The sequence below is a fragment of the Adiantum capillus-veneris genome, chromosome 16 (assembly GCF_014529385.1).
Source record: "Adiantum capillus-veneris isolate H3 chromosome 16, ASM1452938v2, whole genome shotgun sequence".
Taxonomy (NCBI): domain Eukaryota; kingdom Viridiplantae; phylum Streptophyta; class Polypodiopsida; order Polypodiales; family Pteridaceae; genus Adiantum; species Adiantum capillus-veneris.
In genome coordinates this window covers 522,143-594,231 of record NC_140946.1, presented here as the reverse complement: position 1 = coordinate 594,231, position 72,089 = coordinate 522,143, and the positions used below count along the sequence as shown (strand labels likewise).

At 40.6% G+C, this 72,089-nt stretch overlaps 2 protein-coding genes across 2 annotated transcripts; both read right to left on the bottom strand.

Moving 5' to 3' along the window:
• Nucleotides 1-16,651: 16,651 nt before the first annotated feature.
• LOC147438435 (uncharacterized) lies at nucleotides 16,652-17,082 on the bottom strand. Its single transcript, XM_086484513.1, has 2 exons — nucleotides 16,842-17,082; nucleotides 16,652-16,776 (listed from the first exon to the last, which is right to left on the bottom strand). Exons 1-2 carry the CDS (start codon nucleotides 17,080-17,082, stop codon nucleotides 16,652-16,654), a joined length of 366 nt encoding a protein of 121 aa, XP_086340639.1.
• Nucleotides 17,083-44,480: 27,398 nt separating this feature from the next.
• On the bottom strand, nucleotides 44,481-46,902 carry LOC147438434 (uncharacterized protein At2g39795, mitochondrial-like). Its single transcript, XM_086484544.1, has 3 exons — nucleotides 46,611-46,902; nucleotides 44,939-45,333; nucleotides 44,481-44,851 (listed from the first exon to the last, which is right to left on the bottom strand). The coding sequence occupies exons 1-3, from the start codon at nucleotides 46,833-46,835 to the stop codon at nucleotides 44,692-44,694; spliced, it is 780 nt and encodes a 259-aa protein (XP_086340670.1). The 5' UTR covers nucleotides 46,836-46,902; the 3' UTR covers nucleotides 44,481-44,691.
• Nucleotides 46,903-72,089: the final 25,187 nt, after the last annotated feature.

The following is a 72,089-nucleotide window of genomic DNA, read 5'->3' as shown; positions in this document are numbered from 1 at the left end:
TGTGTGTGTGTGTGTGTGTGTGTGTGTGTGTGTGTGTGTGTGTGTGTGTGTGTGTGAGAGAGAGAGAGAGAGAGAGAGAGAGAGAGGGAGGGAGGGAGGGAGTATATGCACAAGCAACCCCCCTTCTTGCTTGGGTTGCCCCCTCTTCCTAGCTCTTGGTTGGATTTGATTGGACCTCTTCAAGCCTATCCAGTCACATGCTTTGTGCATATCAAGCAACAAGGGTAGAATTTGGACAAGTGTCCTCCTTTCCCCTTTGAGAGAGAGGGCTTGAATATTGCCTAGATAATTTTTTAATTAAATTAAATTCTCATTGGACCTCTCTAAGGCCTATCCAATAGGATTCAAGCACACTATGAGGGCAACATGAGGAGGGAATTGACATGTGTCTTATATGTCTCTTGTGGAAGGGGTGCCTCTTTGGAGTGTGCAAGGGTGTTCTCTCTCAACCCCTTCTTCTAGGGCTCGCCCCCTCCTTTGTAGTCTTCTTGGTTGACTTCAAGCTTCTCAAGCACCATAACCCTTAAGCATGACAAACACCTTGATCATCAAGCATGAAAAGCACCTCAAGCACCTTAGTTGGCAAGCACAACAAGCACCTCAAGCTTGGGTAGGGTTCCCCCCTCTCAAGGTAAGCCCCAGCTTTTGTCTATATTCTAACTCTTGCTCCCATTTATGTTCCCACATTAAATGATCAATTCTTGATATGAGAAAATCATTTGGGTTAGTTGGATATTACATTTTGTGACATCTACCCACCAACACAAGCATCATTGGGATAGAGGAATCCCAATCTCCGAGCGAACATTTTTGAGCATTGATAAAATCGAGAGAGTTAACAAGACGCACTTAATCAAAACACACATAGCCAATAGTTCATGTAAGCCACTCATTTCTTCACTTAAGAGACTAAATAAATTGGCCCTATACCTCCTAAAGATGGTGGTTGGATTTAAGAATGGATATGCTAAGCAAGAGGTAGGTGCTAGCGAGCCTCCTGTTGTCTTGAGCTTGTCCTTTCTTGTGTTTTTTGCTAGCAAGTAAAAGAAACCTCATAGGTTTTTCATTGCCCAAGAGAATTTTGTAAGTTTGTGAAATTCATTTTTTCCCAAGGACTAACATGCTATATGTAGGACTTCTTGTGCATCAGTGCTTGACCTTGCAAGTAAACCCCTGCCCCCCCTCCCCCTCTCCTTTACGTTTGCTCTATGTTTGAGTATTTTTCAACTCTTTGCTCATGGGGCAACCTTAGTAGCCAACTATTGTTAATCTTTTATGATGCAATACAAGCACATGAAACTACTATCAATACTATGATACCTATCTAGCTAGGTTCTGCAAACATCCATGGTCCATGGTCTTGGACACAGGGAAAACCCACATCATATGTTTGTCATATAAAAGCACAACCATTCTCCTCATATATAAGAACTTGTGAAACAAAAGGGGACCCTAGGAAGAAAGTGCTACCAATGTTGATGGGGTGGATTTCACCTAGGGCCATCGCATCCATCCATGCACTTTACTCCGTGCATTCACCTCCTACCTTATTTCTCTACAGACTATTAAAAAAAAAGAGTCCAATTGGCCTTGGACTTTTTCCTCTTTTCAACCAACCAACAATCTATCTCGAAGAGGATCCCAACTAGTGGAAACAATTCCATATGTTACATGCAATGCGGCTACGTCGTAGAGGATCTCAACTTATCCCCCAAGCTCCATACATCCATGCAAGGGACTGAGGCAATTTTTTATTTTAAAAAAAAGGGAGAGCGGGGAGCTGCCCACATATCCACGCAATGGCTTTGTGTGTGTGTGTTTGGGGGGGGGGGGGGGGGGGGGGGTTCAAAAAAGGCAAACCCTTTGAGGGAGAATTTTTTAAAAAAAACATTGAAAAGTTTTAAGAAACAAAAATCTATTCAATATTGCATTTGGTACAAAAAGAGAGAAAGAGAGAGAGTAAAGAGAAAGGTCTATTTATCTACTACAAAAAGAGAGAGATTAAGTTGCACAAAAGTTTTTAAGGTGTTCTATCAAGGAGAACCTAAAGAGATCCTCCCATCTCTTTGAGAAAGAGAAATTGTTTTTCTCTGGATGGTCTTTGCAGTGTGCACGTAGGGGTGGGGAACTACCATCACATTCATCTTGCACTACGGCATGTGCAAGGCATTGTGTAGGAAAGATTGAAGGGAATGGGGTGAGAGAATTGTCTCAACATTACGATGGTCTAGTGCATTGCTTGCATAGTGTCTTGAATTGTAGCCCTCCATCTCTTCTTTATTCAAATTCCATCATCTAAATAGTGTCTTGTATTGCAATGCCTTGCCCTTGGAACTTGGCCTAAGGTTTGGAGGTGCGTGCTCTATTGGCATGTGATAGCTTCAAAGCATCGTGTGTATTGTAGCAAGCGGAAGGACATTTGGTCTTTGGTGCATGTGTGGGGCTCTACAAGAGGGGAAGAGAAAGCGGGCAAGCACTGTGGATTGCAAGCGATTGTGAGGTGGGTTGGGGTGCTGTGTAGAACGTGTGATTGCAATGGGGCCAAGTGTGTTTTAGTTTCTAGTTCACGAAGTGCCGTAGAATCTTGAAAGAAAATTAATTGGGTGATGGTTAAGTTTGTCCAAGGCTGAACCCCTTTCTTTTGACTAAGAATCAACAAAGATCCCCTTTGGATAAGCAAAGCAAAAGGAAATCAAGAAGCTAAAGTTAAGATAGTTGTCGTAACTGGAAATGAAGAGGAAATTGTAATTGGCAGGTGTCCACAATCTCAGGGGACTACTTGGATTTGAGCGAGGCAGCACAAGACACGGAAGGAGAGAGGAGACATGGCACATCAAGGGACTAGCATGAACCAGGTGGTAGGGAGTAGCAAAACTGTTTTTTTAAATTGTCTGAGCTTGCCATTTCAGTAACCAAGTCCTCAAGCCGGCCTAGCTCAAGACAAAGATACCATTTTGCGTGTCAAGGTCGTGAGGTCGACCTTGACCTTGGCTCAAGGCAAAGTACCATTTATCATGTCAAGGTCGTGAGGTCGACCTCGACCCTTGCTCGTTGATTTTCGCTTGTGTTGGGTTCTCTTAAATTAAATTACGATAGATTCCTTGTAAATGTAAAGTGGAGTGAATAGTCCAACTGTATTGATTGAGAGAGAGAGAGAGAGAGAGAGAGAGAGAATCTTAAACAAAAAAAAAACTTCCTTCAAAGGATCTACGCCAACACAGATCCTTTGGCGTCGATCCTTTGAGGGAGGGTTTTTTTTTAAAGTCATAAAACTTAGAACTTAAACGAATAGCCATTTCTTTCTTTAAGGTAAAAAGAAAAGAGAGAGAGAGAGAGAGTGTTTCTGCAGGTCAAATCGTAGGTGGCCAAATCTTTTTTTTTTTTTTGGTGGGGGTTTTTTGTTTGTTTGGGGGGGGGGGGGGGGGGGGGGGGGGGGGGATTTAATAGGATTCTAAGAAAGATCCTGTAAAGTTAGTAACCAGTTTACACTTTACTTACTTAGGTGGGGTATCATTAGGCTAGTTAGTATCTACGGAGGTGCTTTGCTGTTCTTTAAGAGCAAAAGTAACCGGAGAGGGAAAACTGGACACGACACGAAGGGGGGGGAGAGAGAGAGAGAGAGAGAGAGGATTTTTTTTAATGTCGGCAGTCACCTAGTTTCAAGTGTGAGCGCACACCATCTTGCTCTCTAAATCTTACATTGGTGTCGAGGCGAGGTCTGGCGTGCAGTGCCGTTCCCTTCTCTGTCCATCTCTTTTCTCTGCAGGGGAGCCAAATGCCAAATGTGGAGCTACACCATGTTTGAAGAGGAGAGGTATCGTGTGTCCATGACCTCAGATGCGGCATTAGAGTCTCTCTCTCTCTCTCTCTCTCTCTCTCTCTCGCTCGTTTTTGTGTTTGCGCGGATACTAGCATGGACGCACTGCACAAATGCAAGGCAGCATGGACGCGATTTCTGTGGAAGACACAACTGCGACAGATACGAGGTTCTGTAGGATAGCAACCACGCCTCTCTCTCTCTCTCTCTCTCTCTCTCACACACACACACACACACACACACACAACCAAGGGCAGGCAGAGCTGCAGGCGTTTTCTCTGCGCGAGTAAGATTGGCAAGCCCAAAGAGGTCCAGATTGACCTGCACACATGGAGGATGATGTACAGGCGTGGGGTCGCTCGTGAAGGTGCAGAGGAATATGCGCAGATGCGGGGCAAGCAAGTATAGTACGAGATGAATGGGTTTTCAACAGCAAGCGCCTTTGCTGCACAGATCAAGCGTCACACAACTTAAAAGATGACTTCTGGAATAGAATCTTGCAAATCAATGGGTGTGATCAGAATGTAGCTAAAAATGGTGCGTTTCTAATTCTATTGGCTGGAATATTCTAAGGTTCCCTGTGAACGATGCAGTCTCCCAAATTCGTATGCTAATTGGGATGCTTAAATGAATTGGGATGCTTAAATGAGATCGAACCCGTGACTTGTAGCATGAAGCATAGCTTTCTGAGCTAAGCCGACTCGCCGTGGAGGCTCTTGTGTACTCTGCGTCTTGAGAAATCTTTATTTTTTAAAACAAAACTTCTCAGCCTGCTCTATCGCGAACCCTCCCGCCTGGTTTGCTTACCTCCGGGGCCTGCATCGCGTCCCGCCCTACCTAGCTCTGCCACTGACTTCCTCCTTTGTTGTTGCTACACGCCGTTGCTTTCTGCTCGCTGTCTTTGCTATTTGATCAAATAGAGAATCTTCACAAACTTCTGCATATTTCGCTATTTTCTGAAATGAGTAGGACATACTTTCTTAGAGTAACAAGTGACAAAATCACAAGGCCTGCCAATAGATGAAACGAATTAAGAACGTGGAAAGCAAAGACAAAGGTGTTACCATATACATGTGGTAGTGATGTGTGTGAACACACTAGGACCGCCCGGGCATTTTTTCCCTCTTTAGGAGGTTTTTTCCTCCGTGCATTGTATATACGCCCATCACTTTAGGGCTATCCATCTTTCCATTGTACACTAAGTAACACACTCTCTATAGTGTGCCTTGAGCTTCCTTCGTCTTCTCCAAGCTGTGTGTGTTTCTCGGCAACCCTAATTCCAACAATTGGTATCAGAGCAGGTCACGTCCTCCCGGGCTTAGTCGCCAGCTACTCCAGCACACGCCTGCTCACTTTCTCCAATTTCAATGAGCTTTGGCTAGCGTTTGCAGGTCGATAAATTTTTTGGGAATGCTCGTAGAGCTTAGTCTGCTCAGATTTTTTATTCGGGCTCATTTCGGCCTCCGTTTCCACTACAGGCAGTACTGCACAGGCTATTTCGTCATTTTGTGCAAAATTTCTGTCAGTGCCGTTTTCTGCATAACAGGTGCCTTATAGTCTTCTACGGTTTGTGCTATATAGCACAGGTTGTTCTCGCTCCGTTTCTCCTATTTTCGGGAAGTTTTCACATTAGGTGCAGCATTTACCATGGCTGACAACAACAACACAGATGTATTCAATATGTTTGCTACTGAGGACAGGTTGGATGGGGACAAGTACCCTATGTGGGCTTATATGATGCACCATGTTCTTGTGTCAAAGGGTGTTTGGAACATTGTGCAGGGCATTGATGTACGTCCTGGTTCTGAGGATGTAGGCGATGTTGAGGATGTTGCAGGTCTTGCTGCAAGAATTGCACCTGTTAGAGTTGTTTTGCCTACGGTAGAACAAGCTCGTTGGGATGTTAAGGATGCGCAGGCTCATGCATTGATTGCGTTGTCTGTGAAGCGCATCATTGTTCCTCACATCTGTTCAGCAAAATCTGCAAAACAGGCTTGGGATATTCTAGCAGGTCTTTATGCAAGCCGCAATGAGGCTAAAATTGCTTTGCTGCGTAAAGAGCTGGAGTCGAAGATTATGCATGAGGAAGATGATATGGACACTTTCCTTGCTAGTGTCAAGGATATCAATGAGCAACTTATTTCTGCAGGTGAAGTTATTTCAGACAGTTCCCTTGTGCAGACTGTTCTTGATGCCTTACCAGATTCTTACCAAACTTTTGCTAGTACTTGGAGACTTATGACCCAAGGAAATCCAAAAGTTTTCAAGTTTGATGCATTATGCACATTGTTGTTGCCAGAGTCACTTTCCAGAAAAAACAGGACTAGACAGCGTGCAGTTGAACAGGCTTTTATTGCTTCTCAAAGAAAGGGTGCTAATAGCAATGCAGCCACTTCTTATGGTTCTGCTGCGAGTGGCAAAAATTTTGTTCCTAATGCTTCTGCTGGCAGCAATTTGTTTGGAAATTCTGGTAATAAGGGCAAAAAGAAGATGCGTTGCCATTATTGTAAAGCCAATGATCACTTGATTAAGTTGTGTCCTAAGTTGAAGGCCAAAGAGGCTAAGAAGAAAGAGGGTGGTTCCACTACAAATGTAGCCATTGTTGAGTCTTTTGTGAAAGGAGACTGTGTTGCTGATGTTGATGCAGAATGGGCTTTTAGCGCAGAGTGCACTTAAAATCCTGTTGTCCATGATGCATGCTTAAGCGTCAGTTGCTGCAGATTCACATGTGTGGTATTTCGACAGTGGTCCTACAAAGCACATTACCTCACATCGTGAATTGTTTACCTCTCTCGAGTCTGTCCCTCATGGGAATTCAGTCACTTGTGCCAACAACGCCTCTTATCCAGTTCAGGGAGTTGGAAAGATTGTGCTCACTTGCTAATGGCAGTTCCTTCACACTTGTTGATGCACTTTATGTACCTGGGATCAAGAAGAATCTCTTGTCTGTATCCGCACTTGCTAGACTTGGACTTGTAGTCAAATTTGTGGATGACAGATGTACAGTTCATGATCTCAGTTTTGGTGATGAAATATTGCATATGGGATTTTTTGCCGTGGGCTGTATAAGCTCACTTTGTATTACAAGTGTGGACAAAATTTTGCAAATGTTGTTGCAGATTCAAGGGCTATTTCAGATGCAAAACTTTGGCATGCATGTTTTGGTCATCTGAATTTTGCCAGTTTATTGCGTTTGCAGAAATCTGATATGGTTGCTTCTTTGCCGCCTCTTGAAGCACCTGTCAAACATGTTTGTGAAGGCTGTATTTTTGGTAAGATGCAGCGTTCTAAATTTCCAAAGGATGGTTCAGTTCGGGCCACATGTAGGCTGCAGCTTGTGCATAGTTATGTTTGTGGGCCCATGCAAACTCCGTTCTTGGGCAATTACCTGTACTTCGTGACTTTCATTGATGATTACTCCAAGCATGCATGGGTATTTCCGCTTAAAGCGAAGTCCGAAGTTTTTATGTGCTTCAAACAATTTCTGGCTATGGCTGAAAATGTCTCGAAATGTACTATGGGCACCCTCCATTCCGATCAAGGGGGGGAGTATATGTCTCATGAATTTAATGCATTTCTGGCTAGTCGTGGGATAAAACACCAATGTGCAGTGCCTTCTACACCTCAGCAAAATGGTGTTGCTAAGAGGAAAAATAGGTCACTGATGGAAATGGCACGATGTATGGTCAAAAGTCACGCATTCTTTTTGACTTGAGGCCATCATGTGTGCCACTTATGTACTTAACAGGTGTCCTATGAAAGCTTTGCAGTCTATTACTCCATATGAAGCATGGCATGATAGAAAGCCTTCTATTGAGCACATGCGTGTTTTTGGTTGTTTGGCATATGCTTTGGTGCCACAAGTGCAGCGCAGAAAATTGGATGATAAGGCTGTCAAATGTATTTTTGTTGGTTATAGTGCTGAAAGCAAAGGTTATAGGTTGTATCATCCTCAAACAAAACGTATTCTGGTTTCTCGGGATGTAGTGTTTGTGGAAGATTCTGTTCAGCCCTTGCTGTCGTGTACTAGAGACAGTAATATAAGCTCACAGGACATTTATGACACTTTGTTGCCTTTTTTCAGTGGTGAAAATACGAATGTAAGTTCCAATGAGACAAATGTACAGCCTATGGGGGTTTCTGAAAATGTTGTAGATCAGCCTATTATAACTGATGCAGATGTACATGATGTACTTGATGAGGAAAGGGCTGAAAATGAGCAGGCTAGAGGTATGCCAAAATGGCTGGTGCACACTTTGCGTGACAGTAAATTGGATGCACCTTTGTCTAGTCATACTCGTTCAGGCTCTCGCCATGCATCTTATGCATGAGATTGTTATGCTTTGTTTGTGTCTAGCTTACATGATGTTGAGGAGCCTTTGTCTTTTGATGAAGCACAGAATTCAAAAAATTGGATGGCTGCCATGCAATCAGAATATGATGCACTTATAGAAAATGACACATGGACTTTATGTGATTTGCCTCCTGGCAAAAAGGCCATTGGTACGAAGTGGGTTTACAAGTTGAAACGCAAGAAGGATGGTGAGATCGATCGCCATAAGGCTCAACTTGTTGCAAAAGGTCATGCACAGCAAAAAGTCATAGATTATGAAGAGACTTTTGCTCCCACTTGTCGTATGACTACTGTACGTTTTCTATGTGCATTGGCAGCTCATTTTGGTTGGGATGTACATCAATCAGACATTGTTATTGCTTTCTTTAATGGTGACATATTTGAGGAAGTTTATGTAACGCAGCCTCGTGGTTTTGTCATAAAAGGACAAGAGGACAAAGTGTGCAAATGTAATAAGGCTTTGTATGGGTTGAAGCAATCTCCTCGTGCTTGGTATGAGAAAGCTGACACTCATTTGGTCAAACAAGGCTTTCGTAACATTCCAACAGAAAGCACATTGTATGTAAAGCGTGAGGGTGATGTACTTCTCATTGTGGTTCTTTATGTTGATGATTTGCTGATCACTGGACCAAATGAGAGACATATTGTTGAATTTAAGACTGATTTAATGCTACTTTCAAGATGAAAGATTTGGGGCTGTTGCCTCATTACTTGGATATACAGTTTAAGCAGTGTGATGGTGGTATTGCCTTGTGTCAGAAAAGTTACATAGAGACATTGCTATGTAAGTTTGGACTTGAGGATTGCAAACCTATTGGCACTCCCATGGAAATAGGTTTGAAGTTGAGTCTACATGATGTTGGCGATCCTGCTGATGTCACTCTTTATCAAACTGCTGTTGGCTGCCTCATTTATGTATGCAACACGAGGCCGGATATTCAGTTTGCTGTCTCACAGGTCAACAGATTTATGCATAGCCCAGGGTCTAAGCATTGGCAGGCTGTCAAGAGGATTTTCCGCTACCTTAGTGGCACTTTACATCTTGGCTTGTTTTATCCCAAGGGGGGATCATTGCCGCCAGACTTACATGCTTTTTCAGACTCAGATTGGGCTGGTTGTTTTGACACGAGAGTGTCCACAAGTGGTTTTTGTTTTATGCTTGGCAGTTCATGTATATCATGGTTGAGCAAGAAGCAACCTACTATGGCCACTTCGAGTTGTGAGGCTGAGTACAGGGCAGTCTTCATAGCTACGATTGAGTGTGTATGGCGCATACGCCTTATGGCTGATTTGGGTGTTGGACAGGACACTGCCAACACTATCTACACTGACAGTCAGAGCGCATTGGCAGTTGCGAGGAACCCAGTTTCTCATGCTCGCACAAAGCACATTGAGGTGCATTACCACTATGTCAAGGAGAGGCTCTAGGCAGGAGAGATCAGCTTGGCCTATGTGCCAACACAGAACAACCTTGCAGATCATTTCACAAAGGCATTGTCTTGTGAGAAGCTTGAAGCTTTCCGTAAAGCTTTGGGCTTACTCCCCTTTGTGAACTGATCCTGTCCTCAGGGCATGGAACTTTCCTTTACTCATGTGCCAACTCTCGTTCACCGCATCACTCCAGAAGGGATTTGTTCCCATATACATGTGGTAGTGATGTGTGTGAACACACTAGGACCGCCGGGGCATTTTTTCCCTCTTTAGGAGGTTTTTTCCCCCGTGCATTGTATATACGCCCATCACTCTAGGTCTATCCATCTTTCCATTGTACACTAAGTAACACACTCTCTATAGTGTGCCTTGAGCTTCCTTCGTCTTCTCCAAGTTGTGTGTGTTTCGCGGCAACCCTAATTCCAACAAAAGGTACAAGGACGGAAGTCACATTGATTGAGAAAGTGATTTGCAAATTACATTACAGAATGTTGGCCTCGATGAAGGATTGAAGAGTGGCAAAGTTGCATCTTCTTAGGATAAAGGTAGGCATAGAAAGGGGAAATATGGTTTGTTTTTGTGGAGAGGATGAGGAAAAGGAGAGATGACGGGAAAAGGGAGGGAGGGAGGGATGGAGGTATAAGAATCAGTTAGGAATGATTAGATGTGTGAATGAATGATCGGACCAGAAGCAAAACCGTGTGCCTGTGATGAATGATGCAGGGGGATTTTTAATCCAAACATGATCGAGCTTTGAGTTGTACACAGTGGTCACATCATGAATTTGTTGTGTGTAGCCATGTGCTTGGAGCTTCTCCTCCAAGTAATGATATTGATTGTTTGTGGGCTCATTGTGTACATTAAAGTCTCCCATGATGACACTCATTCGTGTAGGATGGGATTGTTGCAGCAAGGTATAGAGTTGTGTGACCAATGCGGTTGAAGATGTGTTTGGTGATTTGTAGACGCATATGATTTTCCAATCAAGGTGTTCATGAATGGCTAATATAACTTGAATGATTTCTATTCCTGGAGCTAGCAATGTTTTTGTAGAGTGGAGCTTGATGCTAGGTTTGTAGTAGATTGAAACACCTGTTTTGCTGTGGTGATGGACATGATGAAACTTTGGTGCAAGATCATTGGAAGGATTTTTCTGCTTTGTTTCTTGGAGGCATAGAATGTTAGAACTTGTAAAATTCAAATCTTCTTTGATATGTTTGAGATATTTGTGACTAGAAACGATGTTCAATGATTGAATGATATGATGTGTGCGTTTGTATGCGAATGGAAATTTTGTCAAATACTCCCATTTGGCATCATTGTTGAGGTGGTCAAGCTTGTCAAGCACAATTTTGTCGACTTTGATTTGAGCTAGATGAATCGGATTGAGAATGTGGAGGTTTGATGGATCTTTGATGCGAGAAAGAGCTGTGTAAACCAATCCATGTGAGTTTATTGATGTTGGATCAAATGCTACTATGCTCATTGTCAAGCCTTGTGATCTATGGATAGTGGGTGCATTCGCTGCTTGTATTGGAAATTGAGTTCGAGAGACAGTGTTCAATGTATTTTTACCAACTTGAAATTCTTTTGTTGTTTGAAAAATTGGTGTCCACTAAGGGCCAATGGGAATCGTATTAAGGTGCTAGTTCACATGTCGTTGCTTGGAGCCTGTTGAGGAATCAAAAAACTCTATCCATGCAATAGGACTGTTAGCTCTACTGTCCACAAGATTCAGAATTCCATCTGCGCCATTCACAAGACCGTCGAAAATATCAATATTTCCACCACAAAGCTCGACAATCATTCCTGCTTTAAGATCCAACGTTGAGGACAAGCCTGCTGTGTTTTCTGGGTTTTTTGGAACAACAAGGTTTTTGGAGCAAGTTTTATGGTGGTTGTCTTTCGCATGGATTATGTATGCGTGACTAGGGAATTCCTAAAAAACAAGACGATTATGTGAGTCCTTCAAGTTATTGGTGAAGTATAAATGTGGTGTTGTCAATTTGTTAAAGATCTTGTTAGTATGGTTGGTATTCAAGAGCAACAAATCCTCGGTTGTGTGTTTTGCTTTGCGTATTCTATTGAGAATGGCAATGAAGTCATTATCTGATTGACGCATTGTCTTTGTGAGCTCGTGGCATTTTATATGGGTGAGCTAGAATGAAGGCGAGAGCAATTGTAGAGAATCCTGTGGCTCATTGAATATCCAATGATCTCGAACGGCGCTTGCTTGGCACAGGTCACCGTAGAAGATGACATTTAGACCACCAAATGGTTCCATGTGATTGTGCTTAATTGATCGCAGCCTTGTGTCTATGATACGCAAGAGTCTATTCCCAATCAAGGATGCCTCATTAAACACAACAAGCTTGAGGTTTCTATACAGTTGCGAGAGCTCGGAAATTCTCTCAGAAGAAAGAGAAACATTTGGTTGGAAGACAAGGGGCAAACGTAATGCTGAGTGAATCGTTGTCCCTCCAAGGTTGAAAGCTGCTTTTCCTGTATATGCCATTAACAATGTTGAGGGAAGAGGAATATCTAATTCAAGGGAGGTATTGTAGTGACGAATTAAGCCTTGCACGATTGCTTGCAAAGAGAAAGTTTTTCCCATTCCTGCACCACCAGTCAAAAAGAGATGGATTGGTTGAGTTGGTTGCAAGCGCTTCCTAATCATAATGTCGTCAAAAAGGGAACGTTGCTCGATGTTCAACTTGGACACAAGTGAGTGATACTCTTCGTTACATAATGCCAATTTTTGAAATGTTGGTAAGGATCTTGTAGTGGGCTTGCTTGGTTGAATATCAAGTGCCAACTCATATTTGTATGACTCGCCAGGCTTAAATCTTGAGGATGAGGGCAATGAGGCCGTGTTTGAGCTTGTTGCACGATGTTGTAGCTTACAATATTTTTGACGATTGCCATCTATAATTACATAGTTTGTGGTATATTTGTCTTTCCAACAATCAACACTTGTCTCAAAAGTTTTCTCATCGCCCGTAAATGGAAGGAACAATAAGCAAAGTTCATGGAAATGCCTCTCTACATCTTTCTCCAAAATGAAGTTAGCATATCGTATGACTCGAGGGTTCTTAGACTTGCGGGTGGAGCCACACACGCATCGGTAGTTGTTTGCATAATCAGCCAAACATATGTGTGCAAGGTTGTCTGGATGATGGGTATACTTGGTGACAATGTCGTCAAAGAAAATGTTAGAATCATCAGGATTCAAAGTATTCAATGCAGCTCTTCTTTTCAACAACAATGTGCGCTGGCTTTCAAAATCTGCATTGATGAACACAAATTGTCTTCTCGCACTATGTAAGGGCAATGAAAGAGAAATGTATGTGGCTTGTTGTGATGTCATGTCTTGTGTATTGATCAAAGCACTGCCAATTTTTCTCAACCGATCCAACATTGACACACTTGTCTTCTTGCAATCTTGCAATATATGCTTGATTGTTTTTCTTGTGGTCTAATCGTTTTTAGTCATGTATGATGTGCAATATGCAGCAGCGCCATGGCCATTGAATGTCAATGTTTGCATCCCATAGACTACACAACTCTTTGTTGAAATTATTTGTGTAAATGTCCTTGGATGTCTTTTCAAGAGTAGTGTTGGCTCTATGATGCTCACCGAAAGGGACTTAATGTACACTTCTTCAGTCATTCCCAAAGAGGTCAACCATTCATCATACGACGCTTCTAAATCATGTCCAAGAGCAAGCAATTGATCATCGATGCACTTTTTGCAAGCTAACAATACGTCTTTCTCTGTTTGTGCCACTGTGACTGGATATAGAATCATAGTTTCTCGAGAGGGTGGACGCGGAAAACCAAACCGACAAAACTTTTATGCTTTTTGCACGTTTCACGATGGTGGTAGGCTTGCACGCTTTTGAGAGACTCTTCTAACAAATCCTTGTCGGTAGCAATATGTGTGTCGATAAAATGTATTGATCATTATCCGGCACTACACCAAAGAGAGGTGCATCTTTTACCCAAAGCAATCCATGATCATGCTGACTTCCTCTATTTTGAAACTCGGTCACAAAAAAGTAATCGATCAACTCACCAAGGATGGCGTTGTTGCGTTTCAATTCTGTTTTAATTGCTTGAAATCTATGGACGTAGTATCGCGCTGTTGTTACATGATCAAACCGTACAAGTGCACGAATGAATGAGGCTTTGGCTGAGTAATCTGTTTCTTTAATATGAGGATTCAATGCACACAAACATTTTTTCAAAGGGCCCCATCTTTGCTCAGCACATGAAAATGTTACAAAGAAAGTCGGTTGGCCCAACTGACGAATCATTGCAAACACGTTTCTCTTAAGCTTCACCTTGTAATCGATTGAAGTGCGCAGCGATTGGAAGTCGTGGTACCCTAGCTCGGATGAAATTAGCTGCTCTATGTTAGTGCTAGCTTGAACATCTTTTGCTTGTAATTGCTTGCCACAAAGTTTTCCCTTGCGTAAGCGCACCCATATAAATCCAAGCACTTTCGCAATAATAATTTTCATTGTTTTAAAGAACAAATTTTCAATGTTGCTTGCAAATCGTCTATCCACATTTTTAAGCTCCCATTGTGCTACTTTTTGGTATTTTTTCTTCGCCAACAAATGATACTTTCTTCTCTGACCAAAAAACAATGTTGGGAATGACAACTCCTCACAAGATTCATCATCAAAAATGCTTAGAGGGCTGAATCCCTCACAAGGTGCTATACTTTCAACGTGTGAATTATGGTCCACAACCTGTTGAGCGGAGTAGATACCATGCACCAAAGTGTCCGTAGAATCATTCTCGTCTTGAAGATCTTCTTGGTGTGGACTGCGACACACATCTGCATGGATTGTGAAACTAGATGACCAAGACATATCGATAGAAACACCATGCTCAATGTACAAGGAAGTGCTCAACAGGTCAACCAAAGCTTGAAGTACACAAATTGGCCGCACAATGCCACTCAAGTAGGCATGATCATAATCAAGCTTGCGCTTAATTTCAACTAGAGTTGAAGCTTGATCACTGGAGAAGCATGGCAACACTCTTTGTACTCTTGACAAGTCTGCCATTACATTCACAATGCTTCCGCGTAAACCAAATTGACCTTCAAACTTGAGTTCTCGAATTTGTGCGAATGGTATACGTAAAGATACAAGAAGAATCTCTACTGAATTCAGCCTTTCCACACTAGATATTTTGACACTAAAAGTCATCTCTCTTCTCATGCAAAATAGTGGTTCCTCTTGTTTCTTCAATGCGACCTTGCACGGGTGACACACTCTAAGCACCTTATCGTCGACCACCATGATTGATTTTATTTTTTTAAGAAGCAATAACTCCACCTTTGACAGGCCATGCAAACTTTGACGAAACATAAGTGACCCACATGAAGCACAATCAAAAGAAGGGGTATCCTCGATTATCTTCACATATTGTGAAATTCTACTAGGTGAAACTGTAGAGATTCTTTGATGTGTTCGAGATGACTTGTACATATTGTAAATTTTGGTTATGACTTGCTTAAGGGTAAAGGTGTTGGGGTATAGACTCAAGAAAATAGATGCAACTTGCTGAACAGCAACATTATGGGTGTCAATGAGTGTAGCTAGAGACAAGGTAGCCTCTTTAGTCCATACACATCGTTTACGTTTAGGACGGTCAAAACCACCAGGAAACCATAAAAATTCACCATGCAAACTCAACACAACCAACGATGGCAAAGTGGAAGAAAATCGACAGTCATGCGTAGCAAAGGAGCGAGCTTCACGTATAGTCTCACCTTGGTAGAAGTAAAGTTTACACGCAACAGAAAACATATTGCACATTATACCAACCAAGTGTACGCTCAACATCAATGAGGATTGGCGACTAGACAAGAGAGAGATTATAAATTCTCTTTGATCAAAAGAGTGCGATTGAAGACTTATGATCCAAGGCTGCACCCAAATTTTCAAAATGTCTTCATTTCTTAATGATATTTGATCCACAATAACATCCACGACTTTGGCAGGTAACACAGGTTGCTTATTGATTGTAGATTGTCTTCCACAAGAGTAGCAAAATAGGTTGCTAGCTTGGCGGCTTACATTCAAACCTTTGCACGTGCCACAAGAAAACTCCACATCCAAGCTGTTCACACTAACAATCTCCAAAGTTCCAAACACCTACCAATTTCACATTTTACAATGAGAATTATAACAATTTTTATTTGATATGCAGTAAAAGTTTACCTTCTTCCCAAAGCCTAAATTCGAGACTTGTTTCTGCAAGTATTCTTGAAAGACATCAGCCAACGAAGGAGGCAATGGACACAAGATTGTAGCATCGACGACACTTAGAGTGTTTGATAGGTGCTTGAAGACATTAATGTTACGAGCAACACAAGTGAAGAATCCCTTTTCTTTGACGTCGTGGACCATAAGTTGATAGTCGAGGTGCCGTGTTGGGACAAAGAGAAGTTGACATACACACAAACCAAAAGGATACACAAAACTATCTAAAAGGCTTGTTAAAACTTACACTAGCTCGATCGCTTGTTGACGGCCCATCAGCAATAGTCAATCGAAAACTAGGAGTGCCATCACTTTGAGTTGCATTCTCTATTTTGACGACAATGAATGCAACAGCCGACATCGACTCGTTAGCATTAGAAGCTTGGGCCAATGGCTCTTTGATCTTTTGTTGAGGATAAAGGTAGAGGCAGCACTCAAAAGGCTCCGCCTTAATAACCAAAGTAGTTGCATCTGCATACAGAGCCCACAAGCAAGTACCACCGTCTTTTGCAACATCCCTTTTTACACATGCCCCCTCGATGCGCACGTAATCATGGACAACAAACGCCTTGATAAACTCTGAGAGATATATCTCAGTCACAACAAAAGTCACAGTATGGCGAGATTCTCTGTCAAGGAGGTCTACACGCATGTATCTACCATAGTTAGACTTGGGTATTTTATAAGTACCATACTTACAGAGCACTTTGCCTTCGAAGGCAAATCTAAAATTTGCAGTCTCTGACAAGTCGGAGATCACTAAGTTTCTTAGGAAGGGGTTATGGCCAACTGAGAAGTGAAAGATTCAGCATTAGGCTCGTCTTTCTCTTCACATATATTTTTTATCAGAGGTGACGAGAATGAGGTATCTGCCAAGCACCTAGACGCTTTACCTAAAAACAACCATTGATGTAAGTAATATACTCTATCGAATCAATAGGGTAACAGCAAGCATTACCTCTAATTGCAAGAAATGCCTTTTTAATAGCCGAAGAAGAGGCTTTATTCAACTTTCCTCTTGGGCTAAGCTTTTTGCTATGCGGAGAAGGTTCTGAAGATTGATTGAGGCTTCGAGCCAAAGGTGAAAAATCAGCAGCAGTGTTATACTTCTTATTGTCACGAATTTTTTTTTGCAAAGAAGGTGCTTCTACACGCTCGGGCTCATAGAGTGCATCATCAAAACTAATATCTACAAACATATGCTCATGTCAATGCTCAAGATCAGATGCTCAAAGTAAACATAGCTCAAGTAAAATCTAGATAACGTACTCACCATTCATGGGAGTATCCATTGTATTAGGTATGTAAAGCTAGAATTGCAAGCAACTATGAGCAATAAGAGCTTAGGCTTCAGGAATAGCATATGTACATGGTGCTAGAGATAGTTGTTTATATAGGAGCTGTGAGAGAAGCAGTGGAGAGCAATGAGATGTGTTTCTATGATGAGAGCCAATGCCTCACGTTCAGCATAGAAACCAAAGCAGAGAGATTGCAAAAAGATGTTGCAATATCTTTTCATAAATGAGAGGTATCATTTCACGTTTTCAAAAGTAAAAGCACGTTTTTTGAGGGCGACAGTAATGACAGTAAGTACTATTTTTCTTTTCTTTTTTTAAAGTGAGTTAAACATCTCACAATAAATCAAAATAAAATAACCTAAATTATAGTTAACAAATATCTAATAGGATAGTGCATTTGTCATGGGCGACATGTTTTTTTCAATAGATTTAAATATAATCAAAAGATTTAAAAAAATTAATTTTAGGCTTATTTTAAATATTAAAATATCTTGACTCCATTAACCTAGCACAATACAAAGTCCTAATCCTTTTAATAAGGGTAGAACATGTTTCTCAAAAATAATATAAACCTATCCACTTTATAATATTAAAATTAAGTTTGTGTGCAATGATATCTTCTTTATTTTGATAAATATTAAGTGGAAAATAATGACAACTAAAGAGTTTTTTTGCTTAGAGATTCTATCCTAAGTTTGGATAAAAATTAGGAACAAACCAAAATTCAAAAGAGATTGTCAAATAAACTTATCCGCGAGTACAATCAAATTCCTCATTGTTGTTTTATCTTTCCCTATCCCATAAGCTCAGAACAGAACACCCAACAACATAAAGGACGTGAATCCATAGTTGGGTATATAGTCATCATCTCAGCTTATCCCGTAGAAGAGTACCATTCGTTTTATGCTCAGTATTTTTTTTTAATCTCTATTCATCTAGAGATGAATAGAAAATGAGTAGACATCATCGCAAAAAATCCCCGATAAACTGAGAGCAAGTCTTAGATAAAAAGCTCTACTGCTTTGCCTGTGGAGGCATTACAAAAATACTCAAGGACAAAAATTGACACGTACTACATACAAAGAGTGAATAATATAGAAAACCATAACCAATCTTAAGCATCAAAGATGCTATCACGAAAGTCTAAAAGACAAATTCATATATTGTTCCAAGATGTGCCTTGCGAAACTAAGGAGATCAAAGTAGCAAAACATTCTTGAAGTACTTATAAGCTTTTCCTCACTCAGCTTAAAGAGGAAAAAGTGATGGATATTAGCCCCATCAGTGAACGTCAACAAGTGCATACAAGGAGCAGCCTTGAGCTTCTTCAGTAGCCACAAACCAGAATTAAACATGGTGTTACAGCTGTACAACTAAATAGGCTGAGGGCTTGAGATCGACAGATATGTGTGTATCTACTCGAGAAAAGCTTTCATCAATGGATCTGCAAAGTCACAGACAGATGGTATCATAGATAACAAGGATAAACAAAATCATGTACTCTTAACAGTTTATCCCCTTGCGTCACGATCAGACGATTGAACCCGTTTACTACAATAACCAAATAAATACAGAAAAGGAAGCAAAGCCAAAGCTATCTAGCCACAGTCGATATTGAAAACCTCAAGATTATTGAACCTCGACACAGTCTGAAGCAAACATTTAGTTAAATTAACCTCCAATGCTAATGCTTGCACTGCCTCTCGGCCCCTCTCAGCAACTGCTTGCAGCCCCGTCACAAAACCACGTCAATCTACCACTGCCCTGCAATCCGGTACAATATCATACACAAAATACAAATGCAAGGCAAGATAGATAAGTTCAAATGTTTGTAAAAATAAATACAAACCTCTGCAAAAGTACTGCGAGTCAAACACAGAAGAACTGCAGCAGCGCCGGCGAATAAGAGCACAGATTAGTCATCACCCTATGGAAGCGGCGGGAAGCAAGGCGTGATCGGCGAGCAAAGAAGCACGCAGACGCCGGCAGGTAAAGGCACCGGGGCTGATGCCGAAGCTAACATTAATGTTTGCACTACCTCTCGGCCCATCTCAGCAACTGCTTGCAGCCCCGTCGCAACTAGCCCACGTCGATCTACCACTGCCCTGCAATCCGGTACAGTTTCATACACAAAATTATATGCAAGGCAAGATACATAAGTTCAAATGTTTGTAAAGATATACAAAACTCTGTAAAAGTGTTGCGAGTCAAACATAGAATACCTGCAGCACCGCCGACGAATAACAGAAGAACTGTAGCAGCATGGGTGAACACCATCACCCTGTGGAAGCGGCGAGAAGCAAGGACCGATGGGCGAGCAGAGAAACACGCAGACGCCAACAGAAAAAGGCATCGGGGTTGACGCCGAGTAGATCCGTCTTGAAGATCTGATACAAGAAAAAACGAAATATGCCAAAGCACAGTGAGAGAGAGAGAGAGAGAGAGAGAGAGAGAGAGAGAGAGAGAGAGAGAGAGAGAGAGAGAAGAGAGAGAGAGAGAGAGAGAGAGAGAGAGAGGGAGAGAGTGGGAGGAATCCGACCTTTAAGCTCTATGGGAGCGAGTGACTGCAGAACTTTGCCCGGCAAAGCACTCCGAGGCTCATTGCCTTGAAGGGAGCAACCCTGTCGAGCTCGCCATCCCTCAGCGGCTGAGACTGCAGACGACGAAGAAACGCTTAATGTCCAAATGATAAGCTCCCCTTGAAAACCTAGATGGCGTGCTTTATCACTCCCTTTAAAAACCATCATAACCCAATAAAAATCCTACACGTCGGCCTTACCTCTACCAACCACCTAGGATACCCATTCCCAACCACTTTAATCATGCCACAAAGCGGTGCTTGATAAAAAACCACAAAATAAACATAAAACAAACAAAAAACATTTTAGTCAGCAAAAAGAGAAGTGATTTCTATAGCCTTTGCCCTTTGGGCAGGCCAAAAAGAAGAGAGAGAGAGAGAGAGACAGTCTTAAAAGGAAAAATCCTTTCTCAAGGATCTGCGTCGGCGCAGATCCCTTGAGGGAGTTCTTTTTTCTTTTAAAACTCTCTCTTTCCTTTTTATTCAACTCATTACCAAGAATCTTCATGGATTCCACTTGAGTCATTGCATTAGAAAGTAAGCTCACTTTCTTAAAGTGATCTAAGCGAGCAAACTCTCAATGTCGATGTCGGTATAACTTATCTTGCTTCCTCGTCCAGCCTGTCGTAACCACAAGGCTCCCATATCTTTATATATATATATGTATATATATATAATCTATTGATACTTGCCACTACTACCGGAGTTTGTCATGCCCAACTCTGTTTTTCTTTCCTCTTATGAACGTGCTCAGGGTCTCCCATCCACGTGCATTGTTGTTTCATTTCCACGCCAGCCTCTTCCTTTTCATTTGCTTACCCTCATCTACTTCTTTTTGTGTTTTCATTTTCACCATCTTTTCCTTTCCCTCTTTCTCTCACCTCCACGTGCTGCTTCACCCATTTTCCCCTTCAAATCCATGGAAGGTAGATTCTCTTACAATCCCCCCTCAAAAGAACATTGTGACACCTTTTTACATTACCCAACATCTCGAGAGATGCCATTGGAGGTGTCACACTTTGGCAAAGATTTTTAAAACCCTCAAATTCAGGCACCGCGAAAGAGCTTATTGTAGGCAGCTTCCTTGTCCACCCACGTGAGTAGCATTTTGTGTTGCATAACATTGCTACTTTGCAGAAAAAAGATCCTTATGCCGTCTCCTTCTCAGTCCATGCGGCCCTGTCTATTTCTCCTATCTTGTTGCCCCGCACCCAAGTGGAGGTCTTCCTTGCTACGTACCTTACCCTTTTCTAGTTCCCTTTCTTCGTTTCTCTTTTCTTTCTCCAAGGCATGAATGACTCTACCTTAGATCGTATTGACCTACTATTTATTGGTCTTGCAAAAGCCTCACAAATCTCATGATTGTAGTTTATTTAACAAGTCTAGTAGTTTATTTATGGTCTAACTTAGATAGTTACTAAGAAACGACAGATATTCTTGTATGAGTTCCGAATAAATCAATTTCACAAACATACAAAAGATAAACTCATGGGCTCTTTCATCTAACCCAAGCACTTGAAGAAACACATAATATAAATGCTTTGGTATATATCCAAGCTTCTTACTTTCTCGCTTTTAAAAATCCTCGCATGTGCACCGTGGAAAATAGACAATGTGAATGAATAAGTTACCCCTTTCGCCAATAAGATCTCTAAATTAACTTAGAATATATGTGACTCATTACATACAATGATTGCTTCTTTTACCAATTCTATTGACATAGTCCTTCCCAAGTCAATCCTGCATTGGAACTCTTTGGTCAACTTACCTTACCCTTTTGATATTTTGGGCGAAAAGCACTAGGTGTTTTGCTTGGAGTATGAGTATCCTTGCCAGTTTTCAAACCCTTTGATGTGTCAAGAAGCACAAATCCACCAGCTTGTAGATGCTCTGCTTCTGACAAATTCAATGTTGTTCCCTCTGCCACGGGCAATACTCCGGGTGCTAGTCCAGGAGGTCCCACAACCATCTCATGGACACTCCATGTATGCATGTTACTGGAATTGCAAAACCGAATAAATCCCTCTCTAATTCCACTTGGGTTTGAGTTTGAACTGGGATAGTACCGACGTCCCCAAAAGCAAGGTGTTGGAACTCCATTCTTTACACCAAAAGAATTCTCATTTATGAACCGGCCGCATCAATTTCTCTGATCACCAACAACTCCAAAGCATGTGACCTTGGACCCTGGCTCTATTCGTCTTATTTCCCACATACTCTTGGATAGTCTCATCTCAGGCCAAGCATTGATTATATCATGAGCTTCATCTCTTCGCTGTCAAGAACTACCAATATCAACGGTTTTTGTGACAAATTCAGGCCTATGGCTGTCCTCATCAAGTTGCACTTCTGCATCAACAAAGACTGGTCTTTTTTTTCTAATGCTCTTCTCTCTTGTGGGAATTCTATTCATTTCACGACTATTGAAACCCATTTCCTCCATAGAAACATTAGCATAATCAGCTAGTTTTTTTGTAGTTGAAGCACTAGAAGTACGATGCTTAAAGCGCTCTGCCAAGTTTTCTAAGCCTGGTCCAACAAATGTACGAACACCTTTAAGATAGGAATTATATCTCACACTTTGTAGTACTTCCATTGACATGTCCACACCAGCTGCCTCGTACAAGTTGAGATTTTCCTTATAGCCAACAGAAGCTCACATGCTTGCATGCTTTGTCTCTTATAGATTTGTATTAGGGATAAATATACCAGATTCATCTTGGGACACAAATCTTCCCCCCCAATGCGACACTCTTACATCCCACCAAGCCAACCATGTTTCTAAACATAGAATCTCATCATGAATAGCATGACCAATGTTCCAAAAGCAACGTAGCTCCCCCTTTCAAATGTCAGCTTGATTCTCTGAAGGAGCACATCTCCACTTGTAGCATAATATTATGTGTTCTTCTTGAGACGAAGGGCGAATACACTTGGTTGTGTGTCGTATCATGGATTGCTCCCAATGAAAAGCACATGATCTTTCTTTGCCAGGTGTGACGTTTTTGGCACCTCCAAAATAAACTGTGTGAACTGCAATCCAATTAGCATTAGCTTCATTTTCCATAAAGCCTCTTAACTCTAGCTTTTCAAAGCCTTCAAGGCTCGACAACTTTATTAAGAATTTTCCAAAATTCAATTTGAGCAAACTTGTTCTCAACAGTAAACTCACAAGTAGCAATGGTCATTAACTCTCACACAAATGGATCATAGACATGTGCAGACATGGTTGGCCATCCATTAACACGGTGAACATGATCAAAATGGCTCCACATACTTTAAGCTTCCCGTATGGCCTCATTCTATTAACTAAGTCAACCCCACTACCAAGACGTTTCACAGACATCTTGAAAACATGTGGTTGTTGATCTCTCCCAATTTGTTCTGGAAAAAGAACACTTTGTATGTAAGGATATCTGCTTTTACTCTTAAGGTCAAGAACAACCTCCAAGCCTTTAGCAGAAATGTTCTTTGCTTTCTTTGCAATCGTTAATGTTCTTTCAATTCTTCGTTTTTTTGATAATGGGGTGATTGTATCCAAAAAGGCGGCAAATTCATCATCACCTATCTCATTTGAGACAGATTCACCTTCAACAACTAATTTTTCAAAAATAATGTCCTGAGTTGTCACGCGCTCCAATTGCTTTGGAGTTCTGAATGGTTCTAAAGTAGCATGTTTCTTCAATAGTGCATCAATTTCAACCTCTGATGCTCTACATTTTCCTTCTCGACAAGGATGTTTGTGCTCCCCCAAATGAAGAACACATCTGGTGGCAAATAATTTATCTCTTGGCAAACAGTAGTAGATAACAGCAAGACAAATGGCGACACATTCTGGCGCCTGAGAGCGATGCATACAACTTAAAGCTCCATATTCATGAGATACTAGCCCACATGGTGGAGATTTCAATAATTGAATTTAACACTACAAGAGGTTATGTGCACTTGTGACGCTTTTAGCGACAGAAATACATTGGGTTTTTATACTCCCCGGCATCGCTAAGACCGTTGCTACGGGAACGTCGCTATATGCGTCGCTATATAGTGATGCTTATAGCGATGCAGATAGCAACGTTTACAGGCTTCCTATAGTGACTCTCATAGCCACGTTATAGAGCCTTATATAGCAACACTTATAGAGACGTCCGAGAGTAAAACATTTTGGGTGGCAGGGCATTGAATGCCCTGTCACCCATCAACCATATTGAATGTTTCAATAATAGAGTAAACCTAAATGAATCCAAGATAAGCCCAGATTCACCTTTGAAAGAAAATGCAAGGTATAGACCCAAAGTAGTCACCCACAAGACAATATAACCATTAACTCCATCATGCATAGTATTGTTTGCAGAATAAAGATACAAAATTGACAAAAGTAAATTGATGACAATTATACACATCATAGGCAAAATCACTTGATTGTTAAGCTTTGCAAATGTAATAGTTACAACATAATTGTCATTATTGAGAAAATACATGGTTTTCCAATAGTTACAAAAAGACGTATACATGCCATCTCAATATACAATCTATGAAAAAAGGAAATTAATGTTATCTAGCTACGGCTACGGCTCGACTGACGTCGTCTAATCAGACATCTCATCGCGTCCAAGCGATGTATCTGTCGGATTTTGTAGAAAAAAACAATAAGACGTACTTTCTGTAAGTATAAACATATAATTACAAAACAATTTATTTTCTTAGCTTATCATTAAAATACAACAAATGTAAAAGAGTAAAGTGAAATACTAACCATGCCGCCGTGAGAACTCAGAATGTCCCTCAGGGTGTTTAAGCCCTTTCTACTTGCGTACTTGTGCTTATACGGTGTGAGGTCACGTCTTGTCACTGTTCAAAACATACAAAGAATCCATTATCTTAGAATTTAAAAGTACAAATAGATGTAACTATCAAACCTAAAGAGCAATGCAAAAACACTTACAAAATTGGCCTCAAACCCACCCGCCGCTACGCAAGTGGTGCGAGCTCCCTGCCTCTACTTGCGCTTTGGCTGCCTCCTTTTGTTGCTTCCACTTGTCAAGATTCTCGCATGGTGCTTGCTTTGAATTCTTCCAATCTTCTTTGGCCAGCCAATCTGGTCTAGTCCACCCATGCTTTATTGATTTTGTACTTCAAAATGCTTTGTGCTTGCAGTATTTACGCATTCGAACCTTCATCAGGCCTTCATTGAAGTGCTCAATATCCCGACTTACACGGGAAACTCGTCATGCAGCATGCTAATGACTCTGTCTTTTAATTCACTTGGCACTTCACTCCAATTGTTTAGTATGTAGTGTCTAAACACTTGAGAGAAAAGACAGCGCATGCGCAAGATCACGTTCTTGCCTTCGTCATCCAAGATGATGCTGCCGTTGATGTCGACCAAGTATGACAAGCCCTCTCGCCTGTGACACGTAAACCTAGGTGTCTTGGCAAGGGTCTCTAGCAGCGTCTCGATGGGGGTACGGACGTCAGGTGTCTCCACTAGAGTCTGGGGCCCCGAAGCAAGGAGTGTCAATTGGGGTGACTCCCGGAGGAGTAGCTGGAGTAAATGGCGATGCCGTGGTTGGTGTGGGGGTGGGCAAAGAAGGGGAAGGTAAGGAGCCTCGTCGAACACGAGGTGGTGTCGAGGCATCGGCAACGGCATCCCACACCAACCGCCACTGCCACCACTAGAGCGTCGGTGCCTAGACGAGTGTGAAGATCGTCTCATAGACATCAATGCTTCGGAGCATGCTGAATGCTCCCAAACAGAGGGAGACGCTGAAGGAGTGGAACGATGTGATGATGCTCCAGAGCGATGATGGTCCTCGTACCACCTCCTCTGGTGGGGTGACAAAGAAGAAAGAAACTCGTCATCATCCATACCTGCATTAAACACACGAATATTTAATCTTAATATTGAATGGAGAAGAAAACATGGACAAATTATAATCTATACTATAGATAATAGGGAGAGGGATTCCTGTGTAGAGAGATTCCTGTGAAGTTCTTGTGAATTTATCTCATGTGTTCATTCTGCGTATCTTGTAAAAGAATGAAATTTGTACTACAATGGAGACTAAGGCTGCAATCACAAAGGAGGTGATCCGTCCCTGCTCATAGATGTTGCTCGTCCCTCCACTAGATCTAGTGGAGGGACGAGCAGCATCTATGAGTAGGGATAGAGCACCTCTTTCGCTATTACAGCCTCAGTCTCCATCGCACTCAGAGCGCAGTGCTACGTCAGCGTATCAAACTTTCACGACACATCAAGGAGTGTCCCTACTTGTGAGAACATACCTGGAGCATACTTGGAGTGGCCGTATTTAAATTTCTCAAGTATAGCATATAGACAGGAATGGAGAACAAAAAGCCACGTGAATACAATGTATATTATAAAACAAAGCAAAATTGTTCAAATAGAATGTTTATGGCTTTAAGAGGTCTCTCTCTCATCCTCGCATAGCTCAGCATAACTCCCTATGTCTATATAGAGCTCTCCGTTTAGGCAAATGTTCGCCATTTCATTTTGTAGATCCTCTGCATGCACCCCATAGAGAGTAGTAGCTTGATGCTCATCTGGCACCACCTCAACGGCTTCTGATTGAGCATCTTCTTTGATCTCCTCCATTGATGCCGCTGTGATTGGCACATGGTAGCCCTCATACGTCCGTGCACTACGAGGGGCTACCTCTATGACGTACCACCAGTTTGATGCAGACTTTGTAGAATGAAATATCACCTGTCAGAGCCATATAACTTACATGAGAGCTTCCAAGCACATAACTTCTAAAATTGGATGTTAACTATTTACATGCTTACTTGTTCACAATGCTCGGGTAGTACGAAAGTGTCTCTTAGGTCGGTCCATTTTTCAGTTGAATCCACCTCAAGGAAACCAGACTCTCCTTTGCACACAGTAGTGTTGCGACCCTCCATGTTTATCTTGAACCATTGCACGTCAAACAAGTCGACAAAAGATCCTCTATAATCAAACCTCAAAATCTCTTGTAGCGTGCTGAAGTAAGTGAGTTCCGCCACCACAAGATATGCATCAGAGGACCGTCGTCGACTAGATTGTTCAAATTTTTCCATGATTCCACAATCTTGAGTAAAACGCTTTTTGTCGATCCGCACCATCCTAAAATGTCGACCTTTATACCATGCTGTTGTGTATGACTTATACTACAACCAACAAAGATTATGAGTGGCCGTTCAAACATCTAGAGAGTCGCTAGTCGTACATTGCAAACTTACCTTACCAAGAGTACTCCCACTCCTCCTCAGTCACTTCTTCATCGCACTGTTGTGCGCTTTCCAATTGGTTGTGCAACCATCTTAAGCTCATGAATGTTGGTAGGCTCTCCAGACCCACCAGATAATGCATCGACGGTCGTCTTCCCCGTCTCCACTCGATTCGTGCCCTTTGTCCTTCTTGCTTTGCATCCTCGTATTGTCTGGATTGTGATGCATGAAAAATTGGTTGATTTTAGCCTCTAGATCTTTTGTCATCTTCTTCTCAACACCGAGATTACACATGACAATCCCAGATATGCGCTCATCATCTATGGTTCATCATAGCGTGTCCCGGGATTTATCAAATCCGTCTAGCCCACTCTCCAATGTAAACTAGGGACTCTAATACCAGCCAATCTTCTGCCATGCTACCCTCTGGACGTGCCTTCTGATGCACATATCCCTTGGGCGTTTTCATGAAACGTTCTAAAAAGAAAATCCATCTGGAATGTATTGTGCCAACTATTTCCATCTCATCAACTATGTGAACAAGAAGATGCACCTGAATGGTTAGCATGGTAGTAGGAAAGTGTTTCTCAAACATGCACACAACCTCCACAGCGTTTAGTTTGGCGAATGCTATGGAGTCTACTTTGATCTCCTTTTGTGAGATCCATTTCACCAACTTTGCAAGTTTATAGGTTGTGTTACGGACGTTACGAGACAAAAATCCCTCAATGGCCACCGGTAAAATAAACTGCAAAACACAAATTTGTTACACAATTCCCACTATGATATATTCCACTTCAAACATACGTGACACATTTTATGCCAGTCGTGTGACTTCAAACCGGTAAGCTTCCCTTCTTTAGTGAAACACGTTCAGAGCGAGTGCATTACGCGAGTGGGGGTCCGCACAGATTGAATGGTATCTTTTACTTTGCATTCTTGGGGTCCTATCAAAATCCATGGCGCTTTAGGGAGTTTTATCGATTCATCATATGCTGTCTACGGCCAATATTTCTCCATACGATCCACATTTCTAAGGTCAACCCTGGCTCCCAAAGTATCTTTCTTGCTGGTCAGATGGTCCCACAGCAAATTACCCACATTCTTGAATATGTGCATTGGATCGAGCAAGTTATTGATAATGAGTATGGGCCAATATGTTCACTCGTACCATAGAGAGAGTCTCTTCATCTCTAGGGCAAATTGTCATCATACATCTCCTTCTGCTCTAACCATGCTTGTGTAGACATCCTCGGTGGCTCTCTTCCCAAAAAGTTGCGTAAATCATGATTCTCTGGAAGATACGCTTGATGATCTTCGTAGATTCGCTTCTTCAATGAGGACGTCCGACGTGCATTAAGTCTAGGTCTACATGTGACACATGCTTTGTATCCGCTTGTTTGAAGCCCTGCAGTATACACATGACAATAGATAAGCTTAAGAAAAACCAAGATTTACAGTGTTTGGGTTTGATTGTAAATCACCTGAGCATTCTATTAGTCCGGGATAGTCATGCATGGTCCACATTAGAATGCCTCTGATCAAAGCATTCCGTCGACCTGTGTGTCAGCTCATATCCACCACTTCTATGCCAATCCATAATTGTGGTAGCTCTTCCAGTAGTGGACGAAGATACACATCCATATTCTTCACTTTATATCGCCTCGGCACAATCAAGCTTAGCCACAAGTGCCCCTTCTTGGTAGTCAACCACGGGGGAATGTTGTAGTTGACAATGACAACGGGCCATACACTGTAAGTTGTTGATCTCTGACCAAATGGATTTACGCCATCCATAGCCAGGCCTATGCACAAATTTTGAGCTTCCCTGGCAAAATCCGGCCATGAATCGTCTATATGTTTCCAAGCTGCACAATCTGTACGAATCCGTAACACACCATCCAAAGATCTATTCTCCTTGTGCCATGATGCTAGGGCGGCCATGGACTTACATTGGAAGGAATGCTTGATTTGAGGAAGTAGAGAAAAATGTTGCAAAACCTTTTGTGGAATTTTTTTTCCGTGGAGAGCTACTTGATATCTCTCGGAATCGCATTTCGGACACTTCTCCATGTCTATGTATTTCCCTCTGAAAAGAATGCAGTCGTTAGGACAAGCGTGAATCAAATTGTAATCCATCCCCAAGTTTTGCAAGACCTTTCTTGCTTCCTCTCTGGAACCTGGCATCACATTATCAGCTGGCAGTATGTGCTCTTTGAGCAATCTACACAGTAAAAAAAATGCGGTACACTTGTGTAAGTAATCTATCAGATCATTATACATCTAGAGTTTTTTATTGAAGTAAACACATTGTAATAGATCACCTAAAAAGTGTTGTGATGCTAGTGTCACTCCATTCAAACTTTGCCTGCATGTTGAGAAGAACCAGGAGCGCCTTCAATCTAGACACACGTGCTCCATCATACAATGGCGTATCGGCTTCACTTTTCATATCATCATAGATAAGCCTTTCTGAATCCTTGATCCTCTCGATCATTTCATTGATCTCGGGCTCAAACATTGCCTCATTGGGAATGTGATCTACATAATCATCCTCCGAGTGGTCAGAGGCTACATCTTGTGGCCTCACGTATATTGCTTGACTAAAGCACCCGCGAACACGTTTATTGGGTTGCAAGATTGCTTCTAGTTGGCCAGTGTCAGAGTCCGACGAGTTATAATTGACAACAATTTGATCTATATTAGATGGATCAAACTCGCCAAATTCGCGAACGTGCTGCAAAGAAACGCGTCTTGTCCGTCGCACAGCATGCTTGCATTGATTACAAGGACATAAGATCCTTGCTGAGAGATAGGTGTTTCGGTTGGACGGCCCCACATCCTCATCACTACTCATAATGAATGTAAAAACCTTATATCCTGGACATAAATTTAATCTTCTATTGGCATCCTCCGTCCTCTCTCTCTCTCTCTCTCTCTCTCTCTCTCTCTCTCTCTCTCTCTCTCTCTCGCTCTCTCTCTCTCTCTCTTCCCACTGTAAACTACCTCACATTCTCTAGTCATGTATGATCCCCGTACACCTTGGTCTAGAGGTGCACGGAGATCAGAACCACCGGGTTATAATCTCGTCTTTATTGGTCAAGCCTATATTTGTGGGTACGAGAAATCTACACACCCACATCTACATGATAGTGCATGTAGTGGACAAAACCCCTTTGCCTCTTCTCTAGCTGGAGCAATTCATAGCATCTTAACATCTCTTCACAGTAGATCCTTGTTCGAGGGATTACTTCGCACATTACATGTTGGCCTCCAATCTGAGTATCATGTCGTTGAAAGCTTTCCAACTTAAGGTCACATCCGTAGAGAGGAAGAGAGGGATCACCGTTCGCCTAACTTTAATTTTTTTTCGTAATCCCAAAGGTAGACTTTAATATAAAAACTAAATCCAAAATCTAATCTTAAATCTAACCTAATTGAACATATGGTGATTCTGAGCTAATTGAACATGGTTAGTGGGTGAGTTAATAGATGTCATATTTTGATGGGAATATACATATTTTTGTGTAACTAGTTTTTGCTCTTTGGGCAAAGCCTTCATTGACATGCCCTAAAATCTAACATAAATCTAATCTAATCTTAAATCTAACATAAATCTAGATCTAATCTAGTCGATCTTAAACTCAACATAAACATAAATCTAATCTAATTTTAAATCTAACCTAAACCTAAATGTAATCTAACTTAAATCTAAATCTAATTTAATCTTAAATCTAAATCTAACATAATCTTAAACTCAACATAAACCTAAATCTAATCCAATCTTAAACCTAAACCTAATTGTAATCCAACTTAAATCTAACCTAACTAATCTTAAATCTTACCCTAATTTAAATTTAATGTAAATCTAAATCTAACATAATCTTAAACTCAACATAAACATAAATCTAACATAAACCTAAATGTAATCTAACCCAATATTAAATCTAATATAAATCTTAACCTAATCTTAAATCTGATCTAATTTTAAATTTAGCGTAAATTTTAAATATAAGTTAAATGTATAATCTAACTTAATTTTAGATTTTAATTTAACTTAGTTTTAATTAAATGTAATTTTAAATCTAACCTAACCCTAAATCTTAATATAACATTTTATTTCATATTTTTCTCTACTTTTTTAATCTATCTCTCTCTCTCTCTCTTTGTTTTCTTCTCTTACCTCTCTCTTTCCGTCTTCTCCCCCTCTCTTTCTCTTTGGTTTATTTCTCTCTCTCTCTCTCTCTCTCTCTCTCTCTCTCTCTCTCTCTCTCTCGGCTTTATATCTCTCTCTCTCTCATTATCTCTCTTTACTTTCTCTCTCTCTCTCTCTCTCTCTCTCTCTCTCGTGTGTGTGTGAGAGAGAGAGAGAGAGGGAAGGAGAGAGAGAGAAAGAGGGGAAGGGAACATGAGAGAGAGGAGAGGGAAGGAGCATACCTGGCTCTCCTTCCTTTCCTCGTGTGTGTGTGTGTGTGTGTGTGTGTGTGTGTGTGGAGAAGAAAGAGAGAGAGGGGGAGAGCGCGGGTTACCTCTTTCTCTTGAACGTCGAAACTCAGATCTGAGATCTAAGTTTCTGGCACTCTCGGTTTATTTTTTACTCCTGTCAGCGTCGCTATGAGCGTCGCTATGTAACAAAGACAATAGCGACGCCGTGGATTTTCACTTTTGAGTGTTGCACTGCGAGCGTCGCTAATGTGAAGTACCTCTTGTAGTGCTTTCCAGTGAACTTCATTACATATCCTTGGCCCAATGTAGTATGGACAGTCAACATTTATATATCTCAGATGTCCAGAACACCTACTGAATCTGACAACACTTGTACATGAATTTGAACTACAAGTGACATATTCTGTCCATAAATGACTATCATGTTGTTGTTCCATCCCTGCCATTCCAGATGAGTCTCCAAGAGCCGAGAGCTCAAACCCGACATATCCATCATAGTCAAAATGTAGCTCCTTTACTTTCAGCATCTCTCCAATCTAACTTAGTGATTGAAGTAAACTACTTTGTTTAGGGAAAGCCTTGATCATTTCAACTGCATTTTTTATGGGTTTTGAGGCTTCATATAGTTCTAAGTCTAGGCGGATAGGAGCTTCAGAGGTGCCGATAGATTGATCACGCGAACTTTGTAGAACTGAGAGTATTCATGATCCAACAAATATCCCTCTCCCCCTGAGCTTATTGAAATCTCTTCCAACTTCATGTGATCGCCTGAAATGTCAAAGGATGCAGGGTAAACTTTGCAGCCCCAAGTGCAAAGTGACTTCTGATATTAGATGTGATATGGAGGTGAGAGGGGAGGTTAATGGTGACGAGGGTGAGAGAAACCATGGAAGGTGCAGGTTTGAGAGAGAGATATTTTGTGTTTTTGAAGGACCGTAATCGGTTACGTGTCTAGACATGTTTGTGAATACAAACTGTTGAGCAAGCTAGAAATGAATATTTTAAACACAACATAAAAACAGAACGAGATACTCTATAATAATTTTTTCACGTGTGAGGTATTATTACATACAATGGCTCATCAATGCGACCAATTGGTAAGATGTCGTCAATATCTTTTTTAAAGTTGCATATATTGTGGAGTTTATTTATTATTCTCGTTTAGTGTTTATTATTCGCGTATAATGTTTTTTAAAAGATATGTGTCTTTAACAATCCTCTTCTGTCAAAATTTATCGTTAGAAAACCTTTTAGTTATGTAACCTAGCTAAAAATGTGAGTCTCAAGACACAGAGAAAACGAGAATGGCAGAGCGTCCTGCTCCACGAGTCTCCAATCGGTCCATGCCCAGGTCGTCCCCCGTCAGCCTCCTGCTCCAACTTGTTGAGGTAGCATTCCCAACGAGATGTACTCCAACCGTTTGTTTGCTTTTGAAATTCCTTGAATGTATCTGCACCGGCCCAGATCATTTGAGCCTTTTTTTATTGGCTTTTGTATGCGTGAATAGATTATTGTTGAATGTAATTTAAATGCGTAAGCGAGCACCGTTGAGTGTAGATAAGCATGAAAATGACGCATTCGAACAGTCGTCTAAGGGACCTGTGAAAGCGCAGATGTCTGAGGGACCTGTTGATTGTGATTTTAATGCGTAAGTGGGCACTGTTGAGTTTAAATAAGCATTGAAATAATGCATTTGTACAGTGACCTACGGCGAAGCAGATGCATTGGTGCCATATAAAAAATACATAAATATGAGGGACCTGCAGTGCTGATGCATTGTATAATTAGCCACATAAAACATGTGTTAACCAGTCTGCGTAGCAAAACAAATTACCGAGTCTTCATTTGTAAGTGGGTTATGCGGCACCGCAAATCTATTGGTGCTATTTAGAATTAGTGTAGATTAGCGCCAAACATTGAAAGATATCGGCCCAAGAAGAGAGAGAGAGAGAGAGAGAGAGAGAGAGAGAGCCAGGGTAGTTGACAACTTGGAGATTGGCAAGGTGAGCGAGAGCGGCCCAGGAAGAGAGAGAAAGCCAAGGTAGTTGACAACTTGGAGATTGGCAAGGTGAGAGAGAGCGGGTTGCTACGAGCTACGACACACAGAGAGAGAGAGAGAGAGAGAGAGGGTCGACTGGCACTGCGGCAGAAAGAGAGGCGACTGAAGAGACTCTCTCTCTCTCTCTCTATCTATCTACCTATCTACAGCCCCCCCTTGAGTCACCATGAAAGAGCTGTGTGCACACTGTCCTCTGGTGCGTGAAAGAGAGAGACAGGAGAGGTGTGTGACCTAGTCTGTGAGAGAGAAAGAGAGGGTGAGACATAGCCGCAAGTTAACATCGTGTGATTTTGCATAGAGAGAGAATGTCTCAATGGTGGTGAATGAGAATGATACGGGGGGGGGTTCTGCATACTACTAGGAGGCAGGCCTCACCAAATACTCAATTTCACAGAAGTCTCAGGTTCATGCGACAGGACTCAGTGTGTCACCGAAGACTAGAGAATCGAGACTCTGTATGTGTAGAGAAAGAGAAGTGGAGCGGATTTTTCTCTTTTTTGGAGCGAAATTTCTCCTTTTCCCATTGCCCCCAACGGGCAATTTTGAAATTGAAAACAGTACGACATTAAGTTGAGATTAGTGGTTCCCTCTTGGGCATGTTCAAGAAACCGCATAGAGGTTGTTATTTTGTCAAAAAAATTCATAGGAAGAAGAAATGAATGGCAATACAAGTAAATATGTAACGTTATTTGAATTGATTGTGTTTTCAAGATAATCAACAGAATTTGTGATGAGTCTTGAAGATTTTAAAGTGTTCTCTGAAATTTTTCTCGCCATTTAGATAAAACTCTGCCCAATTTTTTTGAGCTCTTTAATTCATTAAATGTCAAAAGTATATTAAATATGATGATTTTATTATTTCTAAATAACTTTTTGTTCAGTCCAAGATCTAGGGGTGATTCAGGCAGGAGGGTGTTGGACTCTTTGCCAATTGGAACATGTGATTCCACATACCAAATTAGCTCCCTGAAGACGATGTTTTGTCTCCTGAGACGGGACAAGGCTCTTTGCATGATGTGAACCCCATTTTGGCTGCTGAAGAAAGTAATTTGCAAATTGTGCTCTGGGAGATAAGAGATGAGATTTCTGCAGCCATTGGGCCAAAAGACGAATAAAAATACATTTGCACATAAAGGTGCTGATATTTTGGCTTCTACTAGACTCTTCGGCTGCTTTGATTGTCCTCCAATTCCACTTTGTCGTCTCTATCCATATGCTAGAGTTCGAGGCTTGAGGGATGATTTAAGTGGTTTGAAGTCAGCATTTGCGAAAGAAAGCTACATGCAAGAAAAAGGGTCTTTTATTGTTTCCTTGTGGGCATGTCAAAGAGAGGAAAGAATGGTAACAGGGGGGAAAAGCTTCTTTAAATTACTTTTCAAAATTTTTTGTTTTTAAAGTTACTTTGCATATGAACACGTAATCTTATGTAGATGAGGTGACAAAAGAGTGGGATCCTTTTTGGGTGGAGGTCAATGAAGAGTTTGAGATGGAGTTCTTGAGTAATCCAATGTTTTGTGGGCCATATGTTCTATGTGTAGGAGGGTAACCATAGAACAAGGGCGAAAAAAATTCTACATCAAAAGATAAGCATTGCATAGTTCTTTGTACAATTATTGATCCTACCAAAGTCCTTGAGATTGCTTTGCTAAGCAGCCTTCAAAGAATGAACTTGTAAGTGCTCTTTTAAAATTTTGGGATTACTGAGGATTGTTTTTTGTTACAAAGTCAATGCAAAGTTCTGATTCCTTTTGTTTGGTGTTACTAGCATGAATTCCCATTTTCTTGTCACTACACATCTTCGGGATGAGATTGTGAATTTGTCTCATATTTGTGTTGCCCATCCTGACGTTTACCTAAAAGCTCAACCCGAGAAGGATCAAAAATTGATTGCAGATGTCAGAAAATACTACACTAAGGAGCAGGAACCATGGTATCCTCTAACACGTAAATATCTTGCACGGCTTGTCTATGATGTAAGTGGAATGCTTTCTGTCTCTTTTGTGTTAAAAGCCCTGCAATCTTGAAATGAATATGTAATATTTATTTCTTTTGATAGGTGCAAATGACCAAGGAATACAACTCAAGGGTGGATCAGCTCTCTCATGAGAGTTTGTCTGATGACGATTTGAAGAAAGAGCAAGATAGAATATATCATGACCTCATCACAAAGTTTAATGATAAGATTGCGAAGGTATTCTTTCTTGTTTGCAAATTTTATAGTGTGAAAGATAAGGTTTTAACGCCATATTTTTAATAAGGTTGTTTTTTGGTGTTGTTAGCTTCTTAACATTTTGGACCCACACTTGGGTTCGGATTGGCTAGCAAAAGTTTTGTCATTGAAATGGAACCCTAGGAGTTGGGCAACATTGGAGAAGATTAACTGAATTGTTGTTTTGGATGCTCCAATTTAAAACAAGCTGTTGTGGTTGTCTCTTCTAGAGGCAGATAATCTTACTAGAGCTGCATATGGCATCAAAAAAGGAGACCATGTTTATAGAATGTGAGTCTTCTAATACTTCAAACTTTTGATGCTTTGAAGTAAGTATATTGAATGGTTTTTCAATTCCATTTTTGGGTGGATTCAAGGTGGCTTCGTCAGGAGGGTCTCTTGGGTAGGGTATTTGATAGAGCATCACAAGTGGTGATGGATATGTTGGGCACATGTGGAGATGTTGTATTGTCACCTGATTGTACTATGATATTCTACTTTGAGGAGATAAAACTCAAGGCTAGGCCTTATCTCTTTCCTTTGAAGGTGTCTTTGGAAATGAGAAGAAAAGATGTTGATAAACAAGCCCTCAAAAAGATAGACACTTTGTGTATGGCCCCACATAGAGATTAGCATACAGGTACTTTTGTTATCATATTGCAATGCAATTTACTTTGTTTATATATGTGCAAAAATAATGTATGAATTGCGCTTGTTGTCAAGATTCTTGGCCTTTTTGGTGTCTCAAAAAATTCTTCTTTCGATTCCACTACTTGCCAGAAAGTGGACACAATTGAACTTACTTGATTCATGCATGTATTCAGAGAAATTGCATAAGCTTTCTTCATGAGAGATTGAAGCTTGTCCTTGATGGATTGACATGGAGAAAGGCCATGTGCTGGCTTGTGAGAGAGACCTTAGAGATGCCATGCCTAGAGATGGAGCTTTTGATGTCAATGGAGCTTGTTTTGTGCCAGCTACATTGGGTGATGTATGTACAAGGCTTCCAGCACGCCCAACAATGCAATCAACACAGTCATCTTCAGGTATCGCAGAAAATTATTCTTTGCATGTTTTGCCTTGACATATATAAACTTTGTATTTTTAAAGTAGTTTCGTTGAAAAGGGTTGTCTCGAAAAGGGAAGGAAGCTATAGCAGACACTACTGCAGATGTTTTGATGAAGGAAGCTATGCCTTCCTCACATGGTTGTACTATCACTTGTACTTATGATCCATATTATACTTTATGATCGATTACATAAATTTTTGATCTAATTTTGAACAATTTATTTCTCAAATATTGGTGGATCTTCTCGAGTGTGTCATGTCATTTCCTTTGATTATCCAGATGATGTTACGATGCATGGCCAAACTAGTCATAATTTTGATCAATGTATAGCTGTCACCAGAGATTACATAGCCATTTTTAGAGATTTTTCATTGTGAGTTAGGTCTCCATCTTGGTCTTTGGTTCATGAGCATATGCTCAAGGCCCGCCACAGCGATCTTGTTTATAGGCGAAGTGGCAAGTCAATTACGTGGGCTGCAAATTTCATTTTCATGGACCTTCCTTATGGAAGTTTGATTAGTGGCTATGGTGTCAATCCTATGTGGGATAGGATCACAGAGGATCATGTTCGCGCAAGAATTCATCTTGCATGGAACACCTTATCGGACACGGGATGGTTGTTAATCATGGCCTCTTTCACGGGTTTGTAGCCTTTTCCACTTTGAAGTACGTATTTGGAGTTCACATTTGAAATTCATTAGTCACTCATGTGGTAATTTGCATTTTAGGTGATTCACTTTGATGGGTGGAAAGGTTTAGCATTGCTTCCGACATGCAGATTTATCGACGGATAGTGGTGCTTCATCATACTCCCTTCAGCTACATGGAGACAGGAGGAGAAAGAGTTGAGGTGATCGCTATTTCTAATTTGTTGTTATCTTATACTTTTATTTAAGGTGTGTTTCTTTTTCAAAAGAAACATAACATTTCTTTTATTGTATGTGTGTAGTTTCAAACCTCGATGTTGTACATGGTGCATCGACGGGGTCCAAAGCCGCCCATTTACATAGCTGAGAGCATGCCTTGTTTTCGAGCACTTGGCATGAGGCCTACAGATTCTATCATGCAGCACTATATCCCGGATACCTCAATATCTATTTTTGCAATTGGGGTGCCTTGGTGTGGAGCATTACAGCAGAGCACCTCATTTTTTGGTGCTTTTGTAGAGATGTTATGCAAGAGTAGAGGCATTTGCTTGGAGTTTGGGTACGAGATGGCACCTATGTTGCTGGCATGTGCGGCTTCAGGGCGAGTGTGTGGTGCTTTGGACACTGATGATAGCATTATTAAAGGTTTTTTGCAGCCTATGTTACGTAGCAAAAAGCGAAGCAGAGAGGATTCTTCGGTTCCTACAAATTTGGAGAATGAGGGTGATAGGCCTATGGGTGGGAACCCTTTTGATGACTAGTGAGGCTCACATCCCGTAGAGCTGGACTTTTTTTACACTTTTGGACACTCTATGTGTTTTGGTTTTCTTATTTCATTATGTGTTTAATGATCTCTAAGTATGCCTTGGATTTAACATTGCTTAGATGGTTGTGAAGGATCTCATTACACTAATTGATTAGTTTATAAATTTTAATTTTTTTTGTGAAGTATATTGCCCATGTACGTTGAAGCAGAGGCGAGATGAATGGCATCAGATGATCGCTTTGATTTACAGCTTCTTCAGCAACCTCACATTCGCAATATTTTTGTTGATAATGAGTGTGACTCTTCATAGGAGGATGTTTTCTTCATAGAAGTATCAATTTGCAAATTTTTCCATATATCTTCTTGATAATTTTGCAATGTAGAATTAGCATTTTCTTCAAGGTTAAAAGATTAATGGTCACACCTTTAGATATATTTTCCATTTTAGTTTTGTATCAATGTGTTGTGTTAAAAATTTAGAATCAAGAATTACATTTCAAAAAGGTTCTCTTTGCTTTCAAACTCACTCCATTTCCTAAAATTTAAATATGTCTTGGGTTTACTATTGCATAGATGGTCCTGAAGGATCTTACCTATAGAATTTTCAATTCAGAAATTTTACAATGTACTCTTTTTGTAAATTTTGCAATGTAAAATTCTTGTGTGCCTCAAGGTTGATTTTTGATTGATGGTCTGATTTTTGGATACATTATATATATCAGTTTGTATCAATATGTTGTGTTAAAAAGTTAGAACCAAAGATTGCATTTGAAAGAGGTTATCTATGCTTTTAAACTCGCTCGATTTTTTCAATCGCTAGCTCGCCTTCTCACGATACTCATATATATATGCCTTACAATGGAACAATTTAACACTAGGTTGGTAATGGGACACTTTTATGTCCTGTTAAGTGACCATTTTCCTTGAATTATGTCAAGAGTTTCAAAATGGATTTTGAGGTGCTATCTGTCTAGAAATTTGTCTCGTGAGTTGAAAAAAACTTGACATTTTTTTGGAATATCAATTCCATCTTTAACCTTGTCCTTGCACAACATTTCACAACCTAAACTGTGTGAAAAAATGGGTCCTGTTTTTGTCTTTTTTCAACTTTTTGCAACTATACCACTCTAGAATTCATGTTTGTGAGGTCTATAATGCTAGAGAACTATCTTTAGTAGTCCCCAACATGTCCTGATGCTTCTAGGGAGGAATAAATTTTAAAGTTGTAAGTTATGACCAAATTACAAAAATTATCAAATCCTGTTTTTTAGCCAATTTTAGCTCTTCTATGATTTTTTTGGTGGATTTCATGATATCCAAATGCAGTTTTGATTTTCTATGTCGCATATTGTAACATAAAGCTAATATTCCTTGAGTTTTGGGGCACCTAATACCCTATTTTGCATAGTAGACAACGATGGTTGATTTTTTCAATTATAGAAGAAAACGAAACATTCTAGTATATCAAGTATAGCTTTTTCAATATTGTTAGTTTCTTGTTACAACTACATGCATTTTGTAGGTAGTAACCATATCTAGTCATAAGGATCAAATTTGGCTAGATATTGAATAGTTTCTATGGGATTCTACAACTCATAATGTTGAATCCAGTTTTTTCATGTTTGCTGTATTTAGCACTTCATCTTTGTCCCCAAGATTCCCCTTGGTAAGAGATGTATTATTCTTTTGACATGCTCCATGGCTCCTTATGAACCTAAAGGACAATAGGGAACTAAGAAAACATGAATATATTATTTGTATTGAGCGTGGCTATAGAAACTTTGATGATAGGTTTGCAGAATGGTAAAAATTCAACTTTTTTGTACCTATTTCTTTTGGCAAAACAAAAAATAGTGAGTGAGAAGCAATCATATGTTCTGATCACCAACCCATTGAAGTTAACTAGGGAATTTATCTCAAGTCTGACAAAAATCCCTAATCTTATTTTTATGCAACAAAACGTAAGAAATGACTGTTTTGATGAAAATGTACTGGTCCATCAACTTTGGAGGCTTGGTGTGACCAAAACATGAGAAATTTTACAAGTTTCTTATTTTTTCCATGTGTAGTAGGCCTTCAACTATAACCTCATGAAAGGATTTTACAAAATGAGTGGATCTACTATGGTTTTGGAGGTTTTTTTCAAAACCCTGAAAGGACACTTTTATGTCCTGTTAGGTTACCAACCTAGTGTTAACGACTAAACTCCCATATATAGAGATTTTGTGTGTGTGTGTGTGTGTGTGTGTGTGTGTGTGTGTGTGTGTGTGTGTGTGTGTGTGTACATCCATACATATATACATAGAGAGGGAGAAAGTAAGAGAAGAGAAAGAGGGAAAAGGGGGCGGGGGGGGGAACACCTAGGTAGTAAGAGTGGGGGAGAGAGAGAGAGAGAGAGAGAGAGAGAGAGAGAGAGAGAGAGAAGAAGGGAGTGGGAGAAGAGGGGGTGATGGAGGAAGGAAGAGTGGCTAGAAGAGGAGATGGAGGGAGGAGAGGGAAGATGTTGGAGGAGGAGCAAGGGAAGAGGAGGAAGCACATGGGTGGTGAGAGAAGGAAGGAAGAGGTAGGAAGGGCGGCCCAAAAAAAAAAAAAAAACCCTCACTCCGTTGACCTCGCTTGAAGACTTGATTCTATTTGAAAAACTCTAGGATACTACAACATCATCTTACCTTCCTATAATTGAGTTATTTTGAATTTTAAGCATACTTCATATAACCATGTTTGGACAAGCCTCTCCATATTGTGTGCTTGACCACTGGGACCTCATGAACAATGATCCACTAGATGGAAGTTTCCCAACAACAAAACTGATTGTCAATATTCTAGATCTTACTACAATTCTTAATTATGAAGTATGATATATCACATGCTTTGAAGAGTTCCAGGCAATGAGAATCTACTATATAGTCATCTAAGTGCTGGTGTTTCAATGTCTACAAGATCGAGACCATTTGCTATTTTCAATCTCTTTTGGCACCCGGAATATTTTTCTAGTTTTTTTTTCCGTCTGTATTTTGTGAGTGTTTTGATGTTCTAATTTATTTCAAATATAATGCAATGGTCTAGACCTATTTTTGCTCTTTTTTTAAAAAACTTTTTGGGGGGACAGTACCTGCCAGAAACGAGCAGAAACCCAATAACGAATAAAACAGCCCTCAAGAAGCAACCCTACTATCTACGATAAGTGCAGCACGGTACCTACATCCTCAAAGTACATATCTTTGATGCCACATTACACAAACACCTTCCTGAGTGCCTGAAAACTTCCCTACAAAGCAAGACACCGCAACCCCATTCTCCATACATTCTGTGTTTCCAAGGTGATCCTCGTTTATAAGTGACACGGGGTGTCACTCACGGGATCGACGGCGTAGGCGAATTTTTGGTAGGGCGGGGTGCTTTGGGTCGTAGGATCAACGCAACGGGGAGGGGCGCAAGAATATTATGCACACGACTCGCATTGCTTGCAGCGTGTCGCAATAGGTGGACTGGATAGGCTGCGTGAGTCCGGAGGGAGAGGTGGTGAATTCGAAGCGCAGCGCGAGCAACGGGGGGAAATCCGAGGGAAATCCCTTTTGCATGGCGGAGATGGGACCAACGGTGGATTCATTCTCCGCCGTCGATCCCTTGAGTCTCACCCGTGTCGCTTATGAACGAGGCAAGGTGATGGGAATCTTACTACGATTGAAGAATCGAAGCTGCAATTAAAAATCTACATATATATATATATATATATATATATATATATATATATATATATATCACAAGGTGTGCTTCCCCACGTTCAAAGCAAAGTCACCAATCGGACTTTAAATATCCCTCACTTAAAGGTATGGAGGTGTGTACTGTTACAAAGCAATGATTTGAAATCTACAACCTCCACCAGTATGAAGACATTGAGTCGGGAAAAAAAAACCATCCCATACAAGATGAGGTGCTCCATCAAAATGCCTGGATCATTTAAGGGGTAGAGCAAGCCAGATGCCACAACAAGGGTAACCTAGGTAAGGTGCATTAGCATGTACTTGTATGCAGATTTGAAACAAGTCAAAACAGTAAGGAGCAAGTTGAAGCTTCTGCAAGGGTAGGCAGAAAACAAGCCAATGAGTAGGCACAACTGTGAAGAACAATGCCGCTACCTTAAGTACAAGCATTAATGCTAGCCAAATGTGGTCAACATGCCCTTCATAATGAAAGGAAGGACAACCCACCCTCCCCTTTAAGTGCCATATAGGTCTTTCACTTGGGATCATTGATCCCATATGGTTGGGACCCCACTTGCAGCGTGTCGCGATAGGTGGACTGGATAGGCTGCGTGAGTCCGGAGGGAGAGGTGGTGAATTCGAAGCGCAGCGCGAGCAACGGGGGGAAATCCGAGGGAAATCCCTTTTGCATGGCGGAGATGGGACCAACGGTGGATTCATTCTCCACCGTCGATCCCTTGAGTCTCACCCGTGTCGCTTATGAACGAGGCAAGGTGATGGGAATCTTACTACGATTGAAGAATCGAAGCTGCAATTAAAAATCTACATATATATATATATCACAAGGTGTGCTTCCCCACGTTCAAAGCAAAGTCACCAATCGGACTTTAAATATCCCTCACTTAAAGGTATGGAGGTGTGTACTGTTACAAAGCAATGATTTGAAATCTACAACCTCCACCAGTATGAAGACATTGAGTCGGGAAAAAAAAACCATCCCATACAAGATGAGGTGCTCCATCAAAATGCCTGGATCATTTAAGGGGTAGAGCAAGCCAGATGCCACAACAAGGGTAACCTAGGTAAGGTGCATTAGCATGTACTTGTATGCAGATTTGAAACAAGTCAAAACAGTAAGGAGCAAGTTGAAGCTTCTGCAAGGGTAGGCAGAAAACAAGCCAATGAGTAGGCACAACTGTGAAGAACAATGCCGCTACCTTAAGTACAAGCATTAATGCTAGCCAAATGTGGTCAACATGCCCTTCATAATGAAAGGAAGGACAACCCACCCTCCCCTTTAAGTGCCATATAGTCCCAACCATATGGGATCAATGATCCCAAGTGAAAGACCTATATGGACCATCGATCTACTGAAATTAAACTCGAGATCTCGAGTTCAAATGTTTCAAACTTATCTCGAGATCCCGAGTATAGTTTTTACCAACCACCGAGGCCTTAATCTTGGCATACCCTCGCCTCCCAAGTCGAGATTGAATCCTCACCACTAGCTTGAGAGTTTAGGACCTTAACCATCACGCTCGCGTGCGCTTTCTTGAAATCAATGTGCTTTACTATCAACTTAAACTTAAAAAATAGATCTCACATAAAAACTAAACTCGAAGTCTCAAGTTTAGTTTATGGACCCCACCATAAAAATTAAACTCGGGATCTCAAGTTAAGTTTTTACGCATCGACGATCGAGATTTGCAAGCACCTTTGATTTTGCACAAGAGCCATTGATCCCATGGTTAGGACCCCGTGGCACTTAAAAGGCTGAGGGCAGCCCACCCCACCATACTGAGCGTGTATGTGCCAACCCATTCACAAGCACACAAGCTTACACTCCCCTCGGTAGGCACAGAAATTGAGGAAAACCTATAACCCAAACAGACATCCCTAATAGCCAATATTTTCACCCATGTAAACACTATTTTCATGCAAAATCCAAGCGGAATATTTCCTTCTCTCCTCTCAATCGGCTGTTTTGAATTGCTAAGTGCCTCAAGGCTTACCTGAGGTGCACTTTTCCCGCACATTGCACACAGGCTTGCTCAGGCTGAAATCATCTTGTAGCAGCACGCATAAGACCTGTGCAAGAGCAGGGTCCCTCGCAGCTTGCAAGCCTGCAACCTAGACCCTAAACACTCATGTGGTTGGCACCCGGTGGATGCCGACCTTACTGACAATTCATAGAGACCCTATGGAATTTCAGGCCAAAAGTGAATAAATTAAGATTTGTACACCATTCTCCCTTCTCTCCACATGGAGTTCATGAATGTACAAGGGAACAAAAGAGCACAACATTAACAAGAATGAAACAAAACGAAGCAGCACGTGCACACAGGCACGATATGCACGCCAAGAACCAACGAAAGAGTTGAAGCCCTCTTTCATTTTACATCTGCCAGGATGCACACAATTGGCAGATTTACGTGTTCCAATGTACACAACAAGGTCTTCGTTGTGCAGAATGTGCCCCATGTCAAAGAAGCTTAGAAGTTAGCACTTAAAAACAAGTAACTTCCAGGTCTTAGGTACCAAAACAAAAGCCAGACTACGACTTTGACCGAGTAGATCACGCCTACATGACAGCTTTGAAAATAGGGAGCAGCATTTTGAAAAGCTGAAATGATCAACAAATTACACTAAACTATTCCCTCCACAGAGAGGGTAATGACTACAATAACAGGGCTTCTGTTCTCAAAATTTTATACTACAATCAGCTAACTCTCAAAATTTTGTTTCTTAAGGCTGGGTACTTCCCAGCCCAGGAAAAAATGGACTGCCCCAGAATTAGTCGCCACTCACGAGGAGAAGAACGTTTCCACATTGTGTAACCATCTCATATATTCTCGATGCTCCTTCACCGTCAAGTACTCCAAGACATATGTAGCAACTTTTGGGGTGAGCCCTCGAGCTTTCAAAAGCTCATGGAAAGCTCGCTGCAAATTCTCATCCAATTCGCTGAAACATACAACATCAATTACAAAAGGGTCTAACATGATAATCTTATCAAAAGGAGAAGATGTGAAAGCAAATAAAATAACTTACTCAACATCAGGACCGGTATAAAGCTGTGGCTCGCTGTCGTTTTCAGATGGTTGCTCATTTAAAAAGCTGATAGATTCAATATCCACTTCATCAGCCCCCTTAATGTAGGTGCACTCAAATTCCAAAGCTGGCATAGGTGCCTCCTTGGTGATAGTAACATTCAGATGGAGAACCTCCACAGGTTTACTACCAGAAGCATTTTCACCTTCTTCCTCACTCTGATCTCCCTCTGCTGCTTCCTGCTCAGCTTCTTCGTCTTCATCTGGGTACTGGCTTTCTACAAGGCAAGTGATGGCAATTTGTTCACTACCAAACTTCCTACTCAAAATAACTTCTTCCGTCCCAGCCTTGTCCGACAACTCAAAAGGTCCAGCAGAGCCTTTCAGAGAGCCTTTCTGTAGAAAATACAAGGTCATGATAAGAGACTTGTTTAAAACAAAACCAGCAAAGACGTACACTTAGCAAGCTTTTGTTTCTGCAAGAGACAATGTGCATATAGTCGAGACATTTTTAATGTAAAAAAGCCGACACGGGAAGACACAACCAAACCTAACAGGCCAAGTTGTTCAGCCTCCAACTGGTGTACAAGAAAGAAGGTACCTTCAATCTCATCAAGCCATGAAAAGAATACTTCATACATTACCTGGAATCTTTTTAGGTTATTTTCTGCAAAATCCAAGACTTAACACTATAGCTTCAAAAGTCAACTTAGAAGGCTATTCTCTCTCCCACCTCATGAGTCATAAACGACCAACCTTCCACGAGCTCTCTGAGATCATATAAGCTTCATGCGCTGACAGCTGCAAAGGATGCTTCTCCTGCCCCAATGGAGCTACACCCATTCTGGCCCCCTTTATGAAGCCAGCTGGGATCTGGCAAGCTTCTATGGTCTCTGCACCCTACTGAAAGACTACATCACATCTTCATTCCACCCTAAAATTAAAGGTGTCTAATCAAGAAAAAATTGCCTTGGCATATAAGAGTGGATACATATGCACATGTCAGTCCTTAGATAACATGTAGCTATTAGCGTTGCAAAGAATGGTAGCCAAGGATGCTGTCATTTGAGCATTTAAATGCAAATGACTTCTTCTATGGGCGTGTAAACCATAAAAATGTACATATGCATGCACTGACATCAAAAACAAGAATCACTGATCGATTATTCCACAAACACTCCTCCTTAGATTGACCTTAACTGCCAGCAAAAGAAGCTCACAAACAGCACTATCAAAATACAGCAAAGAAAAGAAAATAAAAGGCGCCCATCAATTCCAATTGCAAGGTTAGCCAATAGCTCCAATCGCAGGTCAAGTTACAGAAAACCGCACCCAAATAAGCCGGAAAAAAAATAAAGTCTATAAACGGGAATTCTCATCTTGAAAACGTATTTAGGGTGTGTCAATTTCGTATCACCTACACACAGATGACAAAAATTAAAATCTTTAGTAGCTTGATCATAAATGTTTGTAATAGTCATGAATACAAACTGCGTAAAAGTATAAGCAAAGGACTGGGATAACCAATCAATCAAACAGACAGAAATGGTATGACTACTAGCTATGCACTGAAAATAGACAGCACATTTCACATGCGGACCCTGCACAACCTCGCATTTCCACGTGCTACACATTCACACACACAATAAGGGATGAATAGAGACAGAAGATACCTTGTTGGCTTCTTCCCGGAGCTCGTGCTCGATCTCGGACTTGAGAACCTCCACCAGATAACTGTCGGCAGCCGCACTGCGTGTGGCATAAGACAAGCGCTGATCCAAGCCGGATGCACAAGGCGAGCAGAGAGCAGGGCAATAGTCGCGCGGATGCGCAGCAGCACGACCTGCTCGGGCGGAAGCCCATAGTCCAGCCCTTCGAAGAAAAAGGCGGGCAGCCATCTTCGCTCACAGAGCTACAGGAAGAGCTCGACTAGGGTTCAGGGTTTTACTAAAGGCCACGCAAGTGACAACTTTGAGTGAGTGAGTGAGAGAGAGAGAGAGAGAGAGAGAGAGAGAGAGATTGGAGACTAGCTCGCGCGCCCCGCCTATCGGCGGGCCTCACTCGTTCTTACCACCTCACTTTGTATGTGTTTGTGTGTGTGTGCATCTTTATACATCTCTCTATGACACACACACGATCGACACTTTTTGTATTTGGCCCCTTTAGATTACTCGTGGTACATTTAACCCCTTTTGCACACACACACACAGAGAGAGAGAGAGAGAGAGAGAGAGAGAGAGAACATAAAAACACATGAGAGAGATTACATAAAAGCACATGACTAAAGCAAATTACATTAAAAAAATAGTTTACGTTATTGTCAAAAAGGCTCAGGAACATATCTGCATGGCACTCTTGGTCGTGCTATTTCAACAGGATCAAGATATTGAGTTGGAGCTCTACAAACTTCTCTTAAATCTATTTTTTGAACCCAGCTCAAGTAAATCTTGTAATGAAGAATCAACCCAAGCTCTTGCTTTAAGAGCATGAGCTTAATGTTGGGAAAGAAATAGGGATCAAGCAACTTGATGTAAATCATGTCCAACTCTTCATCTACATATGACCCCCAAACAGTGTAGTTTTTCTCAATCACTTCCCATGCCCATTGCCATCCCCGTTCAGCAGGTAACAAATTTTCTTCAAAGGCATCAACAATAAAAAAATTTACACTTGGAAAAATATTCACAATTTCGTCGGCCATTTAATTGGCTGCAAGAAAAGAAGACAACATTAGTACTCAAAGCTTAAAATGAGAGAGAGAGAGAGAGAGAGAGAGAGAGAGATGATCAACATGGCCACTTAAACACGTTAAAAAAGTATAAGCGCAATACAAACACTTTAATTAGTAATTGTCATGCCAAAAAGTGTCGAGGTTCATTAGGTCAAAGTCTTTACAACATTCCAATTTTTATGTTTACAACGACTCATATTCTACTCTATAATTGGACGGTTGAGGATCATTCCAATATACCCCATTGATAAACTCACAATTAATTTCAAAATTTCAAGCTCTTCATCCGAAATGTAAGATTTGTGATTGTGATATATCTTTCGCAACTGAATATCACAACCAGAAACATTAACATCATAAATATCAACCATATGTAGTTCTTGTAGGACTCTCATCAATTTTATTTCGCTCAATATTTGTGACACTTTGCATAGTGAAATGCTTAACCATCCACAATTTCCATACCACCCATTAGTATATGAATACACCCAATGATGCCACCAACACCATGTACCATATCCTTGACAAATGTACTCTTCCTTAACTTTCAAATATATAATCATCCTTATATGTATTGGGAGAATAGCCAATACATCATGACCCATGTTAACCTACATTAGCAATTCCCAAATCTCTCTCTCTCTCTCTCTCTCTCTCTCTCTCTCTCTCTCTCTCACACACACACACACACACACACACACATTAACCTATCTAGTAGATAAAAACCCACTTCAATAAGCCAACAATAACTAAAAAATATGATACTTAACATGCATAGACAATGGATCAAAGTGTTCAATCATTTAGAGAAGTTGAGCCTACGACACACTCTACTTGGAACTCTCAAGATCCAAGGTCCGACACGTCGTACACTGCGACCGAGGCGTCGAGGTGATTCACCCAAAGAATAGATTCTAAACATCCATTCATTTACTCAATAGGGACCGTATGAAAAGTTGCAATTGAGAGGCCGTTGCATACCTAACTCGCGTATAGTGATTCGCATATCATTTATATCAAACTCTATGTGATAATAACCTACAGCAGTTCTAAAATATCGTGCTTCATATAATGCCAAGACAGAATGTCTGCAATAATATTGAAGCCTGCAATGAAAATAACAACCAACCATTCAGACATAAAAAGTAACAACACATCTAATGTCATATGGATTCAAGTTCAAGCTATACGCACCGAAGGATCTCAAAATCTATGATAATACGAACAATATCCTTAGCATGTGCAGGACCTCTCCACAATGGAGGATCTAGAAAAAATGTAACACGTATAAACATACAAAATAAAAGCCACAAAGTTCTCATTCATGGTAAAAGTAAGTAACAAAGATAAGAATTTACATTTACATACCTCTAATATAAGTAGGTACATCATTGAGGGTGTACGAAACCATGATGTATCGTGCCATTCTTTATCTGCTCTAACAGCACATATTTGAAAGTTTAAGAGGAACAAAGATGAAATAGAATAAAGAAGACTTTGACGATCATGCCGTAGAGAACCATGTCCTTCTTTCTTTTGTTTTAGTGAAGGATGTAAGAGAGAGAGAGAGAGAGGAATGAAAGCGATTCAAAAGACTTTGAAATTTTACAACTTCACAAAGAGACAATACAAAATAGTTATTCAAAGTGTAGCCTTTGAGAGACCACATTAGGGATTCTATAAGTCCAAGGACCTATGTTATATACATTTTGCAAGATACGGGGTGGTGTTTCAACTTGAGTAAATATCCTCAATCGATATGGTGTAGTGCAGTCTCCAGCAACCCCAACCTGTTGTGCATTGACTGGCCTCTCGTCACTCACAAACCAAATATTAACTTGGATTTGACGATGCTCGTGGTCCGAAGAAAAGGCAACATGGTAGTATCCAAGAACTTCCATAGACATATCTCTACCTAAGTATAGCATTTCATAAACACCTACAATGATAAAACCTTGATGGGAGTGATCTCTGCAAAGGCATCCATGAATTATATAGAGCAAAAAAAGCTTAAAACTACCAATATACCATATTTATTAAAAAAAAACTCTTACAATATAATATGAGTTGTATCAAATAAGATCACCAAAAACATAGCAAGAACTCTTCCCCTCCATTGCGGTGGATCTTCAACAGAGTAAGTCAATGTATAAGCCAATCTTCTCAAGAAAATAATAGGTCATGTAACATTTAATGGCCTAAAAACTTATGTGTAGCGGAAATTAGCATGAACATAGTGGGCATTTCATTAGAATAGATTCCTAATGAGAATTACAAGAGTGCTTGGGTGGAGAGAGCAACAAAAAAAAGCATAACACCTAGTTAGATAGCATCAACAATACTTTCAAAAGAGAGAGAAATTAAGCTATTGCCAGCAGTTGAGGACCGGATTTGCATGGAGCCGGTCCCCCTTCCAAAAGGCTTTGTATTATGGTTTCTCCCATCAAGAGAGACATTGTACAATACAATTCTTTGAGTTCCTTCAAGACTAGCTAGTGCAATGAATATGAAAGCTTCATGCACTAAGCAAAACACTTAGCAAACACAACTTTAATTATCCCCGTTCTCAGACCCAAGACCTCACACACCTTCGAAGATGGTGAGAGCTAGCAGGGTATGAGAGTAGATTGAGAGGAAGAAGGAGTATCTTACGAGAAAGATATACATCTCCTCACATAATCACTCATATTAGCATAGCTTAGCTTAGTAATTAGCTCGGTAGAGGAGATGAGCATGCATTGAAGCTTGGCTCTTGGTTGGATTTGCATCCACATGCCAAGAGTGTGTTGATGTAGGCTTCTATGTCACAAGCTTGGAGTAGGTGATGAGTTCTCCATTAAAGCTTGGGAAGAGATAGTCTTCTCTTTCTTCACACATGAGATTGTGTGAGTGTGTGTGTGATAATGCCTTGCAAAAATCAGCCCCCTCTCTCTCTTGGGCGAGCCCTCTTGCTAAATGCTCTTGCTCTCATCCCATTGGACCTCCCCCAGGGCTAGCCTATCACCATTAAGCAGCATAAGTGATAGCCTTTTGACATGTGTCCCCCTTTCGCCTTTTGTGAGAGCTTTAGGTAATTTAATAATTAAACTAAACTCCCATTGGACCCCTTTGCCTCCTGGCCAATAGGAATCAGGCAAGCCATTGGGCTTCTGAATGCTCATTGGACCCCTTGGGAGACTGCCCAATAGTCATCTAGGAGACTTAATTCTCATTGGTTCTTTTATTAAGTGTTTTTTAAATTAATTAAACTAGATTTACTCTAGCTTAAATCTCATTGGTCCACCTCCAAGGCCATCCAATAGGAATTGGGCACACCTTGTGGGCATATGGGCTAGGGAGCTGACATGTGTCCCTAATTCCCTTTGTGTAAAGGGAGCCTCTGTGTGTGTGTGACTTTCTCTCTCATCCCCTACTCCCAAGGCTCGCCCCCTCCTATGTAGGGATTTGAAAAGACTTTTTGGTCACACACAAAGCATCCAATTTCCCTAGGGTTGACCTTTGGACATAACCTTTGAATTTTGAAACCTTAACATTTTGGAAGTCTTAATGGGCTGAACCTTAGGGTCTTTTTAGCCCATTGTTGCACATGGCTCTTTTGAAGATGGCCCCCCCTTTGGATCCCTATTTTCCCTCCTTTGGATCCCTACTATGGGCCGGTCTGCTAGCTTAACCAATATTCTAGCTTTTTCTCCCCTGGCACTTCCCCACATTAAATGATCAGTTTAATATGAGAAAATCATTTAGGAGAATTAGATATTGATTATTATGACATTACCTCTCTCTTGAAATCATAGTCGTCCTCGACTATGGTGTAGAGAAGGTAAAGCATATTCATGAGTCCTTTTCTTAGCAGGTGGAGAGAGCAACAAAAAAAGCATAACACCTAGTTAGATAGCATCAACAATACTTTCAAAAGAGAGAGAAATTAAGCTATTGATAGAAGTTGAGGACCGGATTTGCATGGAGCTGGTCCCCCCTCCAAAAGGCTTTGTATTATGGTTTCTCCCATCAAGAGAGACAATGTACAATACAATTCTTTGTGTTCCTTCAAGACTAGCTAGTGCAATGAATATGAAAGCTTCATGCACTAAGCAAAACACTTAGCAAATACAACTTTAATTATCCTCGTTCTCAGACCCAAGACCTCACACACCTTCGAAGATGGTGAGAGCTAGCAGGGTATGAGAGTAGATTGAGAGGAAGAAGGAGTATCTTACGAGAAAGATGTACATCTCCTCACATAATCACTCATATTAGCATAGCTTAGCTTAGTAATTAGCTTGGTAAAGGAGATGATCATGCATTGAAGCTTGGCTCTTGGTTGGATTTGCATCCATATGCCAAGAGTGTGTTGATGTAGGCTTCTATCTCACAAGCTTGGAGTAGGTGATGAGTTCTCCATTAAAGCTTGGGAAGAGATAGTCTTCTCTTTCTTTACACATGAGATTGTGTGAGTGTGTGTGTGATAATGCCTTGCAAAAATCAGCCCCCTCTCTCTCTTGGGCAAGCCCTCTTGCTAAATGCTCTTGCTCTCATCCCATTGGACCTCCCCCAGGGCTAGCCTATCACCATTAAGCAGCATAAGTGATAGCCTTTTGACATGTGTCCCCCTTTCGCCTTTTGTGAGAGCTTTAGGTAATTTAATAATTAAACTAAACTCTCATTGGACCCCTTTGCCTTCTGGCCAATAGGAATCAGGCAAGCCATTGGGCTCCTGAATGCTCATTGGACCCCTTGGGAGATTGCCCAATAGTCATCTAGGAGACTTAATTCTCATTGGTTCTTTTATTAAGTGTTTTTTAGATTAATTAAACTAGATTTACTCTAGCTTAAATCTCATTGGTCCACCTCCAAGGCCATCCAATAGGAATTGGGCACACCTTGTGGGCATCTGGGCTAGGGAGCTGACATGTGTCCCTAATTCCCTTTGTGTAAAGGGAGCCTCTGTGTGTGTGTGACTTTCTCTCTCATCCCCTACTCCCAAGGCTCGCCCCCTCCTATGTAGGGATTTGAAAAGACTTTTTGGTCACACACAAAGCATCCAATTTCCCCTAGGGTTGACCTTTGGACACAACCTTTGAATTTTGGAAGTCTTAATGGGCTGAACCTTAGGGTCTTTTTAGCCCATTGTTGCACATGGCTCTTTTGCAGATGCCCCCCCCTTTGGATCCCTATTTTCCCTCCTTTGGATCCCTACTGTGGGCCGGTCTGCTAGCTTAACCAATATTCTAGCTTTTTCTCCCCTAACACTTCCCCACATTAAATGATCAGTTTAATATGAGAAAATCATTCAGGAGAATTAGATATTGATTATTATGACAGGTCAAGTCAATAAACTAATAAAAAAAGAAGATAAATACCTCGAATGAATTCAGTGATGTGACCCACTACATAGGAGGCACTGCGTCGAGGATCCATCTGTGGGCAATACTTTGATCTAAGAGATATGAATAAAATTTAACATCAAGTGTGTCTGACTTTAAGTGAGAGCCACAATGTCAAATTGAACTTATCGTTATGAGCTCGCTAGTTGTAATACTTCCTTGAATACAATGTTTGGAGTGTAGTAACACTCCGCTTGAGTGTTTTCAGTATTAACAACAATCCTCATAGAAGCTGCACTTCGTACACGTGACATTGCAACATACAACTGTCCATGAGAGAAGATCAATGATGCAAGATATAGATCAAGAATTTCAAGTGTTTGCCCTTGTGCTTTGTTGATATTCATCCCCAAAGCAAGCCTGATTGGAAATCGATGACGCTTCATTTGAAATGGAAGCCCCTAATGGTTTCCAATAATAAAGTCAATCCTTGGAAGAAAAACTCTCTCTTCAATATTCGATCCTGTAACTATCTCTGCCTCAATTACCTTATGATGAAATTGCTTGCATATCAATCTGGTTCCGTTGCATAATCCACGTCTTGGGTCCAAATTTCGCAACAACATGATAGGAGCATTTTCTTTCAAGACTAAAGCATGAGGTGGAAAACCACCACCAAGAGTAAGGCTATTTAGATGTTCAATTGTGTACAAATGTGTGTTTCCCTCTGACATACAAATTGAGTCTGCACTCAGATACTCTTTGCAATCTCCATGCATTCTTTGCAATGTATAGTCATTAATTAAATCCACCTCTTTATTCCGCGGAGCAAGTATTGCTTAATCTCTAAAAAAAGTTGCATGATCTTGCACATGACACAAATCTCCATATATAAAGCTTAGAAGATCTGCCAAACTATTTCCTAGAAGCATCATGTGTGAAGGTATTTTGACTTTGTCTAAGTCTCCTCCATCATCCATAACCCCATTGCCAATATCAAGCACCCAACGGGAAAAACTTTGTTGAAGTGAATTTGAACCGCAATCAAGTATATGCATATTTCTGGTAAGCCTCAATATCTTCGTATATTTCCATATGTGAGAATGACACAACGAAGAATTTACAATATCTGTACGACACCTTTTGGTACAACAGGTAGTATTTGTCGAAAGTCACCTCCAAGCAAAATGATTTTTCCACCAAACAAAGTATCTCGCTGCATAATATCTCTTAAAGTTCTGTCCGTTGCTTCAAATGCATAGCGATGTGTGTTATGGGAGCTTCATCTCATATAAGTAAAGCTGCATTCCTTAGAAGTTCTGCAAGTTGACTATTTACCTTTATATTGCAAGTTGCTTCAGAGTGAAGCTCCAAAGGTATCTTAAACCTAGAATGAGCAGTTCTTCCATTACTCAAAAGCAAAGCTGCAATACCCGAGGATGCACATGCAAGAGCAACTCTACAACTTCCTCGCACTCGTGAAAGAAGTGCATTATATAAGTAAGTTTTTCCTGAGCCACCAGGACCATCTAGGGAAAGTACCTTCCCTGAATGTGTGTCAACAGCTTGTAGCACTTGGTGGTAAGCATCTCGTTGATCCTCATTTAAGGAAGTCTCCATACAATCTGCTATACTACACTGTTCATCAACGTTGAACATTGTTTATTCAGCCATAACACCATTTTCACTTAAGGATACCATTGTTGAGTCTATTGCACGCAACATATAATCGCAAAGCCTCTTGCCATGTTGTTGCAAAAAGCATTCTATATGAAGCAAAGCTTGATTTTTTGCCACATCAAATCGCACGCTTGCATCTGAAATACCCATTCTTAGCGCATAAACATAGTCCTCACAAAATTCGGTACAAAACCTGTTCCAAAGAGCAGCCAGATGAAGTGGCTCACAAAAGACTAATATGATTGCAAACAGTTGTCTCAACTGCATTCCATTTTGAAAAAAAGATGCCTCTTGGAGGCAAAGTGACCATTCTTCATCATCTTGCAATAATCCTCTAGCTATACATGCCTCCTTGTATGTATCATAAATGTGACCATCATACATCCGCAAGTCTTCAAAAGACTTACATCCCTTGCAAATATTGAGAAGCATTTGTAGGTAATAAACCTCACCAGCAGTAGGGACAATATTATACATATATTCTTCCAATAGAAACACCCTGTTGTCGTGGAGACCATGCCTTTTGACTTTTATTCCATACCCAACCATTTGGAAAGTTAGTATATGTGAAGCTATTTGCTTCTGGATAGTTTTGATTTGCAACAAACCATTCTGTCAAGGTAGTTTTTTTATTTTGCTCATTATCCAGCAAATGTGATACATCATTACCATCTTGAAATGTAACCATATTCTGCAATGGAAGGTGTACTTTCAATCGTTGAATAGTTGGCCTTTCACTATGCATGTCAAAGCCAAATATTCTCCACATAGCCTCAGATGCAAAAAAATAACGTGCATTGAGATAACTCTTGATCCCATCAGTAGCTCCTTCACAATCTTGAAGAACGATAGTGGCTCGATCATGTCCCTTGTAGACATACTTATAAAGATATTTCGCGGTAGTGACAGTTGAGTAGATCTCCACATTAATATGGGCTTGGTATCTTAGTGATAAGAGGGGGCTATAAGGTACAACCCAACAATTATCTAAATTTTAATTTTTAGACGGAACAAACCTTCCATCATCTCGTCTCATATACACAGGATATCCACTTTTGTTTACATTTGTAGACGCAGAAAACGTTCGTGGAAACTTGAATCTACACTTTCCATCAACCATACATGGAAAACTTGGGTTCAAAGGACCACATGGCCCATGAACATTACAACGACTCACTACATCAAATAATTCTGGGAACACATTCTTGTTAAGGAGCTCTGCACAAACCAGCTTGTCATAGTGTAATGTATCTATGGGTTTATACTCGAATGCAAGTATCAACAATATATGAGCATGAGGAAGACCTCTCTTCTAAAACTCAATCACTGAAACATGTCCAATCACCTCCCCAAATACGGCTTGCTTGATAAGTAAATGCATCATATCTTGGAACTTTTGATAAAACACTCGTATAGTCAGGTCGGGACGATCAACAACACTTTGTCCAGGTAGTAATGCATCATCTATTTCCTTCCATCGTGGATTACATGTGAATGTGATGAAGAGATCCAGTTTACCCCTACTACGAACAATTGCCATTGCATCTTGAAATAATTGGCACATATATCTTGGACCTCCAACAAAAGATGAAGGCAAAACAATTCTACGGCCAACATTTTGACCTTCAACCCTCTCTAAGCCATCTCTAGCCTCAACCATGTCAACCAATCCTTGGTACACTTCGCCACGAAGTGTTTTTTGGTTATTTCGCATCCACAAAAGCCGTGACTCCTCTAGAGTACTATAAGCATCCACGACATACTGTTGTAATAGCCTACCCCCTCGAAGAAGACACACCACGGTATCATCTCTTCTTTGTAAGCGAAAGACATAATATTGCTTTTGACTCATTTTTTTTCCATCGGTAGTTTGTAACTAAAGATGCCACCCATCCTCTCCACTTGGAAATAATAAAACATACATTAAGGACATGTAAGCTCGATGCATGCTTGAGATTCCTTTCAAGCCCCGCGTCAAAAATTCAGTACAATGTCACGATAGCCAATATTTCTATCATCCCCTTGTCCTGGCATAATTGCAGCAACCTCCGAACCCCTTGGAGCAAGATATTGGGGGGGGGGGGAGAGAGAGAGAGAGAGAGAGAGAGAGAGAGAGAGAGAGAGAGAGAGAGAGAGAGAGAGAGACTTATTGGAGATGATGGGACCAAATGAAACATGTCGCAATAACTCTAGATATGATGGGTGGTGGAAATTGAGAATCCACAAAGTGGCTAACAGAGAGAAGCATGTAGCGAGTGATCTCGGCCAAAAATTTGAGGAAAGCAAGCTTGAATGTGATAAAAAGTTTAGCACTTAAGTAGGGTATGATGCTCATACTCAAACTTGCAAGGGACACATATGCATACACGAAGGGACTCTTCCTTGGTGCCACAACATCCCGCCTCAAATCAAAGGGAGTGGGAGCTAAGCCAAATGGATGCTATGTTGTTGGTTGCAGATAAGGGGATAGGTTCAAGCATTTACAGGTTAGTATGGTCTCCAATTTGAGATCTTTTTCAATTCAAAGCAAGGTGGTTGGTGCAATCATAAAGTGCAAGCCTCCATATTTTCCCCATGTATTGTCAATGTCAGGGACACGGTAAGCAAGCCTCATTCACTCTAAGGTCGTGATGCATCATGAAGCAAATTATTGCGTTTTATTTTCAAAACATTTCTTAATGTCTTGCATCCCTCCTGAATAATTTGCTTCTATGAATCTTTTGAGATTCGTAGAATGATTTTTGAATATTTTCAAACTCTTTCCAAGTGGAGATATTAATGCTACCCATACTTCAACCTCATGAAGAAGTATAGGTCATACTTCAATTCTATAAAGAAGTAGAGGCCTTAGCAAGGTGTCAAAAAAACCAACATTTGATATCCCCTCGCTAACATGTATTGTCAAATGTATAGTAGGCTCTCTATGGGGCATCAAGACAATATTGCATAGCACACTCACTCCATTTATGGTTTGGTGAAAAACTTTCTAAAACTTCAAGTGTCTCTTGACTGTACACAACCGCGTGGTTTTTCCTTGTCGAGAATTTTCACAAGCCTAATTTTTTTTTTGAGATATTCACCATCAAACAAAATAAAGTTTTTGAGGAGGGTCGTTTACACTTTTGTGCATCTTCTTTAGTACGAGCCAAAAGCACTACATCCTCTACATATTACTAACAAGAACCATGTGCTCTAGTTCACGATATATAGCCCAAAGAGAGTTGGTGAAAGCGGGAACCCTTGCTTAACACCAATGATGCTTGAGAAATGTCTAAAATTTTATCTCCCAAGTGTCCTTTACTGATCACTTTCTCATATATACATGCTTGATAAATTTTTAAAATTTCCTCTCCCAAGTGTACTTAACTAATCACTTTCTCATATATACATGAAACATATGCATATATTCACTTGGTACTTGGAATTCTTCCATGCTCTCCAAAGATTCTCTCAAGGAACCATATCAAAAGCCTTCTTAAAGTCCACAAAGAAACAATACAAGCCTTTCCTTTAAATCAAGTTTCCTCAGTGAGAGCTTGAAGGTAACAAGTTTATTAATAGTGTTATGACTTTGACTTAAGCTTGCTTGCCCTTGAGCATGTTTACCATTTTCTACGGCCCATGTACCCAACTTATCTTTCAATACAATTCTAAATAGAAGAGATCCAAACATTATAGTCCAATAGTTGTGTATGTCATTTACATCTCCTTATGTAGAGGCTTGATCCAACATGTGATCAGATCATGCAAGGCTAGATATTTCACAAATCCAATCATATATTTTCTTTCAAAGTTATTTAAGAATCTCATGGCTTCATATATTGCAAATCTCCTACCTTGTGAGTAGCAAATATCTTCAATTATAAAGAAATAAGATGTGCATGAAAGAGAACATATTGTAGTATCTCACCGGCATTTGGTTGAGCATAAAAATTTTCACAATGCTTATACATGTTTCTAGATATCACATTACCAAAACTTTTTTTTTGTTTTCCTTTCAAGTTTCTTCAAAAAATTGCCACATGCATGTGCTTTCTCCCAAGTTTGAGAAACTTGTACATTTATTTTCCATTTTTTTGCTCGATGTGGAGAAGCACATTGTACGTATTTACATGGTTTGGTAATCTTCCTTATCATTGTTTGCATCAAGTCCTGCTACAATTTTTTGAGCATGTCAATACTCTTATCAAACCATTTCTTCCTTGGACAACACTTGTTGACACCTTTATGAGGCATGTGTTTTAAGGTAAAGCATTCTTTCGTGCAACACCCATTTACTTTCCATCTTCTTCACTTGATTTGGAGAAGCGCGTTATATGCATTTACATGATTTGATGTCTTTTCCATATTGTTACACGATTGCCAATATGCATGTCGGTATGATTATACGTATATGGAAGGGATTTTCTAAATTGATAAGGCTACTTTTGTCCATGGAAGCTCGATCGTACATGCAAATTCTATTCTTCTTGAGCATTTCCGGTCTACATATTGCATGTCAAGTTGCAAAGGTCCCATGTATGCATTCATGCCGCTCAAAATAATAAGCTCGCCTTTGGAATCTACAAAAGGTTGGGCTCTAGCTCTTTGGGCTCTAGCTCTGCCAGGAGAAAAGTTGTAACTATGATGAGAAGCTCAAAAGCCTTTTCAGATCTTTAAAGGTGTGCCAGATGCCTTTTTGCCTCTCTTTCTCTATTATAGAGCCTCTCTAGAGATAGCCATAGGCATGCACATGGTCATTTTTTTCCTTTTGGAGAGATCTTTCCACCTCCTACTACTTCTTCAATAGGAGCCTATATTGCATATGATCTTGTTAGCCAAGAGGTGATCCTTTACATAGTCAAATATATAAATTTATGTACTTGGGCTCAATCTAGCTTCCTTTTCATTGATTTCAAGAACTCCTAGATTTTGTAGTGCTTTGACCATGGCTCCACTACGATGGAACCACGTACTATGGTAGTAACCCTAGTCTCCTCTACATGCTATTATTAAATAGCCTCATGAACTATTGAAATGCCCATAGTCGTTTTTACAAGCTACATGACCCCCCCTCCCCCCCCCCCCCCCCCCCCCCCCCGTTCCTTAAGAAGGATTTTCAGGGAATTCTCTTGGGAAAAGTGCAATGGCATTCCCAAGTAAATGCATCCTTGTCCCATTGTTGTCTACATCCTTCCATTTAACTAGAGCACCTTGATAATCACGTCCTTGGTATTATTGATTTATATGCTCAATTGGTAATTTACACACACACACACACACACACACACACACACAGGTGTGTGTTGTTGTTTTAAGACTGTTTAGACACAAAAGAACACCATGTTCAAAAGATCATTGGCTCTACACATAAAGAAAGTCATTTGCACAAAAAAAAATTTGTATTTGAAACATTCTTGTACCCCTTTAATCGACATGAGTATTCATTCTAGTAATCCTATACATCAAGACATGATGTAGGACTATAAATGAACTAAGTCTTTATCATCAAGGTTAGAATGCAACAAACCCAAACACCTTTAAGCAAGGATATGACTCTCATCTGGTTCCATATAAATAAGACAACTAATTTTTTCAGCCTTGGATACGTATTATAGGTGTCAAAGAGCCTATTGATGCTTATCCATGTCAAAACTTAAAAATGATTAGATTTACTACAATCCTAGAAATTTTTGAAATTTTGATATATTTTTGTCAAAGCAATGGTTTTGATCAACAAAAGTAGGGACCAGACTGGAAATTGCATCCTTACAAGTTCCAGTAAATGTTTCTTTTTTAAGATAAAATATTAATATTTTCAAATTTTTTATAAGTATATATCAGCAAGACAACCCTTTTGCCAAAAACCATGACAAATAATTAATTGTCATAGAAAAGTTCCCCAATAAAAACCTAGCTTCATAGAAGGCAAGTTCCTCAATAAAGCCATACTCTCAACTCAACAAGACAAATCTTTAGACCTTATCAAGGTTTGTATTATTCAGTCCCTTGACAAAGAGAATTTACTCTAGGGTCTTACCAGATTTAGGGTAGAAAGCTTAGAAAGGTCATATAAAAAAGGCTAATCAAATTTTTAACCCTTAGGTCAAAAACCATTTGTCAAACAAGTTCCTAAGTTTCTCGACTACTCAAGCATAGTATAAACTCTCAATACTTGGTAGAGGTCTAAAAATATGATCAAGGAAGACCATAAATATCAAGAGCTAGCACAATCAATAAAAGGCTTTAAGCAACCTCATTCCAAATAGTATAGCATACCCATGGTTATTCTTTTAGGTTAGAAGAGAATCGAAAAACCAATGTGGTAAAAATTATGGTTTAGAAGCTCAACAAAAAGTCAGAGCAAAATAAAAAAGGGTTAAATATGAACATCCCAAGTCAACCCAAGCATGCAAATGTCACGGGCTTAAAAGGGTGTAAAAAGGAAGCACATATTTTAGAAATACATGACCTTTAGTTTGTTTTCATGGGACAACACCATTTTCAGCATTAAATTTCGCGTATGAAGCAAATTACAAGAGTCAAGACACACTTTAGTACACTTAGTCTAAGTATCCCCATGCACACCCAAATTTGTATTATGCCACAACCCAAGAGTAGAAGAAACACCAAAAAACACAATCTATGGAAGCTCACAACCCCAAAAATTTACAAAAAATTCAAATTAGACGCCTTTCAAATTGAAATAGTTTGCTATCGTGTAATTTTACCAATTAAAATTTAATGTTAAGCAAAGTTTTTTAAGGAAAACCAAATAAGGTAGTATGTGCTAACCTTATAGCTATTTGAATGTAGTCTAGAACATTCCAAAAATCAAGGTCAATAGAAAGATAACCAACATCCTCATAACAAATTTGCGAATACTATGAATAGGGTGAGTAGAGCCAACACAACTAGATCAATAGGTAAGATCACACAACCTAATTTTTTCTAGAAGTGTTTGGTCGATACATCTGACGGGCACCCTCCTAGCCAACCACACCTTGTCCAAGCTCCAAAATATTGATGTAATCTATCCTATTTTTTTCAAAAAAGCCTTGTAATTGAGCCATGTAAAGTGAAGGAAGCTTTGCTACGCTTCAAGCAGTACATCGAAGGACGAGAGATTATCACTTATGTTCTCTTTATAGAGGGCTTGAGAAATAAAACTCTTAAAGAGTACTTGCACTTGAAAGTGTGCACCACATTCGAGCAAGTCACTAGAGAAGCATTTTATCTAGTTGAAAACTACAAGGTTAACGGAGAGGTAGCGAAAGATGCGAACAAAACGACCAGCAGTACCTCTTCTAGAATAAGCGAATCCACCATGAAGAAGAGTCTCCATGATCCACCAGCACCAAATGTTGATCAAATGGTCAAGGACGTGATTAGGAGAATAGATCAAAGATATCAACAAAACCCAAACGTACAACAACCACCATCAACAAAAAAATGTATCGGATATATTGAAGTGGTGTGCAGTTGAGCATACCAACCACGAGACAACCAAGTGCTTTTACAACAAGAATTACGTGAGAGAAAGGCCGAATGGACCTCTAGGGGTGCAACCTTTGTCACCACCACCGAGGTACCAAATAGACCCAAATAATACAACACAAGGGGGAGACAAGTCTCAACCTTTGCTGGGCCGATCTCCTCCTTTACCTCAAGATAACTGAGCAATTGTTATATACATGCAGCATCTAGAGTCACTCACGAGTCAGAAAATGTTTCCACCAACTTCTTATTACGAAGAACTAGTTGAGACTTATAAGAGGGGACTTGAACGTGTGGCATATGCCAATGAAGGTTATCCTTCTTGGGTGAGTACAGATGAAGCTTTAGAGCCATCATACGTAGCTCAACCAATGAAGAATCATTATACAATGAGCAAAAACATCCTCATGTTCATAGAAAACCAGAACTACAAACTTAAAGGATATCCTCCTAGGGTAGGACAGCCAATGGGGGCTCAACAAGCCGTTCAACTGGAAGTTCCTTGCTATGAATGTGGAGGTAATCATTGGGCAAGAGTTTGTCCACACAAGGGTGAGTGCAATAAGATCTTTGGGTTTTGTGGTGGCTTGGAAATTGTCCCAAAAATCTTGAAAACAAGGGAAAAGCAACAATGAATGTCATTAGAGTTTTGGCATGCTCGAGTGGATCAAAAATTGAGCCAACAATTCCAATCAATGTGATGACTAGAGCTCATGCTCGAGTGATGGCTTGGAAATTGTCCCAAAAATCTTGAAAACAAGGGAAAAGCAATGATGAATGTCATTAGAGTTTTGGCACGCTCGAGTGGATCAAAAATTGAGCCGACCATTCCAATCAATGTGGTGACTAGAGCTCATGCTCAAGAAGTTGCAAAAAACATGCTGCTCGAGGAAGAACAAAAACTCAAATTTCAAACAAAATTAGAGAGTTTAACGATAAGGACTCATAGAAATCTTGGAAAGCATATAGAGACAAAATGAAAGAGAAAAGGTTAAAAGAAAACATTGCCTTAGAGACAGAGCTGCAACAAACAAGGGAGCACCTTAAACATGAAGAGAGAACAAAGAAAGAGTGGAACAAACGATGTCTTCCAAACTATCATCGGGTAGTTGAGTCCTAGTTGACAAAGTTTTAAAGCATTTAGAAGCTCTCTTGCAGGCTTATGAGGGTAGATTGAGCTTAATTCATATGCTTAAGCAAAATTTAACCCTTTTTGAATCATGTAAGCACTTTGACGATCAATTCGTGATAGCCTTCCTTCAAAAACCTTCAAGTCCTTTTCCTTCCTTGATCAATCCCATCTTCACAATTCTCTAAAGTTAGCCATCCAATTAAATTCTAAACATTGTCATACCAGCTCTCAATTAAAAAAAAGCAAAAATAATTGGTTCGATTAGCTTCCATTTGTGGGACTTGAGGGAACAAATTCGGTTGCCAATTTCCTCAAACCTGTTGCTCTGATACCACTGTTGGAAGGGAGATGAGGTGAACATTGTTGGGAGGGAGAGGGGAGAACGTCTTCTTGCTTCCAATTCCCAATCTTGCTTGCACGTCTGCTTGTCAATCTTTCACCATCTCTTCCAATTTGCCAAGTACACACACATACGTAGACTATGACATCACACACACACAAGAGACTAAATTGACAAGGGAAGAGTGTAAGAGGGATTGTAAGAGATGTAGACATAATCATGGAGTACACAGAGTAACACAACATAGCATAAGAGAGAGGGAAGGGAAAATTGGAGCATCTACACAAAAAAAGCCTAAAGATTGCAGCCCCAAACTCCATGGCACCTCTTGTGGAGTTTGATATTTGATATTATTATTGGTGCCAAAAATTGGAGGCCCCTCTTTTACACTTTAGTACCATTTTAGTTATGAGTGGAACACATTACTTATTGCATGACCCTCTTAGGGTGAGCTCTCACTGTCCAATTTACAAAGCAACCATAGTGGCTTATTTATAAAAGATCTAAAATACTGTGCAAGAATAAAATGACTGAGAGGATTATTATTTTCCGGTGCCTCTTCGTCAACTCCCAAAATTTCAATCTACAAATCATCTTGCACTCAATGTTAGTAAAATTAAATAGACAACACAAAATTAACCATTAAGCCAGCTATCCCAATTGCAGTTAACCACATGCAACAGGAGGGTGCCCAGTCTTGTAACATCCCTCCCACCAAGGATATAAACTATCCTCAGTTGCTCACTAAGAATCAACTGGACCGTGAGTGATGGAAAGTGTGGAGAAGATCTGGGAAGTTACGGATTTTTTTTCAGGCATCCATTTGGCATCCTCTCTAGGGTGGCCTTTAAAGGTCAAAAAGAGGTTATAAACCATGCTAGTGCGTTTGGTGGGCGTCTCGTGATCAACTATATGTGTTGGGATGAGTTGTTCTTCTTGGTCCACAAGTGAAGGTGGATCTTCATAAATGTGATGTGTAGGTAGGGGTCCTCTTAAAGGTCTTAAAAGACTAATGTGGAAAGAATTGTGAATGTGCCAATGTGAAGGTAAGTCTAAACGAAATGAAACATCATTGATCACAACAGAAATTTTGAATGGGTGGTAAAAACGAGGAGCAACTTGACAAAAATATTATTATTATCAACACTTTTGATCCTTTGTTTTTCAATGCAAAGAATAACATAATTATCTTCTTTGAATTGGTGTGCCTTGGTGCTTGTTAGCATGCTTAGTGTAAAGTTCTTGTGAGTGTTTAATGGGAGAATGCACACTTGCATAAATATCATGAAAATTAGCAGTAAAATCATCAGCGGCAGGTACAACATTATTAAGACATGAAGCAGGAGTAGGCAGAGAATGACCATACAAAATTTCAAATGGAGAATTACATGTGGTAGTGTGAGTAGTGTTGTTATATTTTTTGGTGCCTCTTTGTCAACTCCCAGAATTCCAATCTACAAATCATCATGCACTCACTGTTAGTAAATCAAATAGACAACACATAATTAACCATTAAGCCAGCTATTCCAATTGTAGTTAACCACATGCAACAGGAGTGTGCCCAATCTCGAAACATGATTGACATATCCACATCTGGAAGTTGAAAAACAGAGATTAGAAATGTGAAAATCTCTCATAGAGACAGTCAAGCTCTAATGGAGCCCAAAAAACAAAATACCCCTAAACAAGAAGTGTTAATCCCCCAAAGGGATAGGAAAATTGAGCACCAAGGAAAGGAAATAATTGATCAAACAAAACCTAAAATTGAAACACCATCGGATACAAGGGTAGTGGCTAACACCACTGATGACACCAAGTCACAAGGAATGATGCCCATTTGAGAAGTAGAAGAGCCACGGCCATAAGCCTTATGGGAGATGATCAAGAATAGAAAGGATGGTTGTGTGACTTTTAGGTCTGCACCAATCATGGATATAAGCATGGATCATGAGTTTTATTTTGGAGATATCTAATCTCTATATGGTGATGCTGGAACAAACAAAAAGTTTTCACTAGTGGGCTCCCCAAGCAAAGGAGAACCCAACCATCTAACCAAAGGTGCAGGATTGGAGGTGGAACATGGATCGCAATCCATGTTCCCCCACCTCAAATTCTAGAAAGATTTCACGTGCTTACTCCTCTCCACAATGCCTTTCCACTATAGTGAGCACATTTTAAAAACGTTTCTAAACATGGATCACGATCCACGTACCCAACCATGCCGAAATCTTGCAAAATCCTACTTGCAACAGTTAGGTCACAACATGGGGGAATTCACCCTACGAATTTTAGTCAAAATGGGTGTTGGGGTATAAAGCCCAATGTGGTCGCCCAGGTAATTGGGCGGGCTGCCAGGTATGTACACATATTCTTTTGTAAAAACCTAATAAGAACTCACTATGCTCTACACATTATAGTAGAGCGAGTTCACCATATCGTCGTGCTCTTCTTCTCGCACTCTCTCTCGCGTCGCACTTCCGCTCAAACTCCTTCAACTGGTATCAGAGCTCAGATCGAGGCTCGGGGCAGCACTGCAGGAGGCTAGAGTCACTAACTCAGATTGGAGTGAAATTCGACAAGCGAAGACACGGCCCCAAATCCTGTGGGAAAGGCCAAAGGGCTTGGTGTTCTCAGAATTTCATTCTGAGGTCATCTCGGCCACCGTTCGGCTTCGACAAAGGTCTGCGCAGGCCATTTTCGACTACGTGGTCTCGGCGGGTGCAGATCCGACTCTGCAAATTTGGGTTTTTTTTTTCAGCCTACGACTGCAGGTGCTAAGGATATCGACACTCCCAGAGTGTTGATTTGTGGCTGTCTACACATCGAAGGACGGCTCACAGTTCTTGGAGGCGTGTCACATACGACACGGACGCATCTACACACAGACTGTAGACGACATCCACTAGTTCATCAGGTCGCTTGTGTTTGCTGCTTGATATTCCAGATTTCATCCTGACATTGCAGGTACTTCCACATGGGATGTATTGTCAGAGATGATGTATGTCTGTTGCGGGTTTGCTGGCTGTGAGTCACGCAGCAAACAACCGCCGCAGCGGTTACAACATACAGTGGGAAATTTGTGGATGTATGACTTTGTGGGAAGTCTATGTACTGTCAGATTTACTGTAGCCTTTGTTGAGGGTCGAGTGAGGTTTTATTGAGCTGGGGGATTCTCGAATGTTGAGATCCTTTCGGTGATACAGGTCTTGGAGCGATCCCTCCAGCACCCTTAGATAGGCAGCTAGGATGTATTGACTGTGAGTTAGACAGTTGGGATTGCATCTTTGCTTTACTGCCGTTGAGGCATTGTCGCAGTCTTTGCTTACAGGACAGTGACAGGACAGTCAGAGACAGTACAGGTGCAGGACAGGTTTACCCGCAGCTTACGGTGTCAGAGAGACAGTGTTTTTTGAGCTGTTTTTTGGTCTGTTTTTGAGTACACCAGAGCCATTTTACAAAGGAGACTCTGCCGAAATTTATCCAGAATCTGAAGCTTTCTTGGTTCATTTGACAGGTTGATATTGGTTCAGAGGTCAGTTTACAGGGGAAACTCTGCCGAATTTTTCCCAGAAAAGTAAACTATTGTGAAGCGTAGCTATGGCTGGATCACAGGACACTGCTCTTTACAATATCAAGAAGCTGGATGGAACCAATTTCCCATTGTGGAAGAAGCAGATTTGGCACGTGTTGGTACAAAAGAAGCAGATAAAACCTATAAAGCTCAAAGGGATAAAACAAGAAGATATGGACGAAGATGAATGGAGTGAAATGGATGAATTGGCACTTTCTACCATTATGCTGACTTTGGCAGAAAGCGTTTACTTCAATGTAGCAGACGAGATGTCGGCTTATCAAGCATGGTTAAAGCTGAGTGATCTTTATGAGAAGCAGAGTGCAGCTTCACAGGTATACTGGCTTAAGAAGCTTGTTGACTTGAAGATGAAAGAAGGGACACCTATGTCCAATCATCTGAATGAATTCAACACAATCTATAGTCAGTTGTCAGCTCAAGGTGTCAAGTTTGATGAACCTGTTAGAGCTATGTTCCTGTTGATCACATTGCCGGAAAGTTGGGACACTTTTCGCACAGCTTTGAGTAATTCTGCACCTCCAGATGGTTTGAACATAGCAGGTGTAGAAGGAAGTCTGCTTACTGAAGAAACCAATAGAAAGACAATGGACAAAGGCAAAGGAACAGCCTTAGTTGTCAGGGGAAGGACCAAAGAAAAGTACAAAGGTGGAAAGAGGAATCAGTCTCGTAGCAAGTCCCGCAGTGCTAAAGGCAAGAGTGACATAGAATGCTACCATTGTGGCAAGAAGGGTCACATGAAAAGAGACTGCAGAGAATGGAAAGCAGAAAAAGGCAAAGAGAAAGCTGAAGACCATGGTGAGAAGAACAAGTCCTCAGTGAAGATTCAAGAAATAAATGTGACAAACACTGTTGCAGAGGATGACAGTCTAGTGCCAGGAGACATCTACTTCTTGAAGAATACAATGGACTCAGCTCTTCTTACAGCATCTGATGGAAATGCACTGAGTGACTGGATTATAGACTCAGGGGCATCACTTCATGTGTCTCCAAACAAGGAGTGCTTTACTTCTTATGTGACCACTAAAGATCATGTTCGGCTAGGCAATGGCCAGACATGTGAGATCTTAGGTGTTGGAGATGTTCAATTGAAGTTTCAGAATGGATCTTCTTTCACGCTGAAGAATGTGAGACATGTTCCCGCAATTACAAAGAGCTTGATCAGCACAGGTTTACTTGATGATGCTGGCTACGTCACCAATTTTGGACAGAACATGTGGAAGATATCCAAGGGTTCTATGACAGTAGCACATGGAGTAAAGTCTGGAGGACTTTACATGATTTATGTATCAAATGTCTCTAAAAATGTAATCAATGTAACCGAGCAGCTGAACGTTTCTTTGTGGCATAGCCGGTTAGGACATATGTCCAAGAAGGGAATGGAAATCTTGTCTCGTTCTGGTTATTTGCCTGGATTTTCATTTAATGATTTTGAATTTTGTGAACATTGTCTGTATGGTAAGCAAACACAACAGCCACATAAGCATAGAAGCAGTAGAAGAGATACACAGTTGGCACTTGTTCATAGTGATTTGTGGGGACCTATGCCTAACCTATCTCTAGGGGGAGCTTCTTACTTTATGACATTTATAGATGATTACTCGAGGAAAGTATGGGTTTACTTTCTCAAGCACAAGGATGAAGCGTTTAGTGTTTTCAAAACGTTTGTGACACTTGTGGAGAATCAGAGTGGCAAGAAGCTTAAATGCTTACGCACTGACAATGGTGGAGAGTATGTTTCAAAGGCCTTTCAGGACTTTTGTGAGTCAAAAGGTATAAAACGTGAACTTATTGCTCCTTACAATCCTCCTCAAAATGGTGTTGCTGAGAGGATGAATAGGACCATACAAGAGAAGGTCAGAAGTATGTTGTCTAATGCACAACTGCCAAATGGGTTTTGGGCTGAAGCTGTATCAACAACTGTTCATCTTGTAAATAGATCTCCTAGCAAGGTTTTACAGAAGGATTCAGTGCCAGAGATGGTATGGTCAGGCAATATGCCCTCATACAAGCATCTCAGAGTCTTTGGCTGTGAGGCATATACTCATGTTCCAAAGGAATTTAGGAACAAACTTGAGCCAAAGAGTAGAAAGTGCATCTTTCTAGGCTATGGTAATTCTGGTGAGATGGGGTACAGACTTTGGGATCCCGAATGCAGAAAGGTTGTCGCAGCAATGATGTTCACTTTAATGAATCCAAATATCATTCTAAACCAGAGAGGGTTGAGGAGATTAGAAGAGTTGTCTTCCAAGAAGATGGACCTGTACGTGCAAGACAAAATGTCAGGGCTCAAGAGGAGCAAGGACAGGATAGATTGGAACCACAGGTTGTGGCTGAGCTTGAGCCACCTATTGTGCGTAGATCTGGACGTGTCACGCGACCTCCTGATAGGTTTGTTCCATCTATGAACTATGTCATGTTGACTGATTGCAATGAGCCTTCATGTTACAAGGAAGTAGTGCAAATGAAGGACTCTGGGAATTGGCAATTGGCCATGCAGTCAGAGATGACAGCTCTGCATAAAAACCAGACATGGAAGCTAGTTAAATTACCACGGGGCAAAAAGGCTCTACCTTGTAAATGGGTTTACAGGTATAAGATCACCGCTCATGATAGTCAGCCAAAGTACAAAGCAAGGCTTGTTGCCAAGGGCTTTAAGCAAGAACAAGGCATTGAATTTGATGAAGTCTTCTCTCCGGTGGTCAAGATGACTACATTGAGATGCTTTCTTGCATTGGTTGCCATATTAGATTTGGTGTTGCACCAAATGGATGTCAAGACAACGTTCTTGCGTGGTGATTTAGATGTGGAAATTTACATGCAGCAGCCAGAAGGGTTTGTTGAGAAAGGCAAGGAAGATTGGGTATGCCAGTTGTTAAAGAGTCTTTATGGCTTAAAACAATCACCAAGGGCATGGTACCATAAATTCCACAAGTTTATGCTTTCTCAAGGCTACAAACGTAGTGAGTTCGATCACTGTCTATATACAAAGCAGGCTAAGGATGGCAGTTGGCTGATCCTTATTTTGTATGTGGATGACATGTTGATTGCTGGCAAGCACTTGGAAGAAATTTCAGCTTTGAAGTCAAAGATGGCAAAATCGTTTGACATGAAAGACATGGGTGAGGCAAGTCATATACTTGGTATGCGCATTGATAGAGACAGATCAAGGAAGTTGATTTGGTTATCTCAAACAGAGTATATTGACAAGGTTTTGCAACGTTTCAATATGGAGAAGGGAAAGGCATTGAGTGTTCCATCGCCACCATATGTGAAACTTAGCAAACAAGATTGTCCTATGTCTGAGGAAGAACAGGCTGAAATGGATAAGATTCCATATGCGTCTGCAGTGGGTAGTTTGATGTATGCAATGATTGCTACTCGCCCAGACATTGCATTTGCAGTGGGAGTAGTAAGTCGATACATGTCAAACCCAGGCAAGAAACATTGGGAGGCAGTGAAAGGAATATTGAGATACCTGAAAGCTACAAAGAGTATGCGTATATGCTATGGGAGTCAGGAGCTAAGTGTAAAGGGTTTTACAGATTCAGATTATGCAGGTGACTTAGACAACCGAAGGTCTACGTCAGGGTATGTCTTTACATTGGCTGGTGGAGCAGTATCATGGCGTTCTAGATTACAAGATTGTGTTACTCAGTCTACTACAGAGGCTGAATATGTTGCAGCATCAGAGGCATGCAAAGAATCAATTTGGCTTAATCGACTAGTAACAGATTTGGGAATCAAAGAAGAGATGCCTGTGTTATATTGTGATAATCAAAGTGCTATACAATTGGCTCGCAATCCAGTTTATCACTCAAAGACAAAGCATGTGGATGTGAAGTATCATTTCATCAGGGAAATGCTCGAGGATAAGCAACTTCAGCTTGTCAAAGTTCACACCACAGAAAATCGTGCTGATCTACTTACAAAAGGACTTCCCTCAGAGAGCTTTGCGCATTTTCGCAAGCAGATAGGTGTAGAGTAGTACATCACTTCTCTACATCTCTTGTATAGTAGCTTCTCTCACACTTAAAGTACCACATTGGACTTTAAGTGGGAGGTTGTTGGGGTATAAAGCCCAATGTGGTCGCCCAGGTAAGTGGGCGGGCTGCCAGGTATGTACACATATTCTTTTGTAAAAACCTAATAAGAACTCACTATGCTCTACACATTACAGTAGAGCGAGTTCACCATATCGTCGTGCTCTTCTTCTCGCACTCTCTCTCGCGTCGCACTTTCGCTCAAACTCCTTCAATGGGGTCCTCTAGACCCAAAAAAAAAACCCAAAATCTTGAGATTTCAGTATACAAATGGTTAGTTTGACCCAAGCAATGAAAATTTGATATACACACTAAAAGATCATGAACAATAGCTTAGGGGACTTGTCTAGAACCTTCCCCTCAAGTTTGGTGCAAGTTGGGCCCAAACATGGATTGCGATCCATGTACCTCATGGGTAGATTTGGAAAGTAAAAAAATCTAAGCCATAAATTGAGAATTTGGATAGACTTAGGAAAAATAGATCCAAATTTGGATAAACTTATAAAAAATAGATTCAAATTTGAAAAGATTTCACAAGTGTGCTAGGATAGGCTATAGCAACATGTCCCCAAAGTTTAACCTTAATATGTGACCAAACATGGATCGTGATCCATGTACCTTTTTCACATCTTAGGACCAAAACCTAGCCATGAGGTCCCATGTGCCAAATAAACCCTAGCCCTGAAGATTTAAGTCATTTGAACAATAAAATACTTGTGAAAATGCCAGAAATCTTTAAGTCTACGTGAAATTTTCAAATTTTGGCTTAAATCCCAAACTAGTGATCCAAATCACAAAAAATTTCACACGAATGCATCTCTATAACATGCTAAGTCA

Excerpts from the sequence above, each read along its gene's own strand:
- LOC147438435 (XM_086484513.1), bottom strand. The coding sequence starts at position 17,082 with ATGTTTGTAGATATTAGTTTTGATGATGCACTCTATGAGCCCGAGCGT. Across the intron at positions 16,777-16,841 it reads GGCATTTCTTGCAATTAGAG|GTAAAGCGTCTAGGTGCTTG; the intron begins GTAATGCTTGCT and ends GGTTGTTTTTAG.
- LOC147438434 (XM_086484544.1), bottom strand. The coding sequence starts at position 46,835 with ATGGCTGCCCGCCTTTTTCTTCGAAGGGCTGGACTATGGGCTTCCGCC. Across the intron at positions 45,334-46,610 it reads TCCGGGAAGAAGCCAACAAG|AAAGGCTCTCTGAAAGGCTC; the intron begins GTATCTTCTGTC and ends TATTTTCTACAG. Across the intron at positions 44,852-44,938 it reads TATACCGGTCCTGATGTTGA|CGAATTGGATGAGAATTTGC; the intron begins GTAAGTTATTTT and ends TGTATGTTTCAG.